Source organism: Heptranchias perlo, unplaced genomic scaffold (assembly GCF_035084215.1).
Source record: "Heptranchias perlo isolate sHepPer1 unplaced genomic scaffold, sHepPer1.hap1 HAP1_SCAFFOLD_76, whole genome shotgun sequence".
In the NCBI taxonomy this organism is placed as follows: Eukaryota; Metazoa; Chordata; class Chondrichthyes; order Hexanchiformes; family Hexanchidae; genus Heptranchias; species Heptranchias perlo.
In genome coordinates this window covers 254,189-326,277 of record NW_027139793.1, presented here as the reverse complement: position 1 = coordinate 326,277, position 72,089 = coordinate 254,189, and positions in this window count along the sequence as shown.

The following is a 72,089-nucleotide window of genomic DNA, read 5'->3' as shown; positions in this document are numbered from 1 at the left end:
TGTTTATATATTAACTGTGGGTGTGTATATATGAGTGTGATGTTTATATATTAACTGTGGGTGTGTATATATGAGTGTGATGTTTTTATATGAACTGTGGGTGTGTATATATGAGTGTGATGTTTATATATGAACTGTGGGTGTGTATATATGAGTGTGATGTTTTTATATGAACTGTGGGTGTGTATATATGAGTGTGATGTTTATATATGAACTGTCGGTGTGTATATATGAGTGTGATGTTTTTTTATGAACTGTGGGTGTGTATATATGAGTGTGATGTTTATATATGAACTGTGGGTGTGTATATATGAGTGTGATGTTTTTGTATGAACTGTGGGTGTGTATATATGAGTGTGATGTTTTTATATGAACTGTGGGTGTGTATATATGAGTGTGATGTTTATATATGAACTGTGGGTGTGTATATATGAGTGTGATGTTTTTATATTAACTGTGGGTGTGTATATATGAGTGTGATGTTTATATATTAACTGTGGGTGTGTATATATGAGTGTGATGTTTATATATTAACTGTGGGTGTGTATATATGAGTGTGATGTTTATATATTAACTGTGGGTGTGTATATATGAGTGTGATGTTTATATATGGACTGGGGTGTTTATATATGAGTGTGATGTTTATATATGGACTGTGGGTGTGTATATATGAGTGTGATGTTTATATATGAACTGTGGGTGTGTATATATGAGTGTGACGTTTATATATGGACTGTGGGTGTGTATATATGAGTGTGATGTTTATATATTAACTGTGGGTGTGTATATATGAGTGTGATGTTTATATATGGACTGTGGGTGTGTATATATGAGTGTGATGTTTATATATGAACTGTGGGTGTGAAAATATGAGTGTGATGTTTATATATGAAATGTGGGTGTGTATATATGAGTGCAATATTTATATATGAACTGTGGGTGTGTAGATATGAGTGTGATGTTTATATATTAACTGTGGGTTGTTTTTATGACTGTGATGTTTATATATGAATTGTGGGTGTGTGCATATGAGTGTAATGTTTATATATGAACTGTGGGTGTGTATCTCTGAGTGCGATGTTTATATATGAACTGTTGGTGTGTATATATGAGTGTGATGTTTATATATGAACTGTGGGTGCATATATATGAGTGTGATGTTTATATATGAAATGTGGGTGTGTATATATGAGTGTGATGTTTATATATGAACTGTGGGTCTGTATATATGAGTGTGATGTTTATATATGATCTGTGGGTGTGTATATATGAGTGTGATGTTTATATATGAACTGTGGGTCTGTATATATGAGTGTGATGTTTATATATCAACTGTGGGTGCATATATATGAGTGTGATGTTTATATATGAACTGTGGGTGTGTATATATGAGTGTGATGTTTACATATTAACTGTTGGTGCATATATATTAGTGTGATGTTTATATATGAACTGTGGGTGTGTATATATGAGTGTGAAGTTTATATATGAACTGTGGGTGTGTATATATGAGTGTGATGTTTTTATATGAACTGTGGGTGTGTATATATGAGTGTGATGTTTATATATGAACTGTGGGTGTGTATATATGAGTGTGATGTTTTTATATGAACTGTGGGTGTGTATATATGAGTGTGATGTTTATATATTAACTGTGGGTGTGTATATATGAGTGTGATGTTTATATATTAACTGTGGGTGTGTATATATGAGTGTGATGTTTTTATATGAACTGTGGGTGTGTTTTTATGAGTGTGATGTTTATATATGAACTGTGGGTGTGTATATATGAGTGTGATGTTTTTATATGAACTGTGGGTGTGTATATATGAGTGTGATGTTTATATATGAACTGTCGGTGTGTATATATGAGTGTGATGTTTTTATATGAACTGTGGGTATGTATATATGAGTGTGATGTTTATATATGAACTGTGGGTGTGCATATATGAGTGTGATGTTTTTGTATGAACTGTGGGTGTGTATATATGAGTGTGATGTTTTTATATGAACTGTGGGTGTGTATATATGAGTGTGATGTTTATATATGAACTGTGGGTGTGTATATATGAGTGTGATATATTTATATGAACTTTGGGTGTGTGTATATGAGTGAGATGTTTATATATGAACTGTGGGTGTGTATATATGAGTGTGATGTTTTTATATGAACTGTGAGTGTGTATATATGAGTGTGATGTTGATATATGAACTGTGGATGTGTATATATGAGTGTGATGTTTTTATATGAACTGTGGGTGTGTATATATGAGTGCGATGTTTATATATGGACTGTGGGTGTGTATATATGAGTGTGATGTTTATATATTAACTGTGGGTGTGTGTATATGGGTGTGATGTTTATATATTAACTGTGGGTGTTTATATATGAGTGTGATGTTCATATATGAACTGTGGGTGTGCATATATGAGTGTAATGTTTATATATGAACTGTGGGTGTTTATATATGAGTGTGATGTTTATATATTAACTGTGGGTGTGTGTATATGAGTGTGATGTTTATATATTAACTGTGGGTGTGTATATATGAGTGCGATGTTTATATATGAACTGTGGGTGCATATATATGAGTGTGATGTTTATATATGAACTGTGGGTGTGTATATATGAGTGTGATGTTTATATATTAACTGTGGGTGCATATATATGAGTGTGATGTTTATATATGAACTGTGGGTGTGAAGATATGAGTGTGATGTTTATATATTAACTGTGGGTGTGTATATATGAGTGTGATGTTTATATATTAACTGTGGGTGTGTATATATGAGTGTGATGTTTATATATTAACTGTGGGTGTGTATATATGAGTGTGATGTTTTTATATTAACTGTGGGTGTGTATATATGAGTGTGATGTTGATATATGAACTGTGGGTGTGTATATATGAGTGTGATGTTTTTATATTAACTGTGGGTGTGTATATATGAGTGTGATGTTTATATATTAACTGTGGGTGTGTATGTATGAGTGTGATGTTTATATATTAACTGTGGGTGTGTATATATGAGTGTGATGTTTATATATTAACTGTGGGTGTGTATATATGAGTGTGATGTTTTTATATTAACTGTGGGTGTGTATATATGAGTGTGATGTTTATATATGAACTGTGGGTGTGTATATATGAGTGTGATGTTTTTATATGAACTGTGGGTGTGTATATATGAGTGTGATGTTTATATATGAACTGTGGATTTGTATATATGAGTGTGATGTTTTTATATGAACTGTGGCTGTGTATATATGAGTGTGATGTTTTTATATGAACTGTGGGTGTGTGTATATGAGTGTGATGTTTATATATGAACTGTGGGTGTGTTTTTATGAGTGTGATGTTTTTATATGAACTGTGGGTGTGTATATATGAGTGTGATGTTTATATATGAACTGTGGATGTGTATATATGAGTGTGATGTTTTTATATGAACTGTGGGTGTGTATATATGAGTGCGATGTTTATATATGGACTGTGGGTGTGTATATATGAGTGTGATGTTTATATATTAACTGTGGGTGTGTGTATATGAGTGTGATGTTTATATATTAAATGTGGGTGTGTATATATGAGTGTGATGTTTATATATGAACTGTGGGTGTGTATATATGAGTGTGATGTTTATATATGAACTGTGGGTGTGCATATATGAGTGTGATGTTTATATATGAACTGTGGGTGTGCATATATGAGTGTGATGTTTATATATGGACTGCGGCTGTGTATATATGAGTGTGATGTTTTTATATGAACTGTGGGTGTGTATATATGAGTGTGATGTTTATATATGAACTGTGGGTGTGTATATATGAGTGTGATGTTTTTATATTAACTGTGGGTGTGTATATATGAGTGTGATGTTTATATATTAACTGTGGGTGTGTATATATGAGTGTGATGTTTATATATTAACTGTGGGTGTGTATATATGAGTGTGATGTTTATATATTAACTGTGGGTGTGTATATATGAGTGTGATGTTTATATATGGACTGGGGTGTTTATATATGAGTGTGATGTTTATATATGGACTGTGGGTGTGTATATATGAGTGTGATGTTTATATATGAACTGTGGGTGTGTATATATGAGTGTGACGTTTATATATGGACTGTGGGTGTGTATATATGAGTGTGATGTTTATATATTAACTGTGGGTGTGTATCTCTGAGTGTGATGTTTATATATGGACTGTGGGTGTGTATATATGAGTGTGATGTTTATATATGAACTGTGGGTGTGTATATATGAGTGTGATGTTTATATATGAAATGTGGGTGTGTATATATGAGTGCAATATTTATATATGAACTGTGGGTGTGTAGATATGAGTGTGATGTTTATATATTAACTGTGGGTTGTTTTTATGACTGTGATGTTTATATATGAATTGTGGGTGTGTGCATATGAGTGTAATGTTTATATATGAACTGTGGGTGTGTATCTCTGAGTGCGATGTTTATATATGAACTGTTGGTGTGTATATATGAGTGTGATGTTTATATATGAACTGTGGGTGCATATATATGAGTGTGATGTTTATATATGAAATGTGGGTGTGTATATATGAGTGTGATGTTTATATATGAACTGTGGGTCTGTATATATGAGTGTGATGTTTATATATGATCTGTGGGTGTGTATATATGAGTGTGATGTTTATATATGAACTGTGGGTCTGTATATATGAGTGTGATGTTTATATATCAACTGTGGGTGCATATATATGAGTGTGATGTTTATATATGAACTGTGGGTGTGTATATATGAGTGTGATGTTTACATATTAACTGTTGGTGCATATATATTAGTGTGATGTTTATATATGAACTGTGGGTGTGTATATATGAGTGTGATGTTTATATATGAACTGTGGGTGTGTATATATGAGTGTGATGTTTTTATATGAACTGTGGGTGTGTATATATGAGTGTGATGTTTATATATGAACTGTGGGTGTGTATATATGAGTGTGATGTTTTTATATGAACTGTGGGTGTGTATATATGAGTGTTATGTTTATATATTAACTGTGGGTGTGTATATATGAGTGTGATGTTTATATATTAACTGTGGGTGTGTATATATGAGTGTGATGTTTTTATATGAACTGTGGGTGTGTATATATGAGTGTGATGTTTATATATGAACTGTGGGTGTGTATATATGAGTGTGATGTTTTTATATGAACTGTGGGTGTGTATATATGAGTGTGATGTTTATATATGAACTGTCCGTGTGTATATATGAGTGTGATGTTTTTATATGAACTGTGGGTATGTATATATGAGTGTGATGTTTATATATGAACTGTGGGTGTGCATATATGAGTGTGATGTTTTTGTATGAACTGTGGGTGTGTATATATGAGTGTGATGTTTTTATATGAACTGTGTGTGTGTATATATGAGTGTGATGTTTATATATGAACTGTGGGTGTGTATATATGAGTGTGATGTATTTATATGAACTTTGGGTGTGTGTATATGAGTGAGATGTTTGTATATGAACTGTGGGTGTGTATATATGAGTGTGATGTTTTTATATGAACTGTGGGTGTGTATATATGAGTGTGATGTTGATATATGAACTGTGGATGTGTATATATGAGTGTGATGTTTTTATATGAACTGTGGGTGTGTATATATGAGTGCGATGTTTATATATGGACTGTGGGTGTGTATATATGAGTGTGATGTTTATATATTAACTGTGGGTGTGTGTATATGGGTGTGATGTTTATATATTAACTGTGGGTGTTTATATATGAGTGTGATGTTCATATATGAACTGTGGGTGTGCATATATGAGTGTGATGTTTATATATGAACTGTGGGTGTTTATATATGAGTGTGATGTTTATATATTAACTGTGGGTGTGTGTATATGAGTGTGATGTTTATATATTAACTGTGGGTGTGTATATATGAGTGCGATGTTTATATATGAACTGTGGGTGCATATATATGAGTGTGATGTTTATATATGAACTGTGGGTGTGTATATATGAGTGTGATGTTTATATATTAACTGTGGGTGCATATATATGAGTGTGATGTTTATATATGAACTGTGGGTGTGAAGATATGAGTGTGATGTTTATATATTAACTGTGGGTGTGTATATATGAGTGTGATGTTTATATATTAACTGTGGGTGTGTATATATGAGTGTGATGTTTATATATTAACTGTGGGTGTGTATATATGAGTGTGATGTTTTTATATTAACTGTGGGTGTGTATATATGAGTGTGATGTTTATATATGAACTGTGGGTGTGTTTTCTGAGTGTGATGTTTTTATATTAACTGTGGGTGTGTATATATGAGTGTGATGTTTATATATTAACTGTGGGTGTGTATGTATGAGTGTGATGTTTATATATTAACTGTGGGTGTGTATATATGAGTGTGATGTTTATATATTAACTGTGGGTGTGTATATATGAGTGTGATGTTTTTATATTAACTGTGGGTGTGTATATATGAGTGTGATGTTTATATATGAACTGTGGGTGTGTATATATGAGTGTGATGTTTTTATATGAACTGTGGGTGTGTATATATGAGTGTGATGTTTATATATGAACTGTGGATTTGTATATATGAGTGTGATGTTTTTATATGAACTGTGGCTGTGTATATATGAGTGTGATGTTTTTATATGAACTGTGGGTGTGTGTATATGAGTGTGATGTTTATATATGAACTGTGGGTGTGTTTTTATGAGTGTGATGTTTTTATATGAACTGTGGGTGTGTATATATGAGTGTGATGTTTATATATGAACTGTGGATGTGTATATATGAGTGTGATGTTTTTATATGAACTGTGGGTGTGTATATATGAGTGCGATGTTTATATATGGACTGTGGGTGTGTATATATGAGTGTGATGTTTATATATTAACTGTGGGTGTGTGTATATGAGTGTGATGTTTATATATTAACTGTGGGTGTGTATATATGAGTGTGATGTTTATATATGAACTGTGGGTGTGTATATATGAGTGTGATGTTTATATATGAAATGTGGGTGTGTATATATGAGTGTGATGTTTGCATATGAACTGTGGGTGTGTATATATGAGTGTGATGTTTATATATGAACTGTGGGTGTGCATATATGAGTGTGATGTTTATATATGAACTGTGGGTGTGCATATATGAGTGTGATGTTTATATATGAACTGTGGGTGTGCATATATGAGTGTGATGTTTATATATGGACTGCGGCTGTGTATATATGAGTGTGATGTTTATATATGGACTGTGGGTGTGTATATATGAGTGTGATGTTTATATATTAACTGTGGGTGTGTGTATATGAGTGTGATGTTTAGATATGAACTGTGGGTGTGTATATATGAGTGTGATGTTTGTATATGAACTGTGGGTGTGTGTATATGAGTGTGATGTTTATATATGGACTGTGGGTGTGTATTTATGAGTGTGATGTTTATATATTAACTGTGGGTGTGTATATATGAGTGTGATGTTTATATATGAAATGTGGGTGTGTATATATGAGTGTGATGTTTGCATATGAACTGTGGGTGTGTATATATGAGTGTGATGTTTATATATGAACTGTGGGTGTGTATATATGAGTGCGATGTTTATATATGGACTGTGGGTGCGTATATATGAGTGTGATGTTTATATATGAACTGTGGGTGTGTATATATGAGTGTGATGTTTATATATTAACTGTGGGTGTGTATATTTGAGTGTGATGTTTATATATGAAATGTGGGTGTGTATATATGAGTGTGATGTTTGCATATGAACTGTGGGTGTGTATATATGAGTGTGATGTTTATATATGAACTGTGGGTGTGTATATATGAGTGCGATGTTTATATATGGACTGTGGGTGTGTATATATGAGTGCGATGTTTGTATATGAACTGTGGGTGCGTATATATGAGTGTGATGTTTATATATGAACTGTGGGTGTATATATATGAGTGTGATGTTTATATATGAACTGTGGGTGTGTATATATGAGTGTGATGTTTATATATGAACTGTGGGTGTATATATATGAGTGTGATTTTTATATATGAACTGTGGGTGTATATATATGAGTGTGATGTTTATCTCTGAACTGTGGGTGTGCATATATGAGTGTGATGTTTATATATGGACTGCGGCTGTGTATATATGAGTGTGATGTTTTTATATGAACTGTGGGTGTGTATATATGAGTGTGATGTTTATATATGAACTGTGGGTGTGTATATATGAGTGTGATGTTTTTATATTAACTGTGGGTGTGTATATATGAGTGTGATGTTTATATATTAACTGTGGGTGTGTATATATGAGTGTGATGTTTATATATTAACTGTGGGTGTGTATATATGAGTGTGATGTTTATATATTAACTGTGGGTGTGTATATATGAGTGTGATGTTTATATATGGACTGGGGTGTTTATATATGAGTGTGATGTTTATATATGGACTGTGGGTGTGTATATATGAGTGTGATGTTTATATATGAACTGTGGGTGTGTATATATGAGTGTGACGTTTATATATGGACTGTGGGTGTGTATATATGAGTGTGATGTTTATATATTAACTGTGGGTGTGTATATATGAGTGTGATGTTTATATATGGACTGTGGGTGTGTATATATGAGTGTGATGTTTATATATGAACTGTGGGTGTGTATATATAAGTGTGATGTTTATATATGAAATGTGGGTGTGTATATATGAGTGCAATATTTATATATGAACTGTGGGTGTGTAGATATGAGTGTGATGTTTATATATTAACTGTGGGTTGTTTTTATGACTGTGATGTTTATATATGAATTGTGGGTGTGTGCATATGAGTGTAATGTTTATATATGAACTGTGGGTGTGTATCTCTGAGTGCGATGTTTATATATGAACTGTTGGTGTGTATATATGAGTGTGATGTTTATATATGAACTGTGGGTGCATATATATGAGTGTGATGTTTATATATGAAATGTGGGTGTGTATATATGAGTGTGATGTTTATATATGAACTGTGGGTCTGTATATATGAGTGTGATGTTTATATATGATCTGTGGGTGTGTATATATGAGTGTGATGTTTATATATGAACTGTGGGTCTGTATATATGAGTGTGATGTTTATATATCAACTGTGGGTGCATATATATGAGTGTGATGTTTATATATGAACTGTGGGTGTGTATATATGAGTGTGATGTTTACATATTAACTGTTGGTGCATATATATTAGTGTGATGTTTATATATGAACTGTGGGTGTGTATATATGAGTGTGATGTTTATATATGAACTGTGGGTGTGTATATATGAGTGTGATGTTTTTATATGAACTGTGGGTGTGTATATATGAGTGTGATGTTTATATATGAACTGTGGGTGTGTATATATGAGTGTGATGTTTTTATATGAACTGTGGGTGTGTATATATGAGTGTTATGTTTATATATTAACTGTGGGTGTGTATATATGAGTGTGATGTTTATATATTAACTGTGGGTGTGTATATATGAGTGTGATGTTTTTATATGAACTGTGGGTGTGTATATATGAGTGTGATGTTTATATATGAACTGTGGGTGTGTATATATGAGTGTGATGTTTTTATATGAACTGTGGGTGTGTATATATGAGTGTGATGTTTATATATGAACTGTCGGTGTGTATATATGAGTGTGATGTTTTTATATGAACTGTGGGTATGTATATATGAGTGTGATGTTTATATATGAACTGTGGGTGTGCATATATGAGTGTGATGTTTTTGTATGAACTGTGGGTGTGTATATATGAGTGTGATGTTTTTATATGAACTGTGTGTGTGTATATATGAGTGTGATGTTTATATATGAACTGTGGGTGTGTATATATGAGTGTGATGTATTTATATGAACTTTGGGTGTGTGTATATGAGTGAGATGTTTATATATGAACTGTGGGTGTGTATATATGAGTGTGATGTTTTTATATGAACTGTGGGTGTGTATATATGAGTGTGATGTTGATATATGAACTGTGGATGTGTATATATGAGTGTGATGTTTTTATATGAACTGTGGGTGTCTATATATGAGTGCGATGTTTATATATGGACTGTGGGTGTGTATATATGAGTGTGATGTTTATATATTAACTGTGGGTGTGTGTATATGGGTGTGATGTTTATATATTAACTGTGGGTGTTTATATATGAGTGTGATGTTCATATATGAACTGTGGGTGTGCATATATGAGTGTGATGTTTATATATGAACTGTGGGTGTTTATATATGAGTGTGATGTTTATATATTAACTGTGGGTGTGTGTATATGAGTGTGATGTTTATATATTAACTGTGGGTGTGTATATATGAGTGCGATGTTTATATATGAACTGTGGGTGCATATATATGAGTGTGATGTTTATATATGAACTGTGGGTGTGTATATATGAGTGTGATGTTTATATATTAACTGTGGGTGCATATATATGAGTGTGATGTTTATATATGAACTGTGGGTGTGAAGATATGAGTGTGATGTTTATATATTAACTGTGGGTGTGTATATATGAGTGTGATGTTTATATATTAACTGTGGGTGTGTATATATGAGTGTGATGTTTATATATTAACTGTGGGTGTGTATATATGAGTGTGATGTTTTTATATTAACTGTGGGTGTGTATATATGAGTGTGATGTTTATATATGAACTGTGGGTGTGTATATATGAGTGTGATGTTTTTATATTAACTGTGGGTGTGTATATATGAGTGTGATGTTTATATATTAACTGTGGGTGTGTATGTATGAGTGTGATGTTTATATATTAACTGTGGGTGTGTATATATGAGTGTGATGTTTATATATTAACTGTGGGTGTGTATATATGAGTGTGATGTTTTTATATTAACTGTGGGTGTGTATATATGAGTGTGATGTTTATATATGAACTGTGGGTGTGTATATATGAGTGTGATGTTTTTATATGAACTGTGGGTGTGTATATATGAGTGTGATGTTTATATATGAACTGTGGATTTGTATATATGAGTGTGATGTTTTTATATGAACTGTGGCTGTGTATATATGAGTGTGATGTTTTTATATGAACTGTGGGTGTGTGTATATGAGTGTGATGTTTATATATGAACTGTGGGTGTGTTTTTATGAGTGTGATGTTTTTATATGAACTGTGGGTGTGTATATATGAGTGTGATGTTTATATATGAACTGTGGATGTGTATATATGAGTGTGATGTTTTTATATGAACTGTGGGTGTGTATATATGAGTGCGATGTTTATATATGGACTGTGGGTGTGTATATATGAGTGTGATGTTTATATATTAACTGTGGGTGTGTGTATATGAGTGTGATGTTTATATATTAACTGTGGGTGTGTATATATGAGTGTGATGTTTATATATGAACTGTGGGTGTGTATATATGAGTGTGATGTTTATATATGAACTGTGGGTGTGCATATATGAGTGTGATGTTTATATATGAACTGTGGGTGTGCATATATGAGTGTGATGTTTATATATGGACTGCGGCTGTGTATATATGAGTGTGATGTTTATATATAGACTGTGGGTGTGTACATATGAGTGTGATGTTTATATATTAACTGTGGGTGTGTGTATATGAGTGTGATGTTTAGATATGAACTGTGGGTGTGTAGAAATGAGTGTGATGTTTGTATATGAACTGTGGGTGTGTGTATATGAGTGTGATGTTTATATATGGACTGTGGGTGTGTATTTATGAGTGTGATGTTTATATATTAACTGTGGGTGTGTATATATGAGTGTGATGTTTATATATGAAATGTGGGTGTGTATATATGAGTGTGATGTTTGCATATGAACTGTGGGTGTGTATATATGAGTGTGATGTTTATATATGAACTGTGGGTGTGTATATATGAGTGCGATGTTTATATATGGACTGTGGGTGCGTATATATGAGTGTGATGTTTATATATGAACTGTGGGTGTGTATATATGAGTGTGATGTTTATATATTAACTGTGGGTGTGTATATTTGAGTGTGATGTTTATATATGAAATGTGGGTGTGTATATATGAGTGTGATGTTTGCATATGAACTGTGGGTGTGTATATATGAGTGTGATGTTTATATATGAACTGTGGGTGTGTATATATGAGTGCGATGTTTATATATGGACTGTGGGTGTGTATATATGAGTGCGATGTTTGTATATGAACTGTGGGTGCGTATATATGAGTGTGATGTTTATATATGAACTGTGGGTGTATATATATGAGTGTGATGTTTATATATGAACTGAGGGTGTGTATGTATGAGTGTGATGTTTATATATGAACTGTGGGTGTATATATATGAGTGTGATTTTTATATATGAACTGTGGGTGTATATATATGAGTGTGATATTTTCTTTGAACTGGGGTGTGTATATATGAGTGTGATGTTTATATATGGACTGTGGGTGTGTATCTCTGAGTGTGATGTTTATATATGAACTGTGGGTGTATAAAAATGAGTGTGATGTTTATATATGAACTGTGGGTGTGAATATATGAGTGTGATGTTTATATATGAACTGTAGGTGTGTTTATATGAGTGTGATGTTTATATATGGACTGTCGGTGTGTATATATGAGTGTGATGTTTATATATCAACTGTGGATGTATATATATGAGTGTGATGTTTATATATGAACTGTGGGTGTGTATATATGAGTGTGATGTTTATATATGAACTGTTGGTGTGTATATATGAGTGCGATGTTTATATATGGACTGTGGGTGTGTATATATGAGTGTGATGTTTATATATGAACTGTGGGTGTGTATATATGAGTGTGATGTTTATATATGAACTGTGGGTGTGTATATATGAGTGTGATGTTTATATATTAACTGTGGGTGTGTATATATGTGTGTGATGTTTATATATGAACTGTGGGTGCATATATATGAGTGCGATATTTGTATATGAACTGTGGGTGCATATATATGAGTGTGATGTTTATATATGAACTGTGGGTGTGTATATATGAGTGTGATGTTTATATATTAACTGTAGGTGTGTATATATGAGTGTGATGTTTATATATTAACTGTGGGTGTGTATATATGAGTGTGATGTTTATATATTAACTGTGGGTGTGTATATATGAGTGCGATGTTTATATATGAACTGTGGGTGCATAGATATGAGTGTGATGTTTATATATGAAATGTGGGTGTGTATATATGAGTGTGATGTTTATATATTAACTGTGGGTGTGTATATATGAGTGTGCTGTTTATATATTAACTGTGGGTGTGTATATATGAGTGTGAAGTTTATATATGAAATGTGGGTGTGTATATATGAGTGTGATGTTTATATATGAACTGTGGGTGTGTATATATGAGTGTGATGTTTATATATGAACTGTGGGTGTGTAGATATGAGTGTGATGTTTATATATGGACTGTGGGTGTGTATATATGAGTGTGATGTTTATATATGAACTGTGGGTGTGTATATATGAGTGTGATGTTTATATATTAACTGTGGGTGTGTATATATGAGTGTGATGTTTATATATGAACTGTGGGTGCATATATGTGAGTGTAATGTTTATATATAAACTGTGGGTGTGTTTATATGAGTGTGATGTTTATATATGAACTGTGGGTGTGTACATATGAGTGTGATGTTTATATATTAACTGTGGGTGTGTGTATATGAGTGTGATGTTTAGATATGAACTGTGGGTGTGTAGAAATGAGTGTGATGTTTGTATATGAACTGTGGGTGTGTGTATATGAGTGTGATGTTTATATATGGACTGTGGGTGTGTATTTATGAGTGTGATGTTTATATATTAACTGTGGGTGTGTATATATGAGTGTGATGTTTATATATGAAATGTGGGTGTGTATATATGAGTGTGATGTTTGCATATGAACTGTGGGTGTGTATATATGAGTGTGATGTTTATATATGAACTGTGGGTGTGTATATATGAGTGCGATGTTTATATATGGACTGTGGGTGCGTATATATGAGTGTGATGTTTATATATGAACTGTGGGTGTGTATATATGAGTGTGATGTTTATATATTAACTGTGGGTGTGTATATTTGAGTGTGATGTTTATATATGAAATGTGGGTGTGTATATATGAGTGTGATGTTTGCATATGAACTGTGGGTGTGTATATATGAGTGTGATGTTTATATATGAACTGTGGGTGTGTATATATGAGTGCGATGTTTATATATGGACTGTGGGTGTGTATATATGAGTGCGATGTTTGTATATGAACTGTGGGTGCGTATATATGAGTGTGATGTTTATATATGAACTGTGGGTGTATATATATGAGTGTGATGTTTATATATGAACTGAGGGTGTGTATGTATGAGTGTGATGTTTATATATGAACTGTGGGTGTATATATATGAGTGTGATTTTTATATATGAACTGTGGGTGTATATATATGAGTGTGATATTTTCTTTGAACTGGGGTGTGTATATATGAGTGTGATGTTTATATATGGACTGTGGGTGTGTATCTCTGAGTGTGATGTTTATATATGAACTGTGGGTGTATAAAAATGAGTGTGATGTTTATATATGAACTGTGGGTGTGAATATATGAGTGTGATGTTTATATATGAACTGTAGGTGTGTTTATATGAGTGTGATGTTTATATATGGACTGTCGGTGTGTATATATGAGTGTGATGTTTATATATCAACTGTGGATGTATATATATGAGTGTGATGTTTATATATGAACTGTGGGTGTGTATATATGAGTGTGATGTTTATATATGAACTGTTGGTGTGTATATATGAGTGCGATGTTTATATATGGACTGTGGGTGTGTATATATGAGTGTGATGTTTATATATGAACTGTGGGTGTGTATATATGAGTGTGATGTTTATATATGAACTGTGGGTGTGTATATATGAGTGTGATGTTTATATATTAACTGTGGGTGTGTATATATGTGTGTGATGTTTATATATGAACTGTGGGTGCATATATATGAGTGCGATATTTGTATATGAACTGTGGGTGCATATATATGAGTGTGATGTTTATATATGAACTGTGGGTGTGTATATATGAGTGTGATGTTTATATATTAACTGTAGGTGTGTATATATGAGTGTGATGTTTATATATTAACTGTGGGTGTGTATATATGAGTGTGATGTTTATATATTAACTGTGGGTGTGTATATATGAGTGCGATGTTTATATATGAACTGTGGGTGCATAGATATGAGTGTGATGTTTATATATGAAATGTGGGTGTGTATATATGAGTGTGATGTTTATATATTAACTGTGGGTGTGTATATATGAGTGTGCTGTTTATATATTAACTGTGGGTGTGTATATATGAGTGTGAAGTTTATATATGAAATGTGGGTGTGTATATATGAGTGTGATGTTTATATATGAACTGTGGGTGTGTATATATGAGTGTGATGTTTATATATGAACTGTGGGTGTGTAGATATGAGTGTGATGTTTATATATGGACTGTGGGTGTGTATATATGAGTGTGATGTTTATATATGAACTGTGGGTGTGTATATATGAGTGTGATGTTTATATATTAACTGTGGGTGTGTATATATGAGTGTGATGTTTATATATGAACTGTGGGTGCATATATGTGAGTGTAATGTTTATATATAAACTGTGGGTGTGTTTATATGAGTGTGATGTTTATATATGAACTGTGGGTGTGTATATATGAGTGTGATGTTTATATATGAACTGTGGGTGTGTATATATGAGTGTGATGTTTATATATGGACTGGGGTGTGTATATATGAGTGTGATGTTTATATATGGACTGTGGGTGTGTATATATGAGTGTCATGTTTATATATGAACTGTGGGTGTGTATATATGAGTGTGATGTTTATATATGAACTGTGGGTGTGTATATATGAGTGTGATGTTTATATATGAACTGTGGGTGTGTATATATGAGTGTGATGTTTATATATGAACTGTGGGTGTGTATATATGAGTGTGATGTTTATATATTAACTGTGGGTGTGTATATATGAGTGTGATGTTTATATATGGACTGTGGGTGTGTATATATGAGTGTGATGTTTATATATGAACTGTGGGTGTGTATATATGAGTGTGATGTTTATATATGAAATGTGGGTGTGTATATATGATTGCAATGTTTATATATGAACTGTGGGTGTGTAGATATGAGTGTGATGTTTATATATTAACTGTGGGTGTGTTTTTATGACTGTGATGTTTATTTCTGAACTGTGGGTGTGTATATATGAGTGTGATGTTTATATATGAACTGTGGGTGTGCATATATGAGTGTGATGTTTATATATGAACTGTGGGTGTGCATATATGAGTGTGATGTTTATATATGGACTGCGGCTGTGTATATATGAGTGTGATGTTTATATATAGACTGTGGGTGTGTACATATGAGTGTGATGTTTATATATTAACTGTGGGTGTGTGTATATGAGTGTGATGTTTAGATATGAACTGTGGGTGTGTAGAAATGAGTGTGATGTTTGTATATGAACTGTGGGTGTGTGTATATGAGTGTGATGTTTATATATGGACTGTGGGTGTGTATTTATGAGTGTGATGTTTATATATTAACTGTGGGTGTGTATATATGAGTGTGATGTTTATATATGAAATGTGGGTGTGTATATATGAGTGTGATGTTTGCATATGAACTGTGGGTGTGTATATATGAGTGTGATGTTTATATATGAACTGTGGGTGTGTATATATGAGTGCGATGTTTATATATGGACTGTGGGTGCGTATATATGAGTGTGATGTTTATATATGAACTGTGGGTGTGTATATATGAGTGTGATGTTTATATATTAACTGTGGGTGTGTATATTTGAGTGTGATGTTTATATATGAAATGTGGGTGTGTATATATGAGTGTGATGTTTGCATATGAACTGTGGGTGTGTATATATGAGTGTGATGTTTATATATGAACTGTGGGTGTGTATATATGAGTGCGATGTTTATATATGGACTGTGGGTGTGTATATATGAGTGCGATGTTTGTATATGAACTGTGGGTGCGTATATATGAGTGTGATGTTTATATATGAACTGTGGGTGTATATATATGAGTGTGATGTTTATATATGAACTGAGGGTGTGTATGTATGAGTGTGATGTTTATATATGAACTGTGGGTGTATATATATGAGTGTGATTTTTATATATGAACTGTGGGTGTATATATATGAGTGTGATATTTTCTTTGAACTGGGGTGTGTATATATGAGTGTGATGTTTATATATGGACTGTGGGTGTGTATCTCTGAGTGTGATGTTTATATATGAACTGTGGGTGTATAAAAATGAGTGTGATGTTTATATATGAACTGTGGGTGTGAATATATGAGTGTGATGTTTATATATGAACTGTAGGTGTGTTTATATGAGTGTGATGTTTATATATGGACTGTCGGTGTGTATATATGAGTGTGATGTTTATATATCAACTGTGGATGTATATATATGAGTGTGATGTTTATATATGAACTGTGGGTGTGTATATATGAGTGTGATGTTTATATATGAACTGTTGGTGTGTATATATGAGTGCGATGTTTATATATGGACTGTGGGTGTGTATATATGAGTGTGATGTTTATATATGAACTGTGGGTGTGTATATATGAGTGTGATGTTTATATATGAACTGTGGGTGTGTATATATGAGTGTGATGTTTATATATTAACTGTGGGTGTGTATATATGTGTGTGATGTTTATATATGAACTGTGGGTGCATATATATGAGTGCGATATTTGTATATGAACTGTGGGTGCATATATATGAGTGTGATGTTTATATATGAACTGTGGGTGTGTATATATGAGTGTGATGTTTATATATTAACTGTAGGTGTGTATATATGAGTGTGATGTTTATATATTAACTGTGGGTGTGTATATATGAGTGTGATGTTTATATATTAACTGTGGGTGTGTATATATGAGTGCGATGTTTATATATGAACTGTGGGTGCATAGATATGAGTGTGATGTTTATATATGAAATGTGGGTGTGTATATATGAGTGTGATGTTTATATATTAACTGTGGGTGTGTATATATGAGTGTGCTGTTTATATATTAACTGTGGGTGTGTATATATGAGTGTGAAGTTTATATATGAAATGTGGGTGTGTATATATGAGTGTGATGTTTATATATGAACTGTGGGTGTGTATATATGAGTGTGATGTTTATATATGAACTGTGGGTGTGTAGATATGAGTGTGATGTTTATATATGGACTGTGGGTGTGTATATATGAGTGTGATGTTTATATATGAACTGTGGGTGTGTATATATGAGTGTGATGTTTATATATTAACTGTGGGTGTGTATATATGAGTGTGATGTTTATATATGAACTGTGGGTGCATATATGTGAGTGTAATGTTTATATATAAACTGTGGGTGTGTTTATATGAGTGTGATGTTTATATATGAACTGTGGGTGTGTATATATGAGTGTGATGTTTATATATGAACTGTGGGTGTGTATATATGAGTGTGATGTTTATATATGGACTGGGGTGTGTATATATGAGTGTGATGTTTATATATGGACTGTGGGTGTGTATATATGAGTGTCATGTTTATATATGAACTGTGGGTGTGTATATATGAGTGTGATGTTTATATATGAACTGTGGGTGTGTATATATGAGTGTGATGTTTATATATGAACTGTGGGTGTGTATATATGAGTGTGATGTTTATATATGAACTGTGGGTGTGTATATATGAGTGTGATGTTTATATATTAACTGTGGGTGTGTATATATGAGTGTGATGTTTATATATGGACTGTGGGTGTGTATATATGAGTGTGATGTTTATATATGAACTGTGGGTGTGTATATATGAGTGTGATGTTTATATATGAAATGTGGGTGTGTATATATGATTGCAATGTTTATATATGAACTGTGGGTGTGTAGATATGAGTGTGATGTTTATATATTAACTGTGGGTGTGTTTTTATGACTGTGATGTTTATTTCTGAACTGTGGGTGTGTATATATGAGTGTGATGTTTATATATGGACTGTGGGTGTGTATCTATGAGTGCGATGTTTATATATGAACTGTGGGTGTGTATATATGAGTGTGATGTTTATATATGAACTGTGGGTGTGTATATATGAGTGTGATGTTTATATATGAACTGTGGGTGTGTATATATGAGTGTGAGGTTTATATATGAACTGTGGGTCTGCATATATGAGTGTGATGTTTATATATGAACTGTGGGTGTGTATATATGAGTGTGATGTTTATATATGAACTGTGGGTCTGTATATATGAGTGTGATGTTTATATATGAACTGTGGGTGTGTATATATGAGTGTGATGTTTATATATGAACTGTGGGTGTGTATATATGAGTGTGATGTTTATATATGAACTGTGGGTGTGTATGTATGAGTGTGATGTTTATATATAAACTGTGGGTGTGTATATATGAGTGTGATGTTTATATATGAACTGTGGGTGCATATATATGAGTGTGATGTTTATATATGAACTGTGGGTGCATATATATGAGTGCGATATTTATATATGAACTGTGGGTGCATATATATGAGTGTGATGTTTATATATGAACTGTGGGTGTGTATATATGAGTGTGATGTTTATATATTAACTGTAGGTGTGTATATATGACTGTGATGTTTATATATTAACTGTGGGTGTGTATATATGAGTGTGATGTTTATATATTAACTGTGGGTGTGTATATATGAGTGCGATGTTTATATATGAACTGTGGGTGCATAGATATGAGTGTGATGTTTATGTATGAAATGTGGGTGTGTATATATGAGTGTGATGTTTATATATTAACTGTGGGTGTGTATATATGAGTGTGATGTTTATATATTAACTGTGGGTGTGTATATATGAGTGTGAAGTTTATATATGAAATGTGCGTGTGTATATATGAGTGTGATGTTTGCATATGAACTGTGGGTGTGTATATATGAGTGTGATTTTTATATATGAACTGTGGGTGTGTAGATATGAGTGTGATGTTTATATATGGACTGTGGGTGTGTATATATGAGTGTGATGTTTATATATGAACTGTGGGTGTGTATATATGAGTGTGATGTTTATATATTAACTGTGGGTGTGTATATATGAGTGTGATGTTTATATATGAACTGTGGGTGTGCATATATGAGTGTGATGTTTATATATGAACTGTGGGTGTGCATATATGAGTGTGATGTTTATATATGGACTGCGGCTGTGTATATATGAGTGTGATGTTTATATATAGACTGTGGGTGTGTACATATGAGTGTGATGTTTATATATTAACTGTGGGTGTGTGTATATGAGTGTGATGTTTAGATATGAACTGTGGGTGTGTAGAAATGAGTGTGATGTTTGTATATGAACTGTGGGTGTGTGTATATGAGTGTGATGTTTATATATGGACTGTGGGTGTGTATTTATGAGTGTGATGTTTATATATTAACTGTGGGTGTGTATATATGAGTGTGATGTTTATATATGAAATGTGGGTGTGTATATATGAGTGTGATGTTTGCATATGAACTGTGGGTGTGTATATATGAGTGTGATGTTTATATATGAACTGTGGGTGTGTATATATGAGTGCGATGTTTATATATGGACTGTGGGTGCGTATATATGAGTGTGATGTTTATATATGAACTGTGGGTGTGTATATATGAGTGTGATGTTTATATATTAACTGTGGGTGTGTATATTTGAGTGTGATGTTTATATATGAAATGTGGGTGTGTATATATGAGTGTGATGTTTGCATATGAACTGTGGGTGTGTATATATGAGTGTGATGTTTATATATGAACTGTGGGTGTGTATATATGAGTGCGATGTTTATATATGGACTGTGGGTGTGTATATATGAGTGCGATGTTTGTATATGAACTGTGGGTGCGTATATATGAGTGTGATGTTTATATATGAACTGTGGGTGTATATATATGAGTGTGATGTTTATATATGAACTGAGGGTGTGTATGTATGAGTGTGATGTTTATATATGAACTGTGGGTGTATATATATGAGTGTGATTTTTATATATGAACTGTGGGTGTATATATATGAGTGTGATATTTTCTTTGAACTGGGGTGTGTATATATGAGTGTGATGTTTATATATGGACTGTGGGTGTGTATCTCTGAGTGTGATGTTTATATATGAACTGTGGGTGTATAAAAATGAGTGTGATGTTTATATATGAACTGTGGGTGTGAATATATGAGTGTGATGTTTATATATGAACTGTAGGTGTGTTTATATGAGTGTGATGTTTATATATGGACTGTCGGTGTGTATATATGAGTGTGATGTTTATATATCAACTGTGGATGTATATATATGAGTGTGATGTTTATATATGAACTGTGGGTGTGTATATATGAGTGTGATGTTTATATATGAACTGTTGGTGTGTATATATGAGTGCGATGTTTATATATGGACTGTGGGTGTGTATATATGAGTGTGATGTTTATATATGAACTGTGGGTGTGTATATATGAGTGTGATGTTTATATATGAACTGTGGGTGTGTATATATGAGTGTGATGTTTATATATTAACTGTGGGTGTGTATATATGTGTGTGATGTTTATATATGAACTGTGGGTGCATATATATGAGTGCGATATTTGTATATGAACTGTGGGTGCATATATATGAGTGTGATGTTTATATATGAACTGTGGGTGTGTATATATGAGTGTGATGTTTATATATTAACTGTAGGTGTGTATATATGAGTGTGATGTTTATATATTAACTGTGGGTGTGTATATATGAGTGTGATGTTTATATATTAACTGTGGGTGTGTATATATGAGTGCGATGTTTATATATGAACTGTGGGTGCATAGATATGAGTGTGATGTTTATATATGAAATGTGGGTGTGTATATATGAGTGTGATGTTTATATATTAACTGTGGGTGTGTATATATGAGTGTGATGTTTATATATTAACTGTGGGTGTGTATATATGAGTGTGAAGTTTATATATGAAATGTGGGTGTGTATATATGAGTGTGATGTTTATATATGAACTGTGGGTGTGTATATATGAGTGTGATGTTTATATATGAACTGTGGGTGTGTAGATATGAGTGTGATGTTTATATATGGACTGTGGGTGTGTATATATGAGTGTGATGTTTATATATGAACTGTGGGTGTGTATATATGAGTGTGATGTTTATATATTAACTGTGGGTGTGTATATATGAGTGTGATGTTTATATATGAACTGTGGGTGCATATATGTGAGTGTAATGTTTATATATAAACTGTGGGTGTGTTTATATGAGTGTGATGTTTATATATGAACTGTGGGTGTGTATATATGAGTGTGATGTTTATATATGAACTGTGGGTGTGTATATATGAGTGTGATGTTTATATATGGACTGGGGTGTGTATATATGAGTGTGATGTTTATATATGGACTGTGGGTGTGTATATATGAGTGTCATGTTTATATATGAACTGTGGGTGTGTATATATGAGTGTGATGTTTATATATGAACTGTGGGTGTGTATATATGAGTGTGATGTTTATATATGAACTGTGGGTGTGTATATATGAGTGTGATGTTTATATATGAACTGTGGGTGTGTATATATGAGTGTGATGTTTATATATTAACTGTGGGTGTGTATATATGAGTGTGATGTTTATATATGGACTGTGGGTGTGTATATATGAGTGTGATGTTTATATATGAACTGTGGGTGTGTATATATGAGTGTGATGTTTATATATGAAATGTGGGTGTGTATATATGATTGCAATGTTTATATATGAACTGTGGGTGTGTAGATATGAGTGTGATGTTTATATATTAACTGTGGGTGTGTTTTTATGACTGTGATGTTTATTTCTGAACTGTGGGTGTGTATATATGAGTGTGATGTTTATATATGGACTGTGGGTGTGTATCTATGAGTGCGATGTTTATATATGAACTGTGGGTGTGTATATATGAGTGTGATGTTTATATATGAACTGTGGGTGTGTATATATGAGTGTGATGTTTATATATGAACTGTGGGTGTGTATATATGAGTGTGAGGTTTATATATGAACTGTGGGTCTGCATATATGAGTGTGATGTTTATATATGAACTGTGGGTGTGTATATATGAGTGTGATGTTTATATATGAACTGTGGGTCTGTATATATGAGTGTGATGTTTATATATGAACTGTGGGTGTGTATATATGAGTGTGATGTTTATATATGAACTGTGGGTGTGTATATATGAGTGTGATGTTTATATATGAACTGTGGGTGTGTATGTATGAGTGTGATGTTTATATATAAACTGTGGGTGTGTATATATGAGTGTGATGTTTATATATGAACTGTGGGTGCATATATATGAGTGTGATGTTTATATATGAACTGTGGGTGCATATATATGAGTGCGATATTTATATATGAACTGTGGGTGCATATATATGAGTGTGATGTTTATATATGAACTGTGGGTGTGTATATATGAGTGTGATGTTTATATATTAACTGTAGGTGTGTATATATGACTGTGATGTTTATATATTAACTGTGGGTGTGTATATATGAGTGTGATGTTTATATATTAACTGTGGGTGTGTATATATGAGTGCGATGTTTATATATGAACTGTGGGTGCATAGATATGAGTGTGATGTTTATGTATGAAATGTGGGTGTGTATATATGAGTGTGATGTTTATATATTAACTGTGGGTGTGTATATATGAGTGTGATGTTTATATATTAACTGTGGGTGTGTATATATGAGTGTGAAGTTTATATATGAAATGTGCGTGTGTATATATGAGTGTGATGTTTGCATATGAACTGTGGGTGTGTATATATGAGTGTGATTTTTATATATGAACTGTGGGTGTGTAGATATGAGTGTGATGTTTATATATGGACTGTGGGTGTGTATATATGAGTGTGATGTTTATATATGAACTGTGGGTGTGTATATATGAGTGTGATGTTTATATATTAACTGTGGGTGTGTATATATGAGTGTGATGTTTATATATGAACTGTGGGTGTGTATATATGAGTGTGATGTTTATATATGGACTGGGGTGTGTATATATGAGTGTGATGTTTATATATGGACTGTGGGTGTGTATATATGAGTGTCATGTTTATATATGAACTGTGGGTGTGTATATATGATTGTGATGTTTATATATGAACTGTGGGTGTGTATATATGAGTGTGATGTTTATATATGAACTGTGGGTGTGTATATATGAGTGTGATGTTTATATATGAACTGTGGGTGTGTATATATGAGTGTGATGTTTATATATTAACTGTGGGTGTGTATATATGAGTGTGATGTTTATATATGGACTGTGGGTGTGTATATATGAGTGTGATGTTTATATATGAACTGTGGGTGTGTATATATGAGTGTGATGTTTATATATGAAATGTGGGTGTGTATATATGATTGCAATGTTTATATATGAACTGTGGGTGTGTAGATATGAGTGTGATGTTTATATATTAACTGTGGGTGTGTTTTTATGACTGTGATGTTTATATATGAACTGTGGGTGTGTATATATGAGTGTGATGTTTATATATGGACTGTGGGTGTGTATATATGAGTGTGATGTTTATATATGAACTTTGGGTGTGTATCTATGAGTGCGATGTTTATATATGAACTGTGGGTGTGTATATATGAGTGTGATGTTTATATATGAACTGTGGGTGTGTATATATGAGTGTGATGTTTATATATGAACTGTGGGTGTGTATATATGAGTGTGAGGTTTATATATGAACTGTGGGTCTGCATATATGAGTGTGATGTTTATATATGAACTGTGGGTGTGTATATATGAGTGTGATGTTTATATATGAACTGTGGGTCTGTATATATGAGTGTGATGTTTATATATGAACTGTGGGTGTGTATATATGAGTGTGATGTTTATATATGAACTGTGGGTGTGTATATATGAGTGTGATATTTATATATGAACTGTGAGTGTGTATATATGAGTGTGATGTTTATATATGGACTGTGGGTGTGTATGTATGAGTGTGAAGTTTATATATGAACTGTGGGTGTGTATATATGAGTGTGATGTTTATATATGAACTGTGGGTGTGTAGAGATGAGTGTGATGTTTATATATGAACTGGGGTGTGTATATATGAGTGTGATGTTTATATATGAACTGTGGGTGTGTATATATGAGTGTGATGTTTATATATGAACTGTGGGTGTGTATATATGAGTGTGATGTTTATATATGAACTGTGGGTGTGCATATATGAGTGTGATGTTTATATATGAACTGTGGGTGTGTATATATGAGTGTGATGTTTATATATGAACTGTGGGTCTGTATATATGAGTGTGATGTTTATATATGCACTGTGGGTGTGTATATATGAGTGTGATGTTTATATATGAACTGTGGGTGTGTATATATGAGTGTGATATTTATATATGAACTGTGAGTGTGTATATATGAGTGTGATGTTTATATATGGACTGTGGGTGTGTATGTATGAGTGTGAAGTTTATATATGAACTGTGGGTGTGTATATATGAGTGTGATGTTTATATATGAACTGTGGGTGTGTAGAGATGAGTGTGATGTTTATATATGAATTGGGTGTGTCTATATGAGTGTGATGTTTATATATGAACTGGGGTGTGTATATATGAGTGTGATGTTTATATATGAACTGTGGGTGTGTATATATGAGTGTGATGTTTATATATGAACTGTGGGTGTGTATATATGAGTGTGATGTTTATATATGAACTGTGGGTGTGCATATATGAGTGTGATGTTTATATATGGACTGCGGCTGTGTATATATGAGTGTGATGTTTATATATGGACTGTGGGTGTGTATATATGAGTGTGATGTTTATATATTAACTGTGGGTGTGTGTATATGAGTGTGATGTTTAGATATGAACTGTGGGTGTGTATATATGAGTGTGATGTTTGTATATGAACTGTGGGTGTGTGTATATGAGTGTGATGTTTATATATGGACTATGGGTGTGTATATATGAGTGTGATGTTTATATATTAACTGTGGGTGTGTAGATATGAGTGTGATGTTTATATATGAAATGTGGGTGTGTATATATGAGTGTGATGTTTGCATATGAACTGTGGGTGTGTATATATGAGTGTGATGTTTACATATGAACTGTGGGTGTGTATATATGAGTGTGATGTTTATATATTAACTGTGGGTGTGTATATTTGAGTGTGATGTTTATATATGAAATGTGGGTGTGTATATATGAGTGTGATGTTTGCATATGAACTGTGGGTGTGTATATATGAGTGTGATGTTTATATATGAACTGTGGGTGTGTATATATGAGTGCGATGTTTATATATGGACTGTGGGTGTCTATATATGAGTGTGATGTTTATATATGAACTGTGGGTGTGTATATATGAGTGTGATGTTTATATATGAACTGTGGGTGTGTTTATATGAGTGTGATGTTTATATATGAACTGTGGGTGTGTATATATGAGTGTGATGTTTATATATGAACTGTGGGTGTGTATATATGAGTGTGATGTTTATATATGGACTGGGGTGTGTATATATGAGTGTGATGTTTATATATGGACTGTGGGTGTGTATATATGAGTGTGATGTTTATATATGAACTGTGGGTGTGTATATATGAGTGTGATGTTTATATATGGACTGTGGGTGTGTATATATGAGTGTGATGTTTATATATTAACTGTGGGTGTGTATATATGAGTGTGATGTTTATATATGAACTGTGGGTGTGTATATATGAGTGTGATGTTGACATATGAACTGTGGGTGTGTATATATGAGTGTGATGTTTATCACTGGACTGTGGGTGTGTCTATATGAGTGTGATGTTTATATATGAACTGTGGGTGTATATATATGAGTGTGATGATTATATATGAACTGTGGGTGTGTATATGTGAGTGTGATTTTTATATATGAACTGTGGGTGTGTATATATGAGTGTGATGTTTATATATGAACTGAGGGTGTGTATATATGAGTGCGATGTTTATATATGAACTGTGGGTGTGTATATATGAGTGTGATGTTTATATGTGAACTGTGCGTGCATATATATGAGTGTGATGTTTATATATGAACTGTGGGTCTGTATATATGAGTGTGATGTTTTTATATGAACTGTGGGTGTGTATCTCTGAGTGTGATGTTTATATATGGACTGTGGGTGTGTATATATGAGTGTGATGTTTATATATGAACTGTGGGTGTGTATCTCTGAGTGTGATGTTTATATATGGACTGGGTTGTGTATATATGAGTGTGATGTTTATATATTAACTGTGGGTGTGTATATATGAGTGCGATGTTTATATATGAACTGTGGGTGCATATATATGAGTGTGATGTTTATATATGAACTGTGGGTGTGTATATATGAGTGCGATGTTTATATATGGACTGTGGGTGTCTATATATGAGTGTGATGTTTATATATGAACTGTGGGTGTGTATATATGAGTGTGATGTTTATATATTAACTGTGGGTGTGTGTATATGAGTGTGATGTTTATATATGAACTGTGGGTGCATATATGTGAGTGTAATGTTTATATATAAACTGTGGGTGTGTTTATATGAGTGTGATGTTTATATATGAACTGTGGGTGTGTATATATGAGTGTGATGTTTATATATGAACTGTGGGTGTGTATATATGAGTGTGATGTTTATATCTGGACTGGGGTGTGTATATATGAGTGTGATGTTTATATATGTACTGTGGGTGTGTATATATGAGTGTGATGTTTATATATGAACTGTGGGTGTGTATATATGAGTGTGATGTTTATATATGGACTGTGGGTGTGTATATATGAGTGTGATGTTTATATATTAACTGTGGGTGTGTATATATGAGTGTGATGTTTATATATGAACTGTGGGTGTGTATATATGAGTGTGATGTTGACATATGAACTGTGGGTGTGTATATATGAGTGTGATGTTTATCACTGGACTGTGGGTGTGTCTATATGAGTGTGATGTTTATATATGAACTGTGGGTGTATATATATGAGTGTGATGATTATATATGAACTGTGGGTGTGTATATGTGAGTGTGATGTTTATATATGAACTGTGGGTGTGTATATATGAGTGTGATGTTTATATATGAACTGAGGGTGTGTGTATATGAGTGCGATGTTTATATATGAACTGTGGGTGTGTATATATGAGTGTGATGTTTATATGTGAACTGTGCTTGCATATATATGAGTGTGATGTTTATATATGAACTGTGGGTCTGTATATATGAGTGTGATGTTTTTATATGAACTGTGGGTGTGTATCTCTGAGTGTGATGTTTATATATGGACTGTGGGTGTGTATATATGAGTGTGATGTTTATATATGAACTGTGGGTGTGTATCTCTGAGTGTGATGTTTATATATGGACTGGGTTGTGTATATATGAGTGTGATGTTTATATATGGACTGTCGGTGTGTATATATGAGTGTGATGTTTATATATGAACTGTGGGTGTGTATATATGAGTGTGATGTTTATATATGAACTGTGGGTGTGTATATATGAGTGTGATGTTTATATATGAACTGTGGGTGTGTATATATGAGTGTGATGTTTATATATGGACTGGGATGTGTATATATGAGTGTGATGTTTATATATGAACTGTGGGTGTGTATATATGAGTGTGATGTTTATATATGAACTGTGGGTGTGTATATATGAGTGTGATGTTTATATATGGACTGGGGTGTGTATATTTGAGTGTGATGTTTATATATGGACTGTGGGTGTGTATATATGAGTGTGATGTTTATATATGAACTGTGGGTGTGTATATATGAGTGTGATGTTTATATATGGACTGTGGGTGTGTATATATGAGTGTGATGTTTATATATGAACTGTGGGTGTGTATATATGAGTGTGATGTTTATATATGAAATGTGGGTGTGTATATATGAGTGCAATGTTTATATATGAACTGTGGGTGTGTATATATGAGTGTGATGTTTATTTATGAACTGTGGGTGTGTATATATGAGTGTGATGTTTATATATGAACTGTGGGTGTGTATATATGAGTGTGATGTTTATATATGAACTGTGGGTGCATATATATGAGTGTGATGTTTATATATGAACTGTGGGTGTGTATATATGAGTGTGATGTTTATATATAAACTGTGGGTGTGTTTATATGAGTGTGATGTTTATATATGAACTGTGGGTGTGTATATATGAGTGTGATGTTTATATATGAACTGTGGGTGTGTATATATGAGTGTGATGTTTATATATGGACTGGGGTGTGTATATATGAGTGTGATGTTTATATATGGACTGTGGGTGTGTATATATGAGTGTGATGTTTATATATGAACTGTGGGTGTGTATATATGAGTGTGATGTTTATATATGGACTGTGGGTGTGTATATATGAGTGTGATGTTTATATATTAACTGTGGGTGTGTATATATGAGTGTGATGTTTATATATGAACTGTGGGTGTGTATATATGAGTGTGATGTTGACATATGAACTGTGGGTGTGTATATATGAGTGTGATGTTTATCACTGGACTGTGGGTGTGTCTATATGAGTGTGATGTTTATATATGAACTGTGGGTGTATATATATGAGTGTGATGATTATATATGAACTGTGGGTGTGTATATGTGAGTGTGATTTTTATATATGAACTGTGGGTGTGTATATATGAGTGTGATGTTTATATATGAACTGAGGGTGTGTATATATGAGTGCGATGTTTATATATGAACTGTGGGTGTGTATATATGAGTGTGATGTTTATATGTGAACTGTGCGTGCATATATATGAGTGTGATGTTTATATATGAACTGTGGGTCTGTATATATGAGTGTGATGTTTTTATATGAACTGTGGGTGTGTATCTCTGAGTGTGATGTTTATATATGGACTGTGGGTGTGTATATATGAGTGTGATGTTTATATATGAACTGTGGGTGTGTATCTCTGAGTGTGATGTTTATATATGGACTGGGTTGTGTATATATGAGTGTGATGTTTATATATTAACTGTGGGTGTGTATATATGAGTGCGATGTTTATATATGAACTGTGGGTGCATATATATGAGTGTGATGTTTATATATGAACTGTGGGTGTGTATATATGAGTGCGATGTTTATATATGGACTGTGGGTGTCTATATATGAGTGTGATGTTTATATATGAACTGTGGGTGTGTATATATGAGTGTGATGTTTATATATTAACTGTGGGTGTGTGTATATGAGTGTGATGTTTATATATGAACTGTGGGTGCATATATGTGAGTGTAATGTTTATATATAAACTGTGGGTGTGTTTATATGAGTGTGATGTTTATATATGAACTGTGGGTGTGTATATATGAGTGTGATGTTTATATATGAACTGTGGGTGTGTATATATGAGTGTGATGTTTATATATGGACTGGGGTGTGTATATATGAGTGTGATGTTTATATATGTACTGTGGGTGTGTATATATGAGTGTGATGTTTATATATGAACTGTGGGTGTGTATATATGAGTGTGATGTTTATATATGGACTGTGGGTGTGTATATATGAGTGTGATGTTTATATATTAACTGTGGGTGTGTATATATGAGTGTGATGTTTATATATGAACTGTGGGTGTGTATATATGAGTGTGATGTTGACATATGAACTGTGGGTGTGTATATATGAGTGTGATGTTTATCACTGGACTGTGGGTGTGTCTATATGAGTGTGATGTTTATATATGAACTGTGGGTGTATATATATGAGTGTGATGATTATATATGAACTGTGGGTGTGTATATGTGAGTGTGATGTTTATATATGAACTGTGGGTGTGTATATATGAGTGTGATGTTTATATATGAACTGAGGGTGTGTATATATGAGTGCGATGTTTATATATGAACTGTGGGTGTGTATATATGAGTGTGATGTTTATATGTGAACTGTGCTTGCATATATATGAGTGTGATGTTTATATATGAACTGTGGGTCTGTATATATGAGTGTGATGTTTTTATATGAACTGTGGGTGTGTATCTCTGAGTGTGATGTTTATATATGGACTGTGGGTGTGTATATATGAGTGTGATGTTTATATATGAAATGTGGGTGTGTATCTCTGAGTGTGATGTTTATATATGGACTGGGTTGTGTATATATGAGTGTGATGTTTATATATGGACTGTCGGTGTGTATATATGAGTGTGATGTTTATATATGAACTGTGGGTGTGTATATATGAGTGTGATGTTTATATATGAACTGTGGGTGTGTATATATGAGTGTGATGTTTATATATGAACTGTGGGTGTGTATATATGAGTGTGATGTTTATATATGGACTGGGATGTGTATATATGAGTGTGATGTTTATATATGAACTGTGGGTGTGTATATATGAGTGTGATGTTTATATATGAACTGTGGGTGTGTATATATGAGTGTGATGTTTATATATGGACTGGGGTGTGTATATTTGAGTGTGATGTTTATATATGGACTGTGGGTGTGTATATATGAGTGTGATGTTTATATATGAACTGTGGGTGTGTATATATGAGTGTGATGTTTATATATGGACTGTGGGTGTGTATATATGAGTGTGATGTTTATATATGAACTGTGGGTGTGTATATATGAGTGTGATGTTTATATATGAAATGTGGGTGTGTATATATGAGTGCAATGTTTATATATGAACTGTGGGTGTGTATATATGAGTGTGATGTTTATTTATGAACTGTGGGTGTGTATATATGAGTGTGATGTTTATATATGAAATGTGGGTGTGTAAATATGAGTGCAATGTTTATATATGAACTGTGGGTGTGTATATATGAGTGTGATGTTTATATGTGAACTGTGCGTGCATATATATGAGTGTGATGTTTATATATGAACTGTGGGTCTGTATATATGAGTGTGATGTTTTTATATGAACTGTGGGTGTGTATCTCTGAGTGTGATGTTTATATATGGACTGTGGGTGTGTATATATGAGTGTGATGTTTATATATGAACTGTGGGTGTGTATCTCTGAGTGTGATGTTTATATATGGACTGGGTTGTGTATATATGAGTGTGATGTTTATATATTAACTGTGGGTGTGTATATATGAGTGCGATGTTTAGATATGAACTGTGGGTGCATATATATGAGTGTGATGTTTATATATGAACTGTGGGTGTGTATATATGAGTGCAATGTTTATATATGGACTGTGGGTGTCTATATATGAGTGTGATGTTTATATATGAACTGTGGGTGTGTATATATGAGTGTGATGTTTATATATTAACTGTGGGTGTGTGTATATGAGTGTGATGTTTATATATGAACTGTGGGTGCATATATGTGAGTGTAATGTTTATATATAAACTGTGGGTGTGTTTATATGAGTGTGATGTTTATATATGAACTGTGGGTGTGTATATATGAGTGTGATGTTTATATATGAACTGTGGGTGTGTATATATGAGTGTGATGTTTATATATGGACTGGGGTGTGTATATATGAGTGTGATGTTTATATATGGACTGTGGGTGTGTATATATGAGTGTGATGTTTATATATGAACTGTGGGTGTGTATATATGAGTGTGATGTTTATATATGGACTGTGGGTGTGTATATATGAGTGTGATGTTTATATATTAACTGTGGGTGTGTATATATGAGTGTGATGTTTATATATGAACTGTGGGTGTGTATATATGAGTGTGATGTTGACATATGAACTGTGGGTGTGTATATATGAGTGTGATGTTTATCACTGGACTGTGGGTGTGTCTATATGAGTGTGATGTTTATATATGAACTGTGGGTGTATATATATGAGTGTGATGATTATATATGAACTGTGGGTGTGTATATGTGAGTGTGATGTTTATATATGAACTGTGGGTGTGTATATATGAGTGTGATGTTTATATATGAACTGAGGGTGTGTATATATGAGTGCGATGTTTATATATGAACTGTGGGTGTGTATATATGAGTGTGATGTTTATATGTGAACTGTGCTTGCATATATATGAGTGTGATGTTTATATATGAACTGTGGGTCTGTATATATGAGTGTGATGTTTTTATATGAACTGTGGGTGTGTATCTCTGAGTGTGATGTTTATATATGGACTGTGGGTGTGTATATATGAGTGTGATGTTTATATATGAACTGTGGGTGTGTATCTCTGAGTGTGATGTTTATATATGGACTGGGTTGTGTATATATGAGTGTGATGTTTATATATGGACTGTCGGTGTGTATATATGAGTGTGATGTTTATATATGAACTGTGGGTGTGTATATATGAGTGTGATGTTTATATATGAACTGTGGGTGTGTATATATGAGTGTGATGTTTATATATGAACTGTGGGTGTGTATATATGAGTGTGATGTTTATATATGGACTGGGGTGTGTATATATGAGTGTGATGTTTATATATGAACTGTGGGTGTGTATATATGAGTGTGATGTTTATATATGAACTGTGGGTGTGTATATATGAGTGTGATGTTTATATATGGACTGGGGTGTGTATATTTGAGTGTGATGTTTATATATGGACTGTGGGTGTGTATATATGAGTGTGATGTTTATATATGAACTGTGGGTGTGTATATATGAGTGTGATGTTTATATATGGACTGTGGGTGTGTATATATGAGTGTGATGTTTATATATGAACTGTGGGTGTGTATATATGAGTGTGATGTTTATATATGAAATGTGGGTGTGTATATATGAGTGCAATGTTTATATATGAACTGTGGGTGTGTATATATGAGTGTGATGTTTATTTATGAACTGTGGGTGTGTATATATGAGTGTGATGTTTATATATGAAATGTGGGTGTGTAAATATGAGTGCAATGTTTATATATGAACTGTGGGTGTGTATATATGAGTGTGATGATTATATATTAACTGTGGGTGTGTTTTTATGAGTGTGATGTTTATATATGAATTGTGGGTGTGTGTATATGAGTGTGATGTTTATATATGAACTTTGGGTGTGTATCTATGAGTGCGATGTTTATATATGGACTGTGGGTGTGTATCTATGAGTGCGATGTTTATATATGAACTGTGGGTGTGTATATATGAGTGTGATGTTTATCTATGAACTGTGGGTGTGTATATATGAGTGTGATGTTTATATATGAACTGTGGGTGTGTATATATGAGTGTGATGTTTATATATGAACTGTGGGTGTGTATATATGAGTGTGATGTTTATATATGAACTGTGGGTGTCTATATATGAGTGTGATGTTTATATATGAACTGTGGGTGTGCATATATGAGTGTGATGTTTATATATGTACTGCGGCTGTGTATATATGAGTGTGATGTTTATATATGGACTGTGGGTGTGTATATATGAGTGTGATGTTTATATATTAACTGTGGGTGTGTGTATATGAGTGTGATGTTTAGATATGAACTGTGGGTGTGTATATATGAGTGTGTTGTTTATATATCAACTGTGGGTGTGTCTATATGAGTGTGCTGTTTATATATGGACTGTGGGTGTGTATATATGAGTGTGATGTTTATATATGGACTGTGGGTGTGTATACATGAGTGTGATGTTTATATATGAACTGTGGGTGTGTATATATGAGTGTGATGTTTATATATGAACTGTGGGTGTGTCTATATGAGTGTGATGTTTATATATGAACTGTGGGTGTGTATATATGAGTGCGATGTTTATATGTGAACTATCGGTGCATATATATGAGTGTGATGTTTATATATGAACTGTGGGCGCATATATATGAGTGTGATGTTTATATATGAACTGTGGGTGTGTATGTATGAGTGCGATGTTTATATATTAACTGTGGGTGCATATATATGAGTGTGATGTTTATATATGAACTGTGGGTGTGTATATATGAGTGTGATGTTTATATATGAACTGTGGGTGTGTATATATGAGTGTGATGTTTATATATGAAATGTGGGTGTGTATATATGAGTGTGATGTTTGCATATGAACTGTGGGTGTGTATATATGAGTGCGATGTTTATATATGGACTGTGGGTGTGTATATATGAGTGTGATGTTTATATATTAACTGTGGGTGTTTATATATGAGTGTGATGTTTATATATTAACTGTGGGTGTGCATATATGAGTGTGATGTTTATATATGAAATGTGGGTGTGTATATATGAGTGTGATGTTTGCATATGAACTGTGGGTGTGTATATATGAGTGTAATGTTTATATATGAACTGTGGGTGTGTATATATGAGTGCGATGTTTATATATGGACTGTGGGTGTGTATATATGAGTGTGATGTTTATATATGAACTGTGGGTGTGTATATATGAGTGTGATGTTTATATATTAACTGTGGGTGTGTATATATGAGTGTGATGTTTATATATGAACTGTGGGTGCATACATGTGAGTGTAATGTTTATATATAAACTGTGGGTGTGTTTATATGAGTGTGATGTTTATATATGAACTGTGGGTGTGTATATATGAGTGTGATGTTTATATATGAACTGTGGGTGTGTAGATATGAGTGTGATGTTTATATATTGACTGTGGGTGTGTATATATGAGTGTGATGTTTATATATTAACTGAGGGTGTGTATATATGAGTGTGATGTTTATATATGGACTGTGGGTGTGTATATATGAGTGTGATGTTTATATATGAACTGTGGGTGTGTATATATGAGTGTGATGTTTATATATGAAATGTGGGTGTGTATATATGATTGCAATGTTTATATATGAACTGTGGGTGTGTAGATATGAGTGTGATGTTTATATAATAACTGTGGGTGTGTTTTTATGACTGTGATGTTTATATATGAATTGTGGGTGTGTGTATATGTGTGTGATGTTTATATATGAACTTTGGGTGTGTATCTATGAGTGCGATGTTTATATATGAACTGTGGGTGTGTACATATGAGTGTGATGTTTATATATGAACTGTGGGTGTGTTTTTTGAGTGTGATGTTAAAATATGAACTGCGGGTGTGTATATATGAGTGTGATGTTTATATATGAACTGTGGGTCTGCATATATGAGTGTGATGTTTATATATGAACTGTGGGTGTGTATATATGAGTGTGATGTTTATATATGAACTGTGGGTCTGTATATATGAGTGTGATGTTTATATATGAACTGTGGGTGTGTATATATGAGTGTGATGTTTATATATGAACTGTGGGTGTGTATATGAGTGTGATGTTTATATATGGACTGTGGGTGTGTATGTATGAGTGTGATGTTTATATATGAACTGTGGGTGTGTCTATATGAGTGAGATGTTTATATATGGATTGTGGGTGTGTATACATGAGTGTGATGTTTATATATTAACTGTGGGTGTGTATATATGAGTGCGATGTTTATATATGAACTGTGGGTGCATATATATGAGTGTGATGTTTACATATGAACTGTGGGCGCATATATATGAGTGTGATGTTTATATATGAACTGTGGGTGTGTATATATGAGTGCGATGTTTATATATTAACTGTGGGTGCATATATATGAGTGTGATGTTTATATATGAACTGTGGGTGTGTATATATGAGTGTGATGTTTATATATTAACTGTGGGTGTGTATATATGAGTGTGATGTTTATATATGAACTGTGGGTGTGTATATATGAGTGTGATGTTTATATATGGACTGTGGGTGTGTCTATATGAGTGTGATGTTTATATATGAATTTTGGTGTGTATATATGAGTGTGATGTTTATATATTAACTGTGGGTGTGTATATATGAGTGTGATGTTTATATATGAACTGTGGGTGTGTATATATGAGTGTGATGTTTATATATGAACTGTGGGTGTGTATATATGAGTGTGATGTTTATATATTTGCTGTGGGTGTGTATATATGAGTGTGATGTTTATATATGAACTGTGGGTGTGTATATATGAGTGTGATGTTTATATATGAACTGTGGGTGTGTATATATGAGTGTGATGTTTATCACTGGACTGTGGGTGTGTCTATATGAGTGTGATGTTTATATATGAACTGTGGGTGTATATATATGAGTGTGATGATTATATATGAACTGTGGGTGTGTATATGTGAGTGTGATGTTTATATATGAACTGTGGGTGTGTATATATGAGTGTGATGTTTATATATGAATTGAGGGTGTGTATATATGAGTGCGATGTTTATATATTAACTGTGGGTGTGTATATATGAGTGTGATGTTTATATGTGAACTGTGGGTGCATATATATGAGTGTGATGTTTATATATGAACTGTGGGTCTGTATATATGAGTGTGATGTTTATATATGAACTGTGGGTGTGTATCTCTGAGTGTGATGTTTATATATGGAATGTGGGTGTGTATATATGAGTGTGATGTTTATATATGAACTGTGGGTGTGTATCTCTGAGTGTGATGTTTATATATGGACTGGGTTGTGTATATATGTGTGTGATGTTTATATATGAACTGTGGGTGTGTATATGTGAGTGTGATGTATATATATGAACTGTGGGTGTGTATACATGAGTGTGATGTTTATATATGAACTGTGGGTGTGTATATATGAGTGCGATGTTTATATATGGACTGTGGGTGTGTATATATGAGTGAGATGTTTATATATGGACTGTGGGTGTGTATACATGAGTGTGATGTTTATATATTAACTGTGGGTGTGTATATATGAGTGCGATGTTTATATATGAACTGTGGGTGTGTATACATGAGTGTGATGTTTATATATGAACTGTGGGTGTGTATATGTGATTGTGATGTTTATATATTAACTGTGGGTGTGTGTCTGTGAGTGTGATGTTTATATATTAACTGTGGGTGTGTATATATGAGTGTGATGTTTATATATGAACTGTGGGTGTGTCTATATGAGTGTGATGTTTATGTATGAACTGTGGGTGTGTATACATGAGTGTGATGTTTATATATGAACTGTGGGTGTGTATATATGAGTGCGATGTTTATATATGGACTGTGGGTGTGTATATATGAGTGTGATGTTTATATGTGAACTGTGGGTGCATATATATGAGTGTGATGTTTATATATGAACTGTGGGTCTGTATATATGAGTGTGATGTTTATATATGAACTGTGGGTGTGTATCTCTGAGTGTGATGTTTATATATGGAATGTGGGTGTGTATATATGAGTGTGATGTTTATATATGAACTGTGGGTGTGTATCTCTGAGTGTGATGTTTATATATGGACTGGGTTGTGTATATATGTGTGTGATGTTTATATATGCACTGTGGGTGTGTATATGTGAGTGTGATGTATATATATGAACTGTGGGTGTGTATACATGAGTGTGATGTTTATATATGAACTGTGGGTGTGTATATATGAGTGCGATGTTTATATATGGACTGTGGGTGTGTATATATGAGTGAGATGTTTATATATGGACTGTGGGTGTGTATACATGAGTGTGATGTTTATATATTAACTGTGGGTGTGTATATATGAGTGCGATGTTTATATATGAACTGTGGGTGTGTATACATGAGTGTGATGTTTATATATGAACTGTGGGTGTGTATATGTGATTGTGATGTTTATATATTAACTGTGGGTGTGTGTATGTGAGTGTGATGTTTATATATTAACTGTGGGTGTGTATATATGAGTGTGATGTTTATATATGAACTGTGGGTGTGTCTATATGAGTGTGATGTTTATGTATGAACTGTGGGTGTGTATACATGAGTGTGATGTTTATATATGAACTGTGGGTGTGTATATATGAGTGCGATGTTTATATATGGACTGTGGGTGTGTATATATGAGTGAGATGTTTATATATTAACTGTGGGTGTGTATATATGAGTGCGATGTTTATATATGAACTGTGGGTGCATATATATGAGTGTGATGTTTACATATGAACTGTGGGCGCATATATATGAGTGTGATGTTTATATATGAACTGTGGGTGTGTATATATGAGTGTGATGTTTATATATTAACTGTGGGTGTGTATATATGAGTGTGATGTTTATATATGAACTGTGGGTGTGTATATATGAGTGTGATGTTTATATATGAACTGTGGGTGTGTATATATGAGTGTGATGTTTATATATTAGCTGTGGGTGTGTATATATGAGTGTGATGTTTATATATGAACTGTGGGTGTGTATATATGAGTGTGATGTTTATATATGAACTGTGGGTGTGTATATATGAGTGTGATGTTTATCACTGGACTGTGGGTGTGTCTATATGAGTGTGATGTTTATATATGAACTGTGGGTGTATATATATGAGTGTGATGATTATATATGAACTGTGGGTGTGTATATGTGAGTGTGATGTTTATATATGAACTGTGGGTGTGTATATATGAGTGTGATGTTTATATATGAATTGAGGGTGTGTATATATGAGTGCGATGTTTATATATTAACTGTGGGTGTGTATATATGAGTGTGATGTTTATATGTGAACTGTGGGTGCATATATATGAGTGTGATGTTTATATATGAACTGTGGGTCTGTATATATGAGTGTGATGTTTATATATGAACTGTGGGTGTGTATCTCTGAGTGTGATGTTTATATATGGAATGTGGGTGTGTATATATGAGTGTGATGTTTATATATGAACTGTGGGTGTGTATCTCTGAGTGTGATGTTTATATATGGACTGGGTTGTGTATATATGTGTGTGATGTTTATATATGAACTGTGGGTGTGTATATGTGAGTGTGATGTATATATATGAACTGTGGGTGTGTATATATGAGTGTGATGTTTATATATGAACTGTGGGTGTGTATATATGAGTGTGATGTTTATATATTAACTGTGGGTGTGTATATATGAGTGTGATGTTTATATATGAACTGTGGGTGCTTATATATGAGTGTGATGTTTATATATGAACTGTGGGTGCATATATATGAGTGCGATGTCTATATATAAACTGTGGGTGCATATATATGAGTGTGATGTTTATATATGAACTGTGGGTGTGTATATATGAGTGTGATGTTTATATATTAACTGTGGGTGTGTATATATGAGTGTGATGTTTATATATTAACTGTGGGTGTGTATATATGAGTGTGATGTTTATATATTAACTGTGGGTGTGTATATATGAGTGCAATGTTTACATATGAACTGTGGGTGTGTATATATGAGTGAGATGTTTATATATGAACTGTGGGTGTGTATATATGAGTGTGATGTTTATATATGAACTGTGGGTGTGTATATGTGAGTGTGATGTTTATATATGAACTGTGGGTGTATATATATGAGTGTGATATTAAAATATGAACTGTGGGTGTATATATATGAGTGTGATTTTTATATATGAACTGTGGGTGTATATATATGAGTGTGATATTTTCTTTGAACTGGGGTGTGTATATATGAGTGTGATGTTTATATATGGACTGTGGGTGTGTATCTCTGAGTGTGATGTTTTGTATATGAACTGTGGGTGTATAAAAATGAGTGTGATGTTTATATATGAACTGTGGGTGTGAATATATGAGTGTGATGTTTATATATGAACTGTCGGTGTGTATATATGAGTGTGATGTTTATATATGGACTGTCGGTGTGTATATATGAGTGTGATGTTTATATATCAACTGTGGATGTAGAAATATGAGTGTGATGTTTATATATCGACTGTGGGTGTGTATATATGAGTGTGATGTTTATATATGAACTGTGGGTGTGTATATATGAGTGTGATGTTTATATATGAACTGTGGGTGTGTATATATGAGTGTGATGTTTATCTCTGGACTGTGGGTGTGTCCATATGAGTGTGATGTTTATATATGAACTGTGGGTGTGTATATGTGAGTGTGATGTATATATATGAACTGTGGGTGTGTATATATGAGTGTGATGTTTATATATGAACTGTGCGTGTGTATATATGAGTGTGATGTTTATATATTAACTGTGGGTGTGTATATATGAGTGTGATGTTTATATATGAACTGTGGGTGCTTATATATGAGTGCGATGTTTATATATGAACTGTGGGTGTGTATATATGAGTGTGATGTTTATATATTAACTGTGGGTGTGGAAATATGAGTGTGATGTTTATATATTAACTGTGGGTGTGTATATATGAGTGTGATGTTTATATATGAACTGTGGGTGTGTATATATGAGTGTGATGATTATTTCTGAACTGTGGGTGTGTATATATGAGTGTGATGTTTATCTCTGGACTGTGGGTGTGTCCATATGAGTGTGATGTTTATATATGAACTGTGGGTGTGTATATGTGAGTGTGATGTATATATATGAACTGTGGGTGTGTATATATGAGTGTGATGTTTATATATGAACTGTGGGTGTGTATATATGAGTGTGATGTTTATATATGAACTGTGGGTGTGTATATATGAGTGTGATGTTGATATATTAACTGTGGGTGTGTATATATGAGTGTGATGTTTATATATGAACTGTGGGTGCATAGATATGAGTGTGATGTTTATATATGAACTGTGGGTGTGTATATATGAGTGCGATGTTTATATATGGACTGTGGGTGTGTATATATCAGTGTGATGTTTATATATTAACTGTGGGTGTGTATATATGAGTGTGATGTTTATATATGAACTGTGGGTGCATATATGTGAGTGTGATGTTTATATATAAACTTGGGTGTGTTTATATGAGTATGATGTTTATATATGAACTGTGGGTGTGTATATATGAGTGTGATGTTTATATATGAACTGTGGGTGTGTATATATGAGTGTGATGTTTAGATATGGACTGGGGTGTGTATATATGAGTGTGATGTTTATATATGAACTGTGGGTGTGTATATATGAGTGTGATGTTTATATATGAACTGTGGGTGTGTATATATGAGTGTGATGTTTATATATGGACTGTGGGTGTGTATATATGAGTGTGATGTTTATATATTAACTGTGGGTGTGTACATATGAGTGTGATGTTTACATATGAACTGGGGTGTGTATATTTCAGTGTGATGTTTATATATGGACTGTGGTTATGTATATATGAGTGTGATGTTTATATATGAACTGTGGGTGTGTATATATGAGTGAGATATTTATATATGAACTGTGGGTGTGTATATATGAGTGTGATGTTTATATATGAACTGTGGGTGTGTATATATGAGTGTGATGTTTATATATGGACTGTGGGTGTGTATATATGAGTGTCATGTTTATATATGAACTGGGGTTCTTATATTTCAGTGTGATGTTTATATATGGACTGTGGGTGTGTATATATGAGTGTGATGTTAAAATATGAACTGTGGGTGTGGATATATGAGTGAGATGTTTATATATGAACTGTGGGTGTGTATATATGAGTGTGATGTTTATATATGAACTGTGGGTGTGTATATGTGAGTGTGATGTTTATATATGAACTGTGGGTGTATATATATGAGTGTGATGTTTATATATGAACTGTGGGTGTATATATATGAGTGTGATTTTTATATATGAACTGTGGGTGTATATATATGAGTGTGATATTTTCTTTGAACTGGGGTGTGTATATATGAGTGTGATGTTTATTTCTGGACTGTGGGTGTGTATCTCTGAGTGTGATGTTTATATATGAACTGTGGGTGTATAAAAATGAGTGTGATGTCTATATATGAACTGTGGGTGTGAATATATGAGTGTGATGTTTATATATGAACTGTAGGTGTGTATATATGAGTGTGATGTTTATATATGGACTGTCGGTGTGTATATATGAGTGTGATGTTTATATATCAACTGTGGATGTATATATATGAGTGTGATGTTTATATATGAACTGTTGGTGTGTATATATGAGTGCGATGTTTATATATGGACTGTGGGTGTGTATATATGAGTGTGATGTTTATATATGAACTGTGGGTGTGTATATATGAGTGTGATGTTTATATATGAACTGTGGGTGTGTATATATGAGTGTGATGTTTATCTCTGGGCTGTGGGTGTGTCCATATGAGTGTGATGTTTATATATGAATTGTGGGTGTGTATATGTGAGTGTGATGTATATATATGAACTGTGGGTGTGTATATATGAGTGTGATGTTTATATATGAACTGTGGGTGTGTATATATGAGTGTGATGTTTATATATTAACTGTGGGTGTGTATATATGAGTGTGATGTTTATATATGAACTGTGGGTGCTTATATATGAGTGTGATGTTTATATATGAACTGTGGGTGCATATATATGAGTGCGATGTCTATATATAAACTGTGGGTGCATATATATGAGTGTGATGTTTATATATGAACTGTGGGTGTGTATATATGAGTGTGATGTTTATATATTAACTGTGGGTGTGTATATATGAGTGTGATGTTTATATATTAACTGTGGGTGTGTATATATGAGTGTGATGTTTATATATTAACTGTGGGTGTGTATATATGAGTGCAATGTTTATATATGAACTGTGGGTGTGTATATATGAGTGAGATGTTTATATATGAACTGTGGGTGTGTATATATGAGTGCGATGTTTATATATCGACTGTGGGTGTGTATATATGAGTGTGATGTTTATATATGAACTGTGGGTGTGTATATATGAGTGTGATGTTTATATATGAACTGTGGGTGTGTATATATGAGTGTGATGTTTATCTCTGGACTGTGGGTGTGTCCATATGAGTGTGATGTTTATATATGAACTGTGGGTGTGTATATGTGAGTGTGATGTATATATATGAACTGTGGGTGTGTATATATGAGTGTGATGTTTATATATGAACTGTGCGTGTGTATATATGAGTGTGATGTTTATATATTAACTGTGGGTGTGTATATATGAGTGTGATGTTTATATATGAACTGTGGGTGCTTATATATGAGTGCGATGTTTATATATGAACTGTGGGTGTGTATATATGAGTGTGATGTTTATATATTAACTGTGGGTGTGGAAATATGAGTGTGATGTTTATATATTAACTGTGGGTGTGTATATATGAGTGTGATATTTATATATGAAATGTGGGTGTGTATATATGAGTGTGATGTTTGCATATGAAATGTAGGTGTGTATATATGAGTGTGATGTTTATATATGATCTGTGGGTGCTTATATATGAGTGCGATGTTTATATATGAACTGTGGGTGCATATATATGAGTGTGATGTTTACATATGAACTGTGGGTGTGTATATATGAGTGCGATGTTTATATATTAACTGTGGGTGTGTATATATGAGTGTGATGTTTATATATGAACTGTGGGTGCATAGATATGAGTGTGATGTTTATATATGAACTGTGGGTGTGTATATATGAGTGTGATGTTTAAAAATTAACTGTGGGTGTGGAAATATGAGTGTGATGTTTATATATTAACTGTGGGTGTGTATATATGAGTGTGATGTTTATATATGAAATGTGGGTGTGTATATATGAGTGTGATGTTTGCATATGAACTGTGGGTGTGTATATATGAGTGTGATGTTGGTATATTAACTGTGGGTGTGTATATATGAGTGTGATGTTTATATATGAACTGTGGGTGCAGATATGTGAGTGTAATGTTTATATATAAACTGTGGGTGTGTTTATATGAGTGTGATGTTTATATACGAACTGTGGGTGTGTATATATGAGTGTGATGTTTATATATGAACTGTGGATGTCCATATATGAGTGTGATGTTTATATATGGACTGGGGTGTGTATATATGAGTGTGATGTTTATATATGGACTGTGGGTGTGTATATATGAGTGTGATGTTTAATTTTGAACGGTGGGTGTGTATATATGAGTGTGATGTTTATATATGGACTGTGGGTGTGTATATATGAGTGTGATGTTTATATATGAACTGTGGGTGCATATATATGAGTGTGATGTTTATATATGAACTGTGGGTGCATATATATGAGTGTGATGTTGAGATATGAACTGTGGGTGCATATATATGAGTGCGATGTTTATATATGAACTGTGGGTGCATATATATGAGTGTGATGTTTATATATGAACTGTGGGTGTGTATATATGAGTGTGATGTTGATATGTTAACTGTGGGTGTGTATATATGAGTGTGATGTTTATATATGAACTGTGGGTGCATAGATATGAGTGTGATGTTTATATATGAACTGTGGGTGTGTATATATGAGTGCGATGTTTATATATGGACTGTGGGTGTGTATATATGAGTGTGATGTTTATATATGAACTGTGGGTGCATATATGTGAGTGTGATGTTTATATATAAACTTGGGTGTGTTTATATGAGTATGATGTTTATATATGAACTGTGGGTGTGTATATATGAGTGTGATGTTTATATATGAACTGTGGGTGTGTATATATGAGTGTGATGTTTAGATATGGACTGGGGTGTGTATGTATGAGTGTGATGTTTATATATGAACTGTGGGTGTGTATATATGAGTGTGATGTTTACATATGAACTGGGGTGTGTATATTTCAGTGTGATGTTTATACATGGACTGTGGTTATGTATATATGAGTGTGATGTTTATATATGAACTGTGGGTGTGTATATATGAGGTAGATATTTATATATGAACTGTGGGTGCATATATGTGAGTGTGATGTTTATATATAAACTTGGGTGTGTTTATATGAGTATGATGTTTATATATGAACTGTGGGTGTGTATATATGAGTGTGATGTTTATATATGAACTGTGGGTGTGTATATATGAGTGTGATGTTTATATATGAACTGTGGGTGTGTATATATGAGTGTGATGTTTATATATTAACTGTGGGTGTGTATATATGAGTGTGATGTTTACATATGAACTGGGGTGTGTATATTTCAGTGTGATGTTTATACATGGACTGTGGTTATGTATATATGAGTGTGATGTTTATATATGAACTGTGGGTGTGTATATATGAGGTAGATATTTATATATGAACTGTGGGTGTGTATATATGAGTGTGATGTTTATATATGGACTGTGGGTGTGTATATATGAGTATGATGTTTATATATGGACTGTGGGTGTGTATATATGAGTGTGATGTTTATATATTAACTGTGGGTGTATATATATGAGTGCCATGTTTATATATGAACTGGGGTCCTTATATTTCAGTGTGATGTTTATATATGGACTGTGGGTGTGTATATATGAGTGTGATGTTTATATATGAACTGTGGGTGTGTATATATGAGTGAGATGTTTATATATGAACTGTGGGTGTGTATATATGAGTGTGATGTTTATATATGGACTGTGGGTGTGTATATATGAGTGTGATGTTTATATATGAACTGTGGGTGTGTATATATGAGTATGATGTTTATATATGGACTGTGGGTGTGTATATATGAGTGTGATGTTTATATATTAACTGTGGGTGTATATATATGAGTGCCATGTTTATATATGAACTGGGGTCCTTATATTTCAGTGTGATGTTTATATATGGACTGTGGGTGTGTATATATGAGTGTGATGTTTATATATGGACTGTGGGTGTGTATATATGAGTGAGATGTTTATATATGAATTGTGGGTGTGTATATATGAGTGTGATGTTTATATATGAACTGTGGGTGTGTATATTTGAGTGTGATATTTATATATGAACTGTGGGTGTATATATATGAGTGTGATGTTTATATATGAACTGTGGGTGTATATATATGAGTGTGATTTTTATATATGAACTGTGGGTGTATATATATGAGTGTGATGTTTATATATTAACTGTGGGTGTGTATATATGAGTGTGATGTTTATATATTAACTGTGGGTGTGTATATATGAGTGTGATGTTTATATATTAACTGTGGGTGTGTATATATGAGTGCGATGTTTATATATGAACTGTGGGTGCATAGATATGAGTGTGATGTTTATATATGAACTGTGGGTGTGTATATATGAGTGTGATGTTTATATATTAACTGTGGGTGTGGAAATATGAGTGTGATGTTTATATATTAACTGTGGGTGTGTATATATGAGTGTGATGTTTATATATGAAATGTGGGTGTGTATATATGAGTGTGATGTTTGCATATTAACTGTGGGTGTGTATATATGAGTGTGATGTTTATATATGAACTGTGGGTGTGTATATATGAGTGTGATGTTTATATATGGACTGTGGGTGTGTATGTATGAGTGTGATGTTTATATATGAACTGTGGGTGTGTATATATGAGTGTGATGTTGGTATATTAACTGTGGGTGTGTATATATGAGTGTGATGTTTATATATGAACTGTGGGTGCATATATGTGAGTGTAATGTTTATATATAAACTGTGGGTGTGTTTATATGAGTGTGATGTTTATATACGAACTGTGGGTGTGTATATATGAGTGTGATGTTTATATATGAACTGTGGGTGTCTACATATGAGTGTGATGTTTATATATGGACTGGGGTGTGTATATATCAGTGTGATGTTTATATATGGACTGTGGGTGTGTATATATGAGTGTGATGTTTATATATGAACTGTGGGTGTGTATATATGAGTGTGATGTTTATATATGGACTGTGGGTGTGTATATATGAGTGTGATGTTTATATATGAACTGTGGGTGCATATATATGAGTGTGATGTTTATATATGAACTGTGGGTGCATATATATGAGTGTGATGTTTATATATGAACTGTGGGTGCATATATATGAGTGCGATGTTTATATATGAACTGTGGGTGCATATATATGAGTGTGATGTTTATATATGAACTGTGGGTGTGTATATATGAGTGTGATGTTGATATGTTAACTGTGGGTGTGTATATATGAGTGTGATGTTTATATATGAACTGTGGGTGCATAGATATGAGTGTGATGTTTATATATGAACTGTGGGTGTGTATATATGAGTGCGATGTTTATGTATTAACTGTGGGTGTGTATATATGAGTGTGATGTTTATATATGAACTGTGGGTGCATATATGTGAGTGTGATGTTTATATATAAACTTGGGTGTGTTTATATGAGTATGATGTTTATATATGAACTGTGGCTGTGTATATATGAGTGTGATGTTTTTATATGAACTGTGGGTGTGTGTATATGAGTGTGATGTTTATATATGAACTGTGGGTGTGTTTTTATGAGTGTGATGTTTTTATATGAACTGTGGGTGTGTATATATGAGTGTGATGTTTATATATGAACTGTGGATGTGTATATATGAGTGTGATGTTTTTATATGAACTGTGGGTGTGTATATATGAGTGCGATGTTTATATATGGACTGTGGGTGTGTATATATGAGTGTGATGTTTATATATTAACTGTGGGTGTGTGTATATGAGTGTGATGTTTATATATTAACTGTGGGTGTGTATATATGAGTGTGATGTTTATATATGAACTGTGGGTGTGTATATATGAGTGTGATGTTTATATATGAACTGTGGGTGTGCATATATGAGTGTGATGTTTATATATGAACTGTGGGTGTGCATATATGAGTGTGATGTTTATATATGGACTGCGGCTTTGTATATATGAGTGTGATGTTTATATATGGACTGTGGGTGTGTATATATGAGTGTGATGTTTATATATTAACTGTGGGTGTGTGTATATGAGTGTGATGTTTATATATGAACTGTGGGTGTATATATATGAGTGTGATTTTTATATATGAACTGTGGGTGTATATATATGAGTGTGATGTTTATATATTAACTGTGGGTGTGTATATATGAGTGTGATGTTTATATATTAACTGTGGGTGTGTATATATGAGTGTGATGTTTATATATTAACTGTGGGTGTGTATATATGAGTGCGATGTTTATATATGAACTGTGGGTGCATAGATATGAGTGTGATGTTTATATATGAACTGTGGGTGTGTATATATGAGTGTGATGTTTATATATTAACTGTGGGTGTGGAAATATGAGTGTGATGTTTATATATTAACTGTGGGTGTGTATATATGAGTGTGATGTTTATATATGAAATGTGGGTGTGTATATATGAGTGTGATGTTTGCATATGAACTGTGGGTGTGTATATATGAGTGTGATGTTTATATATGAACTGTGGGTGTGTATATATGAGTGTGATGTTTACATATGGACTGTGGGTGTGTATGTATGAGTGTGATGTTTATATATGAACTGTGGGTGTGTATATATGAGTGTGATGTTGGTATATTAACTGTGGGTGTGTATATATGAGTGTGATGTTTATATATGAACTGTGGGTGCATATATGTGAGTGTAATGTTTATATATAAACTGTGGGTGTGTTTATATGAGTGTGATGTTTATATACGAACTGTGGGTGTGTATATATGAGTGTGATGTTTATATATGAACTGTGGGTGTCTACATATGAGTGTGATGTTTATATATGGACTGGGGTGTGTATATATCAGTGTGATGTTTATATATGGACTGTGGGTGTGTATATATGAGTGTGATGTTTATATATGAACTGTGGGTGTGTATATATGAGTGTGATGTTTATATATGGACTGTGGGTGTGTATATATGAGTGTGATGTTTATATATGAACTGTGGGTGCATATATATGAGTGTGATGTTTATATATGAACTGTGGGTGCATATATATGAGTGTGATGTTTATATATGAACTGTGGGTGCATATATATGAGTGCGATGTTTATATATGAACTGTGGGTGCATATATATGAGTGTGATGTTTATATATGAACTGTGGGTGTGTATATATGAGTGTGATGTTGATATGTTAACTGTGGGTGTGTATATATGAGTGTGATGTTTATATATGAACTGTGGGTGCATAGATATGAGTGTGATGTTTATATATGAACTGTGGGTGTGTATATATGAGTGCGATGTTTATATATGGACTGTGGGTGTGTATATATGAGTGTGATGTTTATATATGAACTGTGGGTGCATATATGTGAGTGTGATGTTTATATATAAACTTGGGTGTGTTTATATGAGTATGATGTTTATATATGAACTGTGGCTGTGTATATATGAGTGTGATGTTTTTATATGAACTGTGGGTGTGTGTATATGAGTGTGATGTTTATATATGAACTGTGGGTGTGTTTTTATGAGTGTGATGTTTTTATATGAACTGTGGGTGTGTATATATGAGTGTGATGTTTATATATGAACTGTGGATGTGTATATATGAGTGTGATGTTTTTATATGAACTGTGGGTGTGTATATATGAGTGCGATGTTTATATATGGACTGTGGGTGTGTATATATGAGTGTGATGTTTATATATTAACTGTGGGTGTGTGTATATGAGTGTGATGTTTATATATTAACTGTGGGTGTGTATATATGAGTGTGATGTTTATATATGAACTGTGGGTGTGTATATATGAGTGTGATGTTTATATATGAACTGTGGGTGTGCATATATGAGTGTGATGTTTATATATGAACTGTGGGTGTGCATATATGAGTGTGATGTTTATATATGGACTGCGGCTGTGTATATATGAGTGTGATGTTTATATATGGACTGTGGGTGTGTATATATGAGTGTGATGTTTATATATTATCTGTGGGTGTGTGTATATGAGTGTGATGTTTAGATATGAACTGTGGGTGTGTATATATGAGTGTGATGTTTGTATATGAACTGTGGGTGTGTGTATATGAGTGTGATGTTTATATATGGACTGTGGGTGTGTATTTATGAGTGTGATGTTTATATATTAACTGTGGGTGTGTATATATGAGTGTGATGTTTATATATGAAATGTGGGTGTGTATATATGAGTGTGATGTTTGCATATGAACTGTGGGTGTGTATATATGAGTGTGATGTTTATATATGAACTGTGGGTGTGTATATATGAGTGCGATGTTTATATATGGACTGTGGGTGCGTATATATGAGTGTGATGTTTATATATGAACTGTGGGTGTGTATATATGAGTGTGATGTTTATATATTAACTGTGGGTGTGTATATTTGAGTGTGATGTTTATATATGAAATGTGGGTGTGTATATATGAGTGTGATGTTTGCATATGAACTGTGGGTGTGTATATATGAGTGTGATGTTTATATATGAACTGTGGGTGTGTATATATGAGTGCGATGTTTATATATGGACTGTGGGTGTGTATATATGAGTGCGATGTTTGTATATGAACTGTGGGTGCGTATATATGAGTGTGATGTTTATATATGAACTGTGGGTGTGTATATATGAGTGTGATGTTTATATATGAACTGTGGGTGTGTATATATGAGTGTGATGTTTATATATGAACTGTGGGTGTATATATATGAGTGTGATTTTTATATATGAACTGTGGGTGTATATATATGAGTGTGATATTTTCTTTGAACTGGGGTGTGTATATATGAGTGTGATGTTTATATATGGACTGTGGGTGTGTATCTCTGAGTGTGATGTTTATATATGAACTGTGGGTGTATAAAAATGAGTGTGATGTTTATATATGAACTGTGGGTGTGAATATATGAGTGTGATGTTTATATATGAACTGTAGGTGTGTTTATATGAGTGTGATGTTTATATATGGACTGTCGGTGTGTATATATGAGTGTGATGTTTATATATCAACTGTGGATGTATATATATGAGTGTGATGTTTATATATGAACTGTGGGTGTGTATATATGAGTGTGATGTTTATATATGAACTGTTGGTGTGTATATATGAGTGTGATGTTTATATATGAAATGTGGGTGTGTATTTCTGAGTGTGATGTTTATATATGAACTGTGGGTGTGTATATATGAGTGTGATGTTTATATATTAACTGTGGGTGTGTATATATGAGTGTGAAGTTTATATATGAAATGTGGGTGTGTATATATGAGTGTGATGTTTATATATGAACTGTGGGTGTGTATATATGAGTGTGATGTTTATATATGAACTGTGGGTGTGTAGATATGAGTGTGATGTTTATATATGGACTGTGGGTGTGTATATATGAGTGTGATGTTTATATATGAACTGTGGGTGTGTATATATGAGTGTGATGTTTATATATTAACTGTGGGTGTGTATATATGAGTGTGATGTTTATATATGAACTGTGGGTGCATATATGTGAGTGTAATGTTTATATATAAACTGTGGGTGTGTATATATGAGTGCGATGTTTATATATGAACTGTGGGTGCATAGATATGAGTGTGATGTTTATATATGAACTGTGGGTGTGTATATATGAGTGTGATGTTTATATATGGACTGGGGTGTGTATATATGAGTGTGATGTTTATATATGGACTGTGGGTGTGTATATATGAGTGTCATGTTTATATATGAACTGTGGGTGTGTATATATGAGTGTGATGTTTATATATGAACTGTGGGTGTGTATATATGAGTGTGATGTTTATATATGAACTGTGGGTGTGTATATATGAGTGTGATGTTTATATATGAACTGTGGGTGTGTATATATGAGTGTGATGTTTATATATTAACTTTGGGTGTGTATATATGAGTGTGATGTTTATATATGGACTGTGGGTGTGTATATATGAGTGTGATGTTTATATATGAACTGTGGGTGTGTATATATGAGTGTGATGTTTATATATGAAATGTGGGTGTGTATATATGATTGCAATGTTTATATATGAACTGTGGGTGTGTAGATATGAGTGTGATGTTTATATATTAACTGTGGGTGTGTTTTTATGACTGTGATGTTTATTTCTGAACTGTGGGTGTGTATATATGAGTGTGATGTTTATATATGGACTGTGGGTGTGTATCTATGAGTGCGATGTTTATATATGAACTGTGGGTGTGTATATATGAGTGTGATGTTTATATATGAACTGTGGGTGTGTATATATGAGTGTGATGTTTATATATGAACTGTGGGTCTGCATATATGAGTGTGATGTTTATATATGAACTGTGGGTGTGTATATATGAGTGTGATGTTTATATATGAACTGTGGGTCTGTATATATGAGTGTGATGTTTATATATGAACTGTGGGTGTGTATATATGAGTGTGATGTTTATATATGAACTGTGGGTGTGTATATATGAGTGTGATGTTTATATATGAACTGTGGGTGCATATATATGAGTGTGATGTTTATATATGAACTGTGGGTGCATATATATGAGTGCGATATTTATATATGAACTGTGGGTGCATATATATGAGTGTGATGTTTATATATGAACTGTGGGTGTGTATATATGAGTGTGATGTTTATATATTAACTGTAGGTGTGTATATATGAGTGTGATGTTTATATATGAACTGTGGGTGTGTATATATGAGTGTGATGTTTATATATTAACTGTGGGTGTGTATATATGAGTGCGATGTTTATATATGAACTGTGGGTGCATAGATATGAGTGTGATGTTTATATATGAAATGTGGGTGTGTATATATGAGTGTGATGTTTATATATTAACTGTGGGTGTGTATATATGAGTGTGATGTTTATATATTAACTGTGGGTGTGTATATATGAGTGTGAAGTTTATATATGAAATGTGGGTGTGTATATATGAGTGTGATGTTTGCATATGAACTGTGGGTGTGTATATATGAGTGTGATTTTTATATATGAACTGTGGGTGTGTAGATATGAGTGTGATGTTTATATATGGACTGTGGGTGTGTATATATGAGTGTGATGTTTATATATGAACTGTGGGTGTGTATATATGAGTGTGATGTTTATATATTAACTGTGGGTGTGTATATATGAGTGTGATATTTATATATGAACTGTGGGTGTGTATATATGAGTGTGATGTTTATATATGGACTGGGGTGTGTATATATGAGTGTGATGTTTATATATCGACTGTGGGTGTGTATATATGAGTGTCATGTTTATATATGAACTGTGGGTGTGTATATATGATTGTGATGTTTATATCTGAACTGTGGGTGTGTATATATGAGTGTGATGTTTATATATGAACTGTGGGTGTGTATATATGAGTGTGATGTTTATATATGAACTGTGGGTGTATATATATGAGTGTGATTTTTATATATGAACTGTGGGTGTATATATATGAGTGTGATGTTTATATATTAACTGTGGGTGTGTATATATGAGTGTGATGTTTATATATTAACTGTGGGTGTGTATATATGAGTGTGATGTTTATATATTAACTGTGGGTGTGTATATATGAGTGCGATGTTTATATATGAACTGTGGGTGCATAGATATGAGTGTGATGTTTATATATGAACTGTGGGTGTGTATATATGAGTGTGATGTTTATATATTAACTGTGGGTGTGGAAATATGAGTGTGATGTTTATATATTAACTGTGGGTGTGTATATATGAGTGTGATGTTTATATATGAAATGTGGGTGTGTATATATGAGTGTGATGTTTGCATATGAACTGTGGGTGTGTATATATGAGTGTGATGTTTATATATGAACTGTGGGTGTGTATATATGAGTGTGATGTTTACATATGGACTGTGGGTGTGTATGTATGAGTGTGATGTTTATATATGAACTGTGGGTGTGTATATATGAGTGTGATGTTGGTATATTAACTGTGGGTGTGTATATATGAGTGTGATGTTTATATATGAACTGTGGGTGCATATATGTGAGTGTAATGTTTATATATAAACTGTGGGTGTGTTTATATGAGTGTGATGTTTATATACGAACTGTGGGTGTGTATATATGAGTGTGATGTTTATATATGAACTGTGGGTGTCTACATATGAGTGTGATGTTTATATATGGACTGGGGTGTGTATATATCAGTGTGATGTTTATATATGGACTGTGGGTGTGTATATATGAGTGTGATGTTTATATATGAACTGTGGGTGTGTATATATGAGTGTGATGTTTATATATGGACTGTGGGTGTGTATATATGAGTGTGATGTTTATATATGAACTGTGGGTGCATATATATGAGTGTGATGTTTATATATGAACTGTGGGTGCATATATATGAGTGTGATGTTTATATATGAACTGTGGGTGCATATATATGAGTGCGATGTTTATATATGAACTGTGGGTGCATATATATGAGTGTGATGTTTATATATGAACTGTGGGTGTGTATATATGAGTGTGATGTTGATATGTTAACTGTGGGTGTGTATATATGAGTGTGATGTTTATATATGAACTGTGGGTGCATAGATATGAGTGTGATGTTTATATATGAACTGTGGGTGTGTATATATGAGTGCGATGTTTATATATGGACTGTGGGTGTGTATATATGAGTGTGATGTTTATATATGAACTGTGGGTGCATATATGTGAGTGTGATGTTTATATATAAACTTGGGTGTGTTTATATGAGTATGATGTTTATATATGAACTGTGGCTGTGTATATATGAGTGTGATGTTTTTATATGAACTGTGGGTGTGTGTATATGAGTGTGATGTTTATATATGAACTGTGGGTGTGTTTTTATGAGTGTGATGTTTTTATATGAACTGTGGGTGTGTATATATGAGTGTGATGTTTATATATGAACTGTGGATGTGTATATATGAGTGTGATGTTTTTATATGAACTGTGGGTGTGTATATATGAGTGCGATGTTTATATATGGACTGTGGGTGTGTATATATGAGTGTGATGTTTATATATTAACTGTGGGTGTGTGTATATGAGTGTGATGTTTATATATTAACTGTGGGTGTGTATATATGAGTGTGATGTTTATATATGAACTGTGGGTGTGTATATATGAGTGTGATGTTTATATATGAACTGTGGGTGTGCATATATGAGTGTGATGTTTATATATGAACTGTGGGTGTGCATATATGAGTGTGATGTTTATATATGGACTGCGGCTGTGTATATATGAGTGTGATGTTTATATATGGACTGTGGGTGTGTATATATGAGTGTGATGTTTATATATTATCTGTGGGTGTGTGTATATGAGTGTGATGTTTAGATATGAACTGTGGGTGTGTATATATGAGTGTGATGTTTGTATATGAACTGTGGGTGTGTGTATATGAGTGTGATGTTTATATATGGACTGTGGGTGTGTATTTATGAGTGTGATGTTTATATATTAACTGTGGGTGTGTATATATGAGTGTGATGTTTATATATGAAATGTGGGTGTGTATATATGAGTGTGATGTTTGCATATGAACTGTGGGTGTGTATATATGAGTGTGATGTTTATATATGAACTGTGGGTGTGTATATATGAGTGCGATGTTTATATATGGACTGTGGGTGCGTATATATGAGTGTGATGTTTATATATGAACTGTGGGTGTGTATATATGAGTGTGATGTTTATATATTAACTGTGGGTGTGTATATTTGAGTGTGATGTTTATATATGAAATGTGGGTGTGTATATATGAGTGTGATGTTTGCATATGAACTGTGGGTGTGTATATATGAGTGTGATGTTTATATATGAACTGTGGGTGTGTATATATGAGTGCGATGTTTATATATGGACTGTGGGTGTGTATATATGAGTGCGATGTTTGTATATGAACTGTGGGTGCGTATATATGAGTGTGATGTTTATATATGAACTGTGGGTGTGTATATATGAGTGTGATGTTTATATATGAACTGTGGGTGTGTATATATGAGTGTGATGTTTATATATGAACTGTGGGTGTATATATATGAGTGTGATTTTTATATATGAACTGTGGGTGTATATATATGAGTGTGATATTTTCTTTGAACTGGGGTGTGTATATATGAGTGTGATGTTTATATATGGACTGTGGGTGTGTATCTCTGAGTGTGATGTTTATATATGAACTGTGGGTGTATAAAAATGAGTGTGATGTTTATATATGAACTGTGGGTGTGAATATATGAGTGTGATGTTTATATATGAACTGTAGGTGTGTTTATATGAGTGTGATGTTTATATATGGACTGTCGGTGTGTATATATGAGTGTGATGTTTATATATCAACTGTGGATGTATATATATGAGTGTGATGTTTATATATGAACTGTGGGTGTGTATATATGAGTGTGATGTTTATATATGAACTGTTGGTGTGTATATATGAGTGTGATGTTTATATATGAAATGTGGGTGTGTATTTCTGAGTGTGATGTTTATATATGAACTGTGGGTGTGTATATATGAGTGTGATGTTTATATATTAACTGTGGGTGTGTATATATGAGTGTGAAGTTTATATATGAAATGTGGGTGTGTATATATGAGTGTGATGTTTATATATGAACTGTGGGTGTGTATATATGAGTGTGATGTTTATATATGAACTGTGGGTGTGTAGATATGAGTGTGATGTTTATATATGGACTGTGGGTGTGTATATATGAGTGTGATGTTTATATATGAACTGTGGGTGTGTATATATGAGTGTGATGTTTATATATTAACTGTGGGTGTGTATATATGAGTGTGATGTTTATATATGAACTGTGGGTGCATATATGTGAGTGTAATGTTTATATATAAACTGTGGGTGTGTATATATGAGTGCGATGTTTATATATGAACTGTGGGTGCATAGATATGAGTGTGATGTTTATATATGAACTGTGGGTGTGTATATATGAGTGTGATGTTTATATATGGACTGGGGTGTGTATATATGAGTGTGATGTTTATATATGGACTGTGGGTGTGTATATATGAGTGTCATGTTTATATATGAACTGTGGGTGTGTATATATGAGTGTGATGTTTATATATGAACTGTGGGTGTGTATATATGAGTGTGATGTTTATATATGAACTGTGGGTGTGTATATATGAGTGTGATGTTTATATATGAACTGTGGGTGTGTATATATGAGTGTGATGTTTATATATTAACTTTGGGTGTGTATATATGAGTGTGATGTTTATATATGGACTGTGGGTGTGTATATATGAGTGTGATGTTTATATATGAACTGTGGGTGTGTATATATGAGTGTGATGTTTATATATGAAATGTGGGTGTGTATATATGATTGCAATGTTTATATATGAACTGTGGGTGTGTAGATATGAGTGTGATGTTTATATATTAACTGTGGGTGTGTTTTTATGACTGTGATGTTTATTTCTGAACTGTGGGTGTGTATATATGAGTGTGATGTTTATATATGGACTGTGGGTGTGTATCTATGAGTGCGATGTTTATATATGAACTGTGGGTGTGTATATATGAGTGTGATGTTTATATATGAACTGTGGGTGTGTATATATGAGTGTGATGTTTATATATGAACTGTGGGTCTGCATATATGAGTGTGATGTTTATATATGAACTGTGGGTGTGTATATATGAGTGTGATGTTTATATATGAACTGTGGGTCTGTATATATGAGTGTGATGTTTATATATGAACTGTGGGTGTGTATATATGAGTGTGATGTTTATATATGAACTGTGGGTGTGTATATATGAGTGTGATGTTTATATATGAACTGTGGGTGCATATATATGAGTGTGATGTTTATATATGAACTGTGGGTGCATATATATGAGTGCGATATTTATATATGAACTGTGGGTGCATATATATGAGTGTGATGTTTATATATGAACTGTGGGTGTGTATATATGAGTGTGATGTTTATATATGAACTGTGGGTGTGTATATATGATTGTGATGTTTATATCTGAACTGTGGGTGTGTATATATGAGTGTGATGTTTATATATGAACTGTGGGTGTGTATATATGAGTGTGATGTTTATATATGAACTGTGGGTGTGTATATATGAGTGTGATGTTTATATATTAACTGTGGGTGTGTATATATGAGTGTGATGTTTATATATGGACTGTGGGTGTGTATATATGAGTGTGATGTTTATATATGAACTGTGGGTGTGTATATATGAGTGTGATGTTTATATATGAAATGTGGGTGTGTATATATGATTGCAATGTTTATATATGAACTGTGGGTGTGTAGATATGAGTGTGATGTTTATATATTAACTGTGGGTGTGTTTTTATGACTGTGATGTTTATATATGAACTGTGGGTGTGTATATGTGAGTGTGATGTTTATATATGGACTGTGGGTGTGTATATATGAGTGTGATGTTTATATATGAACTTTGGGTGTGTATCTATGAGTGCGATGTTTATATATGAACTGTGGGTGTGTATATATGAGTGTGATGTTTATATATGAACTGTGGGTGTGTATATATGAGTGTGATGTTTATATATGAACTGTGGGTGTGTATATATGAGTGTGAGGTTTATATATGAACTGTGGGTCTGCATATATGAGTGTGATGTTTATATATGAACTGTGGGTGTGTATATATGAGTGTGATGTTTATATATGAACTGTGGGTCTGTATATATGAGTGTGATGTTTATATATGAACTGTGGGTGTGTATATATGAGTGTGATGTTTATATATGAACTGTGGGTGTGTATATATGAGTGTGATATTTATATATGAACTGTGAGTGTGTATATATGAGTGTGATGTTTATATATGGACTGTGGGTGTGTATGTATGAGTGTGAAGTTTATATATGAACTGTGGGTGTGTATATATGAGTGTGATGTTTATATATGAACTGTGGGTGTGTAGAGATGAGTGTGATGTTTATATATGAATTGGGTGTGTATATATGAGTGTGATGTTTATATATGAACTGGGGTGTGTATATATGAGTGTGATGTTTATATATGAACTGTGGGTGTGTATATATGAGTGTGATGTTTATATATGAACTGTGGGTGTGTATATATGAGTGTGATGTTTATATATGAACTGTGGGTGTGCATATATGAGTGTGATGTTTATATATGAACTGTGGGTGTGTATATATGAGTGTGATGTTTATATATGAACTGTGGGTCTGTATATATGAGTGTGATGTTTATATATGAACTGTGGGTGTGTATATATGAGTGTGATGTTTATATATGAACTGTGGGTGTGTATATATGAGTGTGATATTTATATATGAACTGTGAGTGTGTATATATGAGTGTGATGTTTATATATGGACTGTGGGTGTGTATGTATGAGTGTGAAGTTTATATATGAACTGTGGGTGTGTATATATGAGTGTGATGTTTATATATGAACTGTGGGTGTGTAGAGATGAGTGTGATGTTTATATATGAATTGGGTGTGTATATATGAGTGTGATGTTTATATATGAACTGGGGTGTGTATATATGAGTGTGATGTTTATATATGAACTGTGGGTGTGTATATATGAGTGTGATGTTTATATATGAACTGTGGGTGTGTATATATGAGTGTGATGTTTATATATGAACTGTGGGTGTGCATATATGAGTGTGATGTTTATATATGGACTGCGGCTGTGTATATATGAGTGTGATGTTTATATATGGACTGTGGGTGTGTATATATGAGTGTGATGTTTATATATTAACTGTGGGTGTGTGTATATGCGTGTGATGTTTAGATATGAACTGTGGGTGTGTATATATGAGTGTGATGTTTGTATATGAACTGTGGGTGTGTGTATATGAGTGTGATGTTTATATATGGACTATGGGTGTGTATATATGAGTGTGATGTTTATATATTAACTGTGGGTGTGTAGATATGAGTGTGATGTTTATATATGAAATGTGGGTGTGTATATATGAGTGTGATGTTTGCATATGAACTGTGGGTGTGTATATATGAGTGCGATGTTTACATATGAACTGTGGGTGTGTATATATGAGTGTGATGTTTATATATTAACTGTGGGTGTGTATATTTGAGTGTGATGTTTATATATGAAATGTGGGTGTGTATATATGAGTGTGATGTTTGCATATGAACTGTGGGTGTGTATATATGAGTGTGATGTTTATATATGAACTGTGGGTGTGTATTTGTGAGTGCGATGTTTATATATGGACTGTGGGTGTCTATATATGAGTGTGATGTTTATATATGAACTGTGGGTGTGTATATATGAGTGTGATGTTTATATATTAACTGTGGGTGTGTGTATATGAGTGTGATGTTTATATATGAACTGTGGGTGCATATATGTGAGTGTAATGTTTATATATAAACTGTGGGTGTGTTTATATGAGTGTGATGTTTATATATGAACTGTGGGTGTGTATATATGAGTGTGATGTTTATATATGAACTGTGGGTGTGTATATATGAGTGTGATGTTTATATATGGACTGGGGTGTGTATATATGAGTGTGATGTTTATATATGGACTGTGGGTGTGTATATATGAGTGTGATGTTTATATATGAACTGTGGATGTGTATATATGAGTGTGATGTTTATATATGGACTGTGGGTGTGTATATATGAGTGTGATGTTTATATATTAACTGTGGGTGTGTATATATGAGTGTGATGTTTATATATGAACTGTGGGTGTGTATATATGAGTGTGATGTTGACATATGAACTGTGGGTGTGTATATATGAGTGTGATGTTTATCACTGGACTGTGGGTGTGTCTATATGAGTGTGATGTTTATATATGAACTGTGGGTGTATATATATGAGTGTGATGATTATATATGAACTGTGGGTGTGTATATGTGAGTGTGATGTTTATATATGAACTGTGGGTGTGTATATATGAGTGTGATGTTTATATATGAACTGAGGGTGTGTATATATGAGTGCGATGTTTATATATGAACTGTGGGTGTGTATATATGAGTGTGATGTTTATATATGAACTGGGGTGTGTATATATGAGTGTGATGTTTATATATGAACTGTGGGTGTGTATATATGAGTGTGATGTTTATATATGAACTGTGGGTGTGTATATATGAGTGTGATGTTTATATATGAACTGTGGGTGTGCATATATGAGTGTGATGTTTATATATGAACTGTGGGTGTGTATATATGAGTGTGATGTTTATATATGAACTGTGGGTGTGTATATATGAGTGTGATGTTTATATATGAACTGTGGGTGTGTATATATGAGTGTGATGTTTATATATGAACTGTGGGTGTGTATATATGAGTGTGATGTTTATATATGAACTGTGGGTCTGTATATATGAGTGTGATGTTTATATATGAACTGTGGGTGTGTATATATGAGTGTGATGTTTATATATGAACTGTGGGTGTGTATATATGAGTGTGATGTTTACATATGAACTGTGGGTGTGTATATATGAGTGTGATGTTTATATATTAACTGTGGGTGTGTAGATATGAGTGTGATGTTTATATATGAAATGTGGGTGTGTATATATGAGTGTGATGTTTGCATATGAACTGTGGGTGTGTATATATGAGTGTGATGTTTACATATGAACTGTGGGTGTGTATATATGAGTGTCATGTTTATATATTAACTGTGGGTGTGTATATTTGAGTGTGATGTTTATATATGAAATGTGGGTGTGTATATATGAGTGTGATGTTTGCATATGAACTGTGGGTGTGTATATATGAGTGTGATGTTTATATATGAACTGTGGGTGTGTATATATGAGTGCGATGTTTATATATGGACTGTGGGTGTCTATATATGAGTGTGATGTTTATATATGAACTGTGGGTGTGTATATATGAGTGTGATGTTTATATATTAACTGTGGGTGTGTGTATATGAGTGTGATGTTTATATATGGACTGTGGGTGTGTATATATGAGTGTGATGTTTATATATTAACTGTGGGTGTGTATATATGAGTGTGATGTTTATATATGAACTGTGGGTGTGTATATATGAGTGTGATGTTGACATATGAACTGTGGGTGTGTATATATGAGTGTGATGTTTATCACTGGACTGTGGGTGTGTCTATATGAGTGTGATGTTTATATATGAACTGTGGGTGTATATATATGAGTGTGATGATTATATATGAACTGTGGGTGTGTATATGTGAGTGTGATGTTTATATATGAACTGTGGGTGTGTATATATGAGTGTGATGTTTATATATGAACTGAGGTTGTGTATATATGAGTGCGATGTTTATATATGAACTGTGGGTGTGTATATATGAGTGTGATGTTTATATATGAACTGGGGTGTGTATATATGAGTGTGATGTTTATATATGAACTGTGGGTGTGTATATATGAGTGTGATGTTTATATATGAACTGTGGGTGTGTATATATGAGTGTGATGTTTATATATGAACTGTGGGTGTGCATATATGAGTGTGATGTTTATATATGAACTGTGGGTGTGTATATATGAGTGTGATGTTTATATATGAACTGTGGGTCTGTATATATGAGTGTGATGTTTATATATGAAATGTGGGTGTGTATATATGAGTGTGATGTTTATATATGAACTGTGGGTGTGTATATATGAGTCTGATATTTATATATGAACTGTGAGTGTGTATATATGAGTGTGATGTTTATATATGGACTGTGGGTGTGTATGTATGAGTGTGAAGTTTATATATGAACTGTGGGTGTGTATATATGAGTGTGATGTTTATATATGAACTGTGGGTGTGTAGAGATGAGTGTGATGTTTATATATGAATTGGGTGTGTATATATGAGTGTGATGTTTATATATGAACTGGGGTGTGTATGTATGAGTGTGATGTTTATATATGAACTGTGGGTGTGTATATATGAGTGTGATGTTTATATATGAACTGTGGGTGTGTATATATGAGTGTGATGTTTATATATGAACTGTGGGTGTGCATATATGAGTGTGATGTTTATATATGGACTGCGGCTGTGTATATATGAGTGTGATGTTTATATATGGACTGTGGGTGTGTATATATGAGTGTGATGTTTATATATTAACTGTGGGTGTGTGTATATGAGTGTGATGTTTAGATATGAACTGTGGGTGTGTATATATGAGTGTGATGTTTGTATATGAACTGTGGGTGTGTGTATATGAGTGTGATGTTTATATATGGACTATGGGTGTGTATATATGAGTGTGATGTTTATATATTAACTGTGGGTGTGTAGATATGAGTGTGATGTTTATATATGAAATGTGGGTGTGTATATATGAGTGTGATGTTTGCATATGAACTGTGGGTGTGTATATATGAGTGTGATGTTTACATATGAACTGTGGGTGTGTATATATGAGTGTGATGTTTATATATTAACTGTGGGTGTGTATATTTGAGTGTGATGTTTATATATGAAATGTGGGTGTGTATATATGAGTGTGATGTTTGCATATGAACTGTGGGTGTGTATATATGAGTGTGATGTTTATATATGAACTGTGGGTGTGTATATATGAGTGCGATGTTTATATATGGACTGTGGGTGTCTATATATGAGTGTGATGTTTATATATGAACTGTGGGTGTGTATATATGAGTGTGATGTTTATATATTAACTGTGGGTGCATATATGTGAGTGTAATGTTTATATATAAACTGTGGGTGTGTTTATATGAGTGTGATGTTTATATATGAACTGTGGGTGTGTATATATGAGTGTGATGTTTATATATGAACTGTGGGTGTGTATATATGAGTGTGATGTTTATATATGGACTGGGGTGTGTATATATGAGTGTGATGTTTATATATGGACTGTGGGTGTGTATATATGAGTGTGATGTTTATATATGAACTGTGGGTGTGTATATATGAGTGTGATGTTTATATATGGACTGTGGGTGTGTATATATGAGTGTGATGTTTATATATTAACTGTGGGTGTGTATATATGAGTGTGATGTTTATATATGAACTGTGGGTGTGTATATATGAGTGTGATGTTGACATATGAACTGTGGGTGTGTATATATGAGTGTGATGTTTATCACTGGACTGTGGGTGTGTCTATATGAGTGTGATGTTTATATATGAACTGTGGGTGTATATATATGAGTGTGATGATTATATATGAACTGTGGGTGTGTATATGTGAGTGTGATGTTTATATATGAACTGTGGGTGTGTATATATGAGTGTGATGTTTATATATGAACTGAGGGTGTGTATATATGAGTGCGATGTTTATATATTAACTGTGGGTGTGTATATATGAGTGCGATGTTTATATATGAACTGTGGGTGCATAGATATGAGTGTGAAGTTTATATATGAAATGTGGGTGTGTATATATGAGTGTGATGTTTGCATATGAACTGTGGGTGTGTATATATGAGTGTGATTTTTATATATGAACTGTGGGTGTGTAGATATGAGTGTGATGTTTATATATGGACTGTGGGTGTGTATATATGAGTGTGATGTTTATATATGAACTGTGGGTGTGTATATATGAGTGTGATGTTTATATATTAACTGTGGGTGTGTATATATGAGTGTGATATTTATATATGAACTGTGGGTGTGTATATATGAGTGTGATGTTTATATATGGACTGGGGTGTGTATATATGAGTGTGATGTTTATATATCGACTGTGGGTGTGTATATATGAGTGTCATGTTTATATATGAACTGTGGGTGTGTATATATGATTGTGATGTTTATATATGAACTGTGGGTGTGTATATATGAGTGTGATGTTTATATATGAACTGTGGGTGTGTATATATGAGTGTGATGTTTATATATGAACTGTGGGTGTGTATATATGAGTGTGATGTTTATATATTAACTGTGGGTGTGTATATATGAGTGTGATGTTTATATATGGACTGTGGGTGTGTATATATGAGTGTGATGTTTATATATGAACTGTGGGTGTGTATATATGAGTGTGATGTTTATATATGAAATGTGGGTGTGTATATATGATTGCAATGTTTATATATGAACTGTGGGTGTGTAGATATGAGTGTGATGTTTATATATTAACTGTGGGTGTGTTTTTATGACTGTGATGTTTATATATGAACTGTGGGTGTGTATATGTGAGTGTGATGTTTATATATGGACTGTGGGTGTGTATATATGAGTGTGATGTTTATATATGAACTTTGGGTGTGTATCTATGAGTGCGATGTTTATATATGAACTGTGGGTGTGTATATATGAGTGTGATGTTTATATATGAACTGTGGGTGTGTATATATGAGTGTGATGTTTATATATGAACTGTGGGTGTGTATATATGAGTGTGAGGTTTATATATGAACTGTGGGTCTGCATATATGAGTGTGATGTTTATATATGAACTGTGGGTGTGTATATATGAGTGTGATGTTTATATATGAACTGTGGGTCTGTATATATGAGTGTGATGTTTATATATGAACTGTGGGTGTGTATATATGAGTGTGATGTTTATATATGAACTGTGGGTGTGTATATATGAGTGTGATATTTATATATGAACTGTGAGTGTGTATATATGAGTGTGATGTTTATATATGGACTGTGGGTGTGTATGTATGAGTGTGAAGTTTATATATGAACTGTGGGTGTGTATATATGAGTGTGATGTTTATATATGAACTGTGGGTGTGTAGAGATGAGTGTGATGTTTATATATGAATTGGGTGTGTATATATGAGTGTGATGTTTATATATGAACTGGGGTGTGTATATATGAGTGTGATGTTTATATATGAACTGTGGGTGTGTATATATGAGTGTGATGTTTATATATGAACTGTGGGTGTGTATATATGAGTGTGATGTTTATATATGAACTGTGGGTGTGCATATATGAGTGTGATGTTTATATATGAACTGTGGGTGTGTATATATGAGTGTGATGTTTATATATGAACTGTGGGTCTGTATATATGAGTGTGATGTTTATATATGAACTGTGGGTGTGTATATATGAGTGTGATGTTTATATATGAACTGTGGGTGTGTATATATGAGTGTGATATTTATATATGAACTGTGAGTGTGTATATATGAGTGTGATGTTTATATATGGACTGTGGGTGTGTATGTATGAGTGTGAAGTTTATATATGAACTGTGGGTGTGTATATATGAGTGTGATGTTTATATATGAACTGTGGGTGTGTAGAGATGAGTGTGATGTTTATATATGAATTGGGTGTGTATATATGAGTGTGATGTTTATATATGAACTGGGGTGTGTATATATGAGTGTGATGTTTATATATGAACTGTGGGTGTGTATATATGAGTGTGATGTTTATATATGAACTGTGGGTGTGTATATATGAGTGTGATGTTTATATATGAACTGTGGGTGTGCATATATGAGTGTGATGTTTATATATGGACTGCGGCTGTGTATATATGAGTGTGATGTTTATATATGGACTGTGGGTGTGTATATATGAGTGTGATGTTTATATATTAACTGTGGGTGTGTGTATATGCGTGTGATGTTTAGATATGAACTGTGGGTGTGTATATATGAGTGTGATGTTTGTATATGAACTGTGGGTGTGTGTATATGAGTGTGATGTTTATATATGGACTATGGGTGTGTATATATGAGTGTGATGTTTATATATTAACTGTGGGTGTGTAGATATGAGTGTGATGTTTATATATGAAATGTGGGTGTGTATATATGAGTGTGATGTTTGCATATGAACTGTGGGTGTGTATATATGAGTGTGATGTTTACATATGAACTGTGGGTGTGTATATATGAGTGTGATGTTTATATATTAACTGTGGGTGTGTATATTTGAGTGTGATGTTTATATATGAAATGTGGGTGTGTATATATGAGTGTGATGTTTGCATATGAACTGTGGGTGTGTATATATGAGTGTGATGTTTATATATGAACTGTGGGTGTGTATTTGTGAGTGCGATGTTTATATATGGACTGTGGGTGTCTATATATGAGTGTGATGTTTATATATGAACTGTGGGTGTGTATATATGAGTGTGATGTTTATATATTAACTGTGGGTGTGTGTATATGAGTGTGATGTTTATATATGAACTGTGGGTGCATATATGTGAGTGTAATGTTTATATATAAACTGTGGGTGTGTTTATATGAGTGTGATGTTTATATATGAACTGTGGGTGTGTATATATGAGTGTGATGTTTATATATGAACTGTGGGTGTGTATATATGAGTGTGATGTTTATATATGGACTGGGGTGTGTATATATGAGTGTGATGTTTATATATGGACTGTGGGTGTGTATATATGAGTGTGATGTTTATATATGAACTGTGGGTGTGTATATATGAGTGTGATGTTTATATATGGACTGTGGGTGTGTATATATGAGTGTGATGTTTATATATTAACTGTGGGTGTGTATATATGAGTGTGATGTTTATATATGAACTGTGGGTGTGTATATATGAGTGTGATGTTGACATATGAACTGTGGGTGTGTATATATGAGTGTGATGTTTATCACTGGACTGTGGGTGTGTCTATATGAGTGTGATGTTTATATATGAACTGTGGGTGTATATATATGAGTGTGATGATTATATATGAACTGTGGGTGTGTATATGTGAGTGTGATGTTTATATATGAACTGTGGGTGTGTATATATGAGTGTGATGTTTATATATGAACTGAGGGTGTGTATATATGAGTGCGATGTTTATATATGAACTGTGGGTGTGTATATATGTGTGTGATGTTTATATATGAACTGGGGTGTGTATATATGAGTGTGATGTTTATATATGAACTGTGGGTGTGTATATATGAGTGTGATGTTTATATATGAACTGTGGGTGTGTATATATGAGTGTGATGTTTATATATGAACTGTGGGTGTGCATATATGAGTGTGATGTTTATATATGAACTGTGGGTGTGTATATATGAGTGTGATGTTTATATATGAACTGTGGGTGTGTATATATGAGTGTGATGTTTATATATGAACTGTGGGTGTGTATATATGAGTGTGATGTTTATATATGAACTGTGGGTGTGTATATATGAGTGTGATGTTTATATATGAACTGTGGGTCTGTATATATGAGTGTGATGTTTATATATGAACTGTGGGTGTGTATATATGAGTGTGATGTTTATATATGAACTGTGGGTGTGTATATATGAGTGTGATGTTTACATATGAACTGTGGGTGTGTATATATGAGTGTGATGTTTATATATTAACTGTGGGTGTGTAGATATGAGTGTGATGTTTATATATGAAATGTGGGTGTGTATATATGAGTGTGATGTTTGCATATGAACTGTGGGTGTGTATATATGAGTGTGATGTTTACATATGAACTGTGGGTGTGTATATATGAGTGTGATGTTTATATATTAACTGTGGGTGTGTATATTTGAGTGTGATGTTTATATATGAAATGTGGGTGTGTATATATGAGTGTGATGTTTGCATATGAACTGTGGGTGTGTATATATGAGTGTGATGTTTATATATGAACTGTGGGTGTGTATATATGAGTGCGATGTTTATATATGGACTGTGGGTGTCTATATATGAGTGTGATGTTTATATATGAACTGTGGGTGTGTATATATGAGTGTGATGTTTATATATTAACTGTGGGTGTGTGTATATGAGTGTGATGTTTATATATGGACTGTGGGTGTGTATATATGAGTGTGATGTTTATATATTAACTGTGGGTGTGTATATATGAGTGTGATGTTTATATATGAACTGTGGGTGTGTATATATGAGTGTGATGTTGACATATGAACTGTGGGTGTGTATATATGAGTGTGATGTTTATCACTGGACTGTGGGTGTGTCTATATGAGTGTGATGTTTATATATGAACTGTGGGTGTATATATATGAGTGTGATGATTATATATGAACTGTGGGTGTGTATATGTGAGTGTGATGTTTATATATGAACTGTGGGTGTGTATATATGAGTGTGATGTTTATATATGAACTGAGGTTGTGTATATATGAGTGCGATGTTTATATATGAACTGTGGGTGTGTATATATGAGTGTGATGTTTATATATGAACTGGGGTGTGTATATATGAGTGTGATGTTTATATATGAACTGTGGGTGTGTATATATGAGTGTGATGTTTATATATGAACTGTGGGTGTGTATATATGAGTGTGATGTTTATATATGAACTGTGGGTGTGCATATATGAGTGTGATGTTTATATATGAACTGTGGGTGTGTATATATGAGTGTGATGTTTATATATGAACTGTGGGTCTGTATATATGAGTGTGATGTTTATATATGAACTGTGGGTGTGTATATATGAGTGTGATGTTTATATATGAACTGTGGGTGTGTATATATGAGTCTGATATTTATATATGAACTGTGAGTGTGTATATATGAGTGTGATGTTTATATATGGACTGTGGGTGTGTATGTATGAGTGTGAAGTTTATATATGAACTGTGGGTGTGTATATATGAGTGTGATGTTTATATATGAACTGTGGGTGTGTAGAGATGAGTGTGATGTTTATATATGAATTGGGTGTGTATATATGAGTGTGATGTTTATATATGAACTGGGGTGTGTATGTATGAGTGTGATGTTTATATATGAACTGTGGGTGTGTATATATGAGTGTGATGTTTATATATGAACTGTGGGTGTGTATATATGAGTGTGATGTTTATATATGAACTGTGGGTGTGCATATATGAGTGTGATGTTTATATATGGACTGCGGCTGTGTATATATGAGTGTGATGTTTATATATGGACTGTGGGTGTGTATATATGAGTGTGATGTTTATATATTAACTGTGGGTGTGTGTATATGAGTGTGATGTTTAGATATGAACTGTGGGTGTGTATATATGAGTGTGATGTTTGTATATGAACTGTGGGTGTGTGTATATGAGTGTGATGTTGAAATATGGACTATGGGTGTGTATATATGAGTGTGATGTTTATATATTAACTGTGGGTGTGTAGATATGAGTGTGATGTTTATATATGAAATGTGGGTGTGTATATATGAGTGTGATGTTTGCATATGAACTGTGGGTGTGTATATATGAGTGTGATGTTTACATATGAACTGTGGGTGTGTATATATGAGTGTGATGTTTATATATTAACTGTGGGTGTGTATATTTGAGTGTGATGTTTATATATGAAATGTGGGTGTGTATATATGAGTGTGATGTTTGCATATGAACTGTGGGTGTGTATATATGAGTGTGATGTTTATATATGAACTGTGGGTGTGTATATATGAGTGCGATGTTTATATATGGACTGTGGGTGTCTATATATGAGTGTGATGTTTATATATGAACTGTGGGTGTGTATATATGAGTGTGATGTTTATATATTAACTGTGGGTGCATATATGTGAGTGTAATGATTATATATAAACTGTGGGTGTGTTTATATGAGTGTGATGTTTATATATGAACTGTGGGTGTGTATATATGAGTGTGATGTTTATATATGAACTGTGGGTGTGTATATATGAGTGTGATGTTTATATATGGACTGGGGTGTGTATATATGAGTGTGATGTTTATATATGGACTGTGGGTGTGTATATATGAGTGTGATGTTTATATATGAACTGTGGGTGTGTATATATGAGTGTGATGTTTATATATGGACTGTGGGTGTGTATATATGAGTGTGATGTTTATATATTAACTGTGGGTGTGTATATATGAGTGTGATGTTTATATATGAACTGTGGGTGTGTATATATGAGTGTGATGTTGACATATGAACTGTGGGTGTGTATATATGAGTGTGATGTTTATCACTGGACTGTGGGTGTGTCTATATGAGTGTGATGTTTATATATGAACTGTGGGTGTATATATATGAGTGTGATGATTATATATGAACTGTGGGTGTGTATATGTGAGTGTGATGTTTATATATGAACTGTGGGTGTGTATATATGAGTGTGATGTTTATATATGAACTGAGGGTGTGTATATATGAGTGCGATGTTTATATATGAACTGTGGGTGTGTATATATGAGTGTGATGTTTATATGTGAACTGTGCGTGCATATATATGAGTGTGATGTTTATATATGAACTGTGGGTCTGTATATATGAGTGTGATGTTTTTATATGAACTGTGGGTGTGTATCTC